At 45.5% G+C, this 70,152-nt stretch overlaps 3 protein-coding genes across 16 annotated transcripts; 1 reads left to right on the top strand and 2 right to left on the bottom strand.

Annotated features, from left to right (window-relative positions):
- Window positions 1–19,010: 19,010 nt before the first annotated feature.
- Window positions 19,011–53,588, bottom strand: CBX5 (chromobox 5). 7 transcript variants are annotated; one of them, XM_086398973.1, is made up of 6 exons: window positions 53,479–53,588; window positions 53,149–53,312; window positions 36,618–36,796; window positions 32,290–32,476; window positions 29,007–29,107; window positions 19,011–27,330 (listed from the first exon to the last, which is right to left on the bottom strand). In XM_086398973.1, exons 3-6 carry the CDS (start codon window positions 36,752–36,754, stop codon window positions 27,180–27,182), a joined length of 576 nt encoding a protein of 191 aa, XP_086255099.1. In that variant the 5' UTR covers window positions 36,755–36,796; window positions 53,149–53,312; window positions 53,479–53,588; the 3' UTR covers window positions 19,011–27,179. The 7 variants fall into 7 exon arrangements, with proteins under 7 accessions (XP_086255099.1, XP_086255098.1, XP_086255100.1 ...); XM_086398972.1 differs by having other exon boundaries at window positions 53,216–53,312; XM_086398974.1 differs by lacking the exon at window positions 53,149–53,312 and adding an exon at window positions 37,511–37,637.
- Window positions 53,589–54,198: 610 nt separating this feature from the next.
- On the top strand, window positions 54,199–60,591 carry HNRNPA1 (heterogeneous nuclear ribonucleoprotein A1). Of its 4 annotated transcripts, XR_015163496.1 has the most exons (12): window positions 54,199–54,298; window positions 54,845–54,961; window positions 55,234–55,380; window positions 55,518–55,728; window positions 55,823–55,915; window positions 56,005–56,097; window positions 56,336–56,410; window positions 56,605–56,763; window positions 57,313–57,468; window positions 57,707–57,772; window positions 60,165–60,240; window positions 60,449–60,591. XR_015163496.1 is itself a non-coding variant. In XM_086398969.1 (11 exons), exons 1-10 carry the CDS (start codon window positions 54,284–54,286, stop codon window positions 57,760–57,762), a joined length of 1,122 nt encoding a protein of 373 aa, XP_086255095.1. In that variant the 5' UTR covers window positions 54,199–54,283; the 3' UTR covers window positions 57,763–57,772; window positions 58,008–58,728. The 4 variants fall into 4 exon arrangements, 1 of the variants encoding a protein (XP_086255095.1); XR_015163498.1 differs by lacking the exon at window positions 56,605–56,763; XR_015163497.1 differs by lacking the exon at window positions 56,605–56,763 and having other exon boundaries at window positions 58,008–60,240.
- Window positions 60,592–62,369: 1,778 nt separating this feature from the next.
- On the bottom strand, window positions 62,370–69,710 carry NFE2 (nuclear factor, erythroid 2). 5 transcript variants are annotated; one of them, XM_086398963.1, is made up of 3 exons: window positions 69,400–69,710; window positions 64,886–65,054; window positions 62,370–63,654 (listed from the first exon to the last, which is right to left on the bottom strand). In XM_086398963.1, the coding sequence occupies exons 2-3, from the start codon at window positions 64,997–64,999 to the stop codon at window positions 62,644–62,646; spliced, it is 1,125 nt and encodes a 374-aa protein (XP_086255089.1). In that variant the 5' UTR covers window positions 65,000–65,054; window positions 69,400–69,710; the 3' UTR covers window positions 62,370–62,643. The 5 variants fall into 5 exon arrangements, with proteins under 5 accessions (XP_086255089.1, XP_086255094.1, XP_086255092.1 ...); XM_086398968.1 differs by lacking the exon at window positions 69,400–69,710 and adding an exon at window positions 66,810–66,915; XM_086398966.1 differs by lacking the exon at window positions 69,400–69,710 and adding an exon at window positions 66,007–66,413.
- Between the last annotated feature and the right edge of the window lie 442 nt (window positions 69,711–70,152).

Raw genomic sequence — 70,152 nt, 5'->3', positions numbered from 1 at the left:
GGAGTCTGGTAGGCTGCAGTCCATGGGGTTGCTATGAGTCGGACACGACTGAGCTACTTCACTTTCACGTTTCACTTTCGTGCATTGGAGAAGGAAATGGCAACCCCCTCCAGTGTTCTTGCCTGGAGAATCCCAGGGATGGGGGAGCCTGGTGGGCTGCCGTCTATGGGGTCACACAGAGTCGGACAGGACTGAAGCAACTTGGCAGCAGCAGCAGCAAGAGTCTCAAGGGGCTTCCCTGGTGGCTCACGGATAGAGTCCACTTACAAAGCAGGAGTCGCAGGATCAGGAAGATCCACCAGAGGAGGGCATGGCAACCCACTCCAGTATTCTTGCCTGGGAGGGCTACTGTCCACAGGGTCATAAAGAGTCAGACACGACTGAAGCGACTTAGCATGCAAGAGTCTGAAAGCTTTGCCACAAACTTGCTGTGCGAGCCTTAATAAGTAGCTTGCCTTCTCTGTGCCCTCAGCCTCCTCATCTAGAGAAAAGGATCAGACCATTAAACAATCTCTTGTAACATTCTGATTCCGTGGTTCTGGTACATTGAAAAACACACCTGCCCCCCCGTACACGTCGCAAAATGGGTAACCACAGGGCAGCCAGCACGCTCCTCTCCCCACCTCACCCTCACCCTCACACACATACACACACACACACACACACACACAGGACCAGAGGCCAGATGGAGGCACTCTGGAATCAGCCTAGCCTTGCCACAGACGCTGGGCTCTTCTCAAGGCCCCTCCCGCCCCTTCCCTCCACAGGGCCAGGTGAGCTGGGGCATACCCCTTCCCAGGCAGCACAGTAAAGTGTCTGCTGCCCCCTCCTGGCCAAAGAGGGGATGGCTGCCTGGCCTGCGGAGCCGGACTGAGGGCCTGCAGGGGTGGGAGGTGGAGGTCCAGCAGGCACCCTGTCCTTAAAGTCAACTGCCCTTCAGTTGCTTCCCTTCCAGGATCCAGATGAAAGCTTGAGAAAAAAATGAGGACAAGAAAACCCATTGGCTAAATCGCACCCCTGGGTGAGGAACAGAGACAGGAAACAGAAATAAATACCAGACACACTAATATTTATTATATTAGCAGACAGATAGATGACACTTCATATGAGCCTGGCAGGGTCATAAGTGCTTTACACATATTACCCCATCTAGCATGATCCCCCACTTCACAGTTGGGGAACAAGGCAAAGTCACCTCATTACACAGCCAACGGGCTCACATAGAGGCTGACCCACCCCTCAGAGGAAGGAGCTGAGAAGGACCAAGTAGAGGGAGAGACTCAGACTCGTGGAGGCAGCTACAGAAACGTGGGCGAGGAGAGGGTGGGGAGGGGGGAAGGAAAGAGCAGCAGGATGGCCCGGAGAGGGAGGGGTGGAGGGCGGGCTCCCCTTTGACCCCAGGGCCCCAAAGATGCTATCATGCCAGACCCGCCGGAAAATCCTTCCTGGATCCCTCCACATTCCAGCCTCTGCCGGGCTGGTTTTACAGCCTCTCGGCTGCTGGACACTGTTTATGGCAGCCCCATTCTCCAGCCCTTGTCTCCAGGCCCCAAAGGCATCTGGCCAGGCTGAGGGAGGCTCGTGAGGGCGGGGGTCCCCCGCCCAGCCTCCCAACCCCTCCTTTGAACCCTGCTGGGCGCCGGAAGGAGGGGGCTGGGTGGGCGCCACAAGGGCCCCTTCCAGGCTCCTTCCAGGCTCCTTACTGCATGTCTGTGGGGAGGAAGCAGTCTCCTGGGCCTGGGCCACCCCACTAGGACCAAGTCCCAGCTCTGCCAATTCCTTGGACACATGATTTCCCATGATTTAACCTTCCCCAGCCTCAGTTCACCATTATGTAAAGTGAAAATAATATTACCTCACGGTTATTTTCAGAACTTGACATATTATAAATAAAGCATCTGCTCCAAATGGTAGCCGATATTATTAGCTATTACAGAATTTGTAAATGAGGCAAGAACTAGAGAGTCCCACCCCGTTCAGTGGTCCTAGAAAATTCCACTAATTCTACTCTCAAGCCAGTCCCTGCGCTACTAGCTCCCAGGGCTCAGCAGGTTGGGCCCCATCCCAGGCTGTTCAGCCTCCACACCGTCTGCCTGGGCTTGGGTGTGTTGCCCTCTGCTGGCAGTGGGGAGAACTGCAGTCTCCTCCCCTACCTGGGGCCTAGAAAGCAGAGGCTTTGGGAGCAAAGAGCCACCAGGAAGGAAGGTGGAGAGGCTGTTCCCGGTGCAGGAAGTACAGGGACAACCTCTATGGAACCCAGAAAACCACCAAGGGCAATAGGACCCAGAGAGGGCTCGGAGCAGGAGTCAAGGACTAGAACCTCTGTATTCTAGGGAAAAGTTTGGGCGGATGAAACTGAATGGAAGAGGAGGGATGAAGGAAGGCTTTCTAGAAGGGCTTCCCAGTGCTGCAGGGAGAGTTGATGGGAAGGGAGCAAGGGAAAGTGTAAGACAGGTCCTTTCCAGAGACGTGCCCACCTGACAAAGACAGGGAGGGCTAGGGGACCACATACCTCCAGAGACACACAGAAAGGGGATGCTAGGGATGGGAGAAAGATGCCCTCTCGCACACTCCAAGGATGGGAAGAGGTTAATCTGTCTGCAGGCAAGTCTGGAGTGTCTTCCAGATAACTCTCAGAACCTGGCTGAAGATGAACAACTCCCAGGGAGATCAGGAGGGGAGACCCAGGAGCCCGGCCTTCTCCGCTCTCCCTTCCTCCTGTCCACTCCCCCAGTCCCTTACAGAAGTCAGGCCAGAGGAAGAACTTGCAATCACAGCTAAGGTAGCATAGCATTACCCTTCCTGGCCCCCAGGCACTGAACATTTATGGATCCCCCCTCCTCTAGCTCATTGGCCCATGCCCACCACTGGGCAATTTCCTAAGAAGGGAACTCAACCTCCAGGGACTCTGGACGCTAGACCTTTCCTCAAAGTCATCAGCAAGGAGTCCTCGAGCAATGTCAAGGGCTGCGGGGCCACAGTACCCTTTTTCTGAGTCTCCAGACACTCCAGGAGGTCTGCTCTCCCCTCTTTCAATTCCTTTCCCACCAACTACCCCCTCCCTATCCCACCACCAACCCAACTGTCAAGAATTCCAAACAAGAGGCTGGGTTCCAGGCCCCGTGTTTGTGTTTATCTCATGACAGGCTCTGTCTTGTCAGAAGCTGCCCCTGTGCCTGACCCCCTGCCCACCCCCAGAGCCCTGCTGGGAGGATATACTGAGCAGGGATGCCCACGGGCCGGGGCCTCGGGAGTGTGGGTTCCATATCCTCAGAGCAGCCTGGGCCCCAGACAGGTGGAGCTGAGCCTGTGAGGGCCCCCTCCCCACCCGTTTCAGAGTAGAGTCTTGAGGAAGGGCCTGCAAAGAGGATGTCAAGAGCAGGAATAAACACAGGGCATGGGGGAGAAACTGGAGCCACAGAGCTGAAACTGACCCTAAGCAGGTCATAAACAAAGCAGGACTACAGTAAATAAAGAGTGAAATCCACCATAAACAGAAAGTGAAATAGACTATGCCAGAGGGACCTGGGGCAGTTAAAAACAGGAGCACTGACCCCTTCCCAAGTAAGCCATGAAGGGAAGGGGCCCTGGGAACACCTGGCCCCGGGAGAAGGAGGCCTGGGAAAGGGACAGCACGAGGGACGAGAGCTGACTGCTAACTGATGGGGCACCACCACGGATGTGAGTTGATGGAGCAAGAAAGACGGAAGTGAAACTTACAGAATGGCTTGCTGGTGTCAAGGGCAAGGGTCGTCTACCCCACTTTGCCTTTTCTGTTGATCCTCGCATCTCCCCTCCCTCCAGCCCCACAGGGCAGTGGGCAGAATCCCAGGAAATAGCCGAGGGGGAAGATCCAGAAGCTGAGGCCCACTCCAAACCTCAGGAGAGAGAAGCACCTGAGTAGGGTGGGTGGTATGGAACAGACGGCACAGAAGGAATCCTCAGATACCTCAGCAAGAAAAAAATATGAAATACTGGAGTCAGCAGGGCTCCAAATTCAAAGAGCCAGCTCTTTGCATCCTCCCCTCCTTCCTGCCCCATTCTCCTTACTGTCTCACCTTCCCTTTCTCCCTCCTCTGGTCTCTTCCTCCTCTATTTCCCCTCCTCTCCCGCAGCATCCACCCCATTCCAAAGCATCATTCCAAAACTCAGAGTCAATCCCAGCATCACTCTTCTGTATCAGCTGACCCAGCAGACTGACACTGCAGGGACCCCCAGCACATTCAGGACTTGTCTCTGTCTCTCTGTCTCTCCATCTCCCTACTGGTCTCTCCGCATTTTCACCCTGTCCACACGCACTCACAGGCACTCACAGTCACGCACTCACACTCACACACCCTCATAAGTGTAAGTTCTCTTCATCTTCCTTTCATCTCTGTGTGCACGTCCTGGCTGCCATGTCCTGCATCCATCTGAACTCTGGAAATCAGGAAGAGAAGGATGAAGTTGGCACCTGCCCTTGCCAAAAAAGGAATCCAGGTAGATCCCATTCAACTCCTAATCTGTAAGCATGAGTGGGGGCCAGGGGGGTGGGGAATGATGGGGCCTATAAACCTCCCCAAATCTTCCAAGGACCAGGAGAAGGTCCAGACATCATCAGCCCTTAAACCATAACCTGCTTCACTGCTGCTTGCGCCCCTACCCTCCACCACACAATTACTATTCATAGTGCACAGCGGGGTGATTAATGACCTGATTAATAATTACTCAGGCTAATAAAATAATTAATTAATTTGGCAAGTCATTATTTATCTGTTCATTCTCAACCTTAAACTCTGCAACCAGGAGTTTGGGAATCTCCCCTCCAGGCTCTTTCAGAAATGTGATCATTAATTCGAGTAAGGAAGGATGGGGGATGGGACCTCGTCACCCTGAGATCCTCCCAAGGTAGGAGAAGAGACAGGCTGAGTGCAGATGCGAAGGGCTGCAACAGACTGACCAGGCAACCTCAAGCCCTGGAAGGAGCTGACTAGGGAGGCTGGGGCTGTGGGAGAGGGGGAGGACACTTTTTTTTGGGGGGTGGAGAGGAGACCATAACAGGGAGTTGGGGGTGGGGAGCCAAACACCCAGGTTTGGGGAATTCTTGGATGTATTCTTTCCAGCACATGATGGATGACACCATTTTCAACAAATGATCTTTATCTCGCCTCTTGTCTCCCAAATTTATGATGTTGCCCCCAAGCCCCAGGCTAGACAAGCAAGGATCCGGTGAGTCCTGGGGTAGGGAGGGGGCTGACTTGAGGTGACGTCCAAGAATCTGTGGGGTGTCTCCAGTACTCTGCAGAAGGGAGAAGTCTCCCTCTATCATCAATTTCTTGATAAACAAAGTTCTGCACAGGACTTAGAATTGAGTTTCTAGAACCTACAGAGTCTGGACCACCCCCCTCCCAATAGGGATGGGAGCAAAGAATAGGGAGAAAATAGGAACAGCTGATCTCCTGGGGGCTGGGAAGGGAGGCAGAATCTGGCCCCAGTGAGGGAGATGATTGGCATATCCAGCCAGTCTTTAAACAGGCAGAGCTATCTGCCACATTCCAGGCAGAGGGGCATACACAAGACACCAATTCTCTGATGTCTGGGGCTGAGCTACCTGTCAGCCAGCCATTCACTGTGAGTTCAGACCTGTGGTAGGCTGCCAGTATGTGCAAGGACAAATAACCAAACCTTGCCCTAGAGGCACTCAATTTCCTAAGGGGGAAGACAGACTTGTAAATAGATAATTCCCTCTGCCTTAGTGCCATTAAAAAAAAAAAAAGTATATAAAATCCACAGGAGCACAGAAACATCCTGCCTGGGGGTGTCAGAGAAAAGCAATCCAAAGAGGGGACATCTGAACTCAGCCTTGAGGGGAGAGTTCCTACTCTCCCCAAGTGCGGATGGAAAGTAGTGCAGAGACATGGAAGAGCGAGAGGTGCTTGGAGAGTTATCAAGGATGGAAGTGGCCTGAAAAGGAGTCTAAACCTTTTCTTGCAGGCAGTGAGGAGCTAGGAGAGGTTTAAGTAGGATAGTGACCTGCCCTTTGGAAAGAGAATATGGAAGGCGCAGAAGACAGATGATAGCAGAGGGTCCAGTTAGAAGGGTGAATGAAGCATGTCCTGGCTGAGAGATCCCGAAGGTCTGACAAATCAGGACCAGGCAGTGGTCTGGAAGCTAGGAGCAGGCAGTTTAGATTTCAAGCCTCCATGAGTCTGAGAATAGAGAGTCTAAGCCTCAGGCTGCAGTGATTTTCCTCACCACCCACAGCCATCCCACCAGCCGGGTATAGAGAAGGGCAGGAAGCCTGGAACTGGGACTTTGATCCAGCCACAATTTTGAGGGGTGGGGAAGAGCCAGACCCTCCTCCACAGAGCTGAGGAATAGGGGAATTTTGAGCCAGGCCTGGCTGGAGGGTCAGATGTCTGTGTTCAGCAAGGCTTCAGCAGGGGGCGTGGACAAGAGACCAGAGACAAGCAGAAACCCGCCCAATGGGTGGGTACAGGGGAGGGGCCGCGCGGCGGTTTTCCCTGTCGCCAGCAGAGGGCGCGCAGGAGGCAGGCCCGATCTGGAGGTAGCCGTATTGAGTTGGCCTCGCGGGCCCGGGCGCCCTCTGCTGGGGGCCTCTCCTGGAGACCCGGACCCGCGGCTGCAGCAGTGGGGTAGTCTTCCATCACTCCCGCTGGGCTACACCCAGAATTCCGCAGGAACCTCGGGTCTCGCCCTGGAATAATGGATTCTAGGTCTGAGACAGCCAGTTCTGGGTTGAACCTCCATAGCTCACAATTTACGTAAAATAATACTTTCTCATCCATTCTTCTTTCCAGCCGTCTGGAAAGTGAACAAGACAGGGGTACATCCCCATTTCAGAGATGGGGAAATGGAAGCTTCAAACCGAGGTCACATGGTTAGTAAGTATACGACTTAAATCCAGGCCTCCACCACAAGGCTATATTTGATGTTCCTGGTGGTGGTGGTGGTGGTTTAGTCGCTAAGTAGTGTCTGACTTTTGCGACTCTACGGACTGTAGCCCGCCAGGCTCCGTTGTCCATAGGATTTTCCGGGCAAGAATACTGGAGTGGGTTGCCATTTCCTTTTCCATTCATGTCCCTACTATGTGCTAGTCAACGTGTGGTCACTGTTCACAGATGAAGGATCACCCAGGGAAACAAACTAGAGGGCCAAGAGGAAGACTAGTCCGGCTGGCGCGCGCAGGACAAGCTCCCGTTTCCCAGGGGTACAGAGAAGCCACTTAAGGAAGTACTCTGAGCGCACCAAAGGGCGGGGCGCGGGGGGCCGAGGTGCAGCAAGAGCCAGTGTGCAGACCTTCGTGGAGATCTGTGCCGCCAGCATGAGGTCCGAGACTCGAAGCCTGGGCTCATCCAGAGACAGCTCGCCCCTCCCGGCTGGGGAAGGGCTCCCAGCAAGCCCCAGGCGGGGGGCGGGTCGCAGGGCCACCCAGAGTCTCTCCCAGTGGGCGATCAGAGTGAGCGCACCTGGTCAGACTCCGCCAACCCCTTGGGTCCTTCAGCCGCTTCCGTGGGGGAAGGGCGGCCGCCTCCACCTAGGCTTCTGCCAACTGCGTCTAACTCTAAAACTATATTACTTTTCCCACCCCAACCACCCTTGACGGACTTCCGTGGTTTCGGGTAACTCGCCTCCAGCTCCTGATAACAGGGAATCATTACCCCCTTACACTATACCCCGCAGGTCTGACTCCAAATGGGGAAGTCCTTCCTGGTGTCTGACCACCATTCTGCCTGCTGCAGCTAAACCTAACAAGCTCTGTCCTCATGGGAGAAAGTAGGTGCTTTAACTTTCCTCATTTTAGCTAAAGCATCCAAGCCTCCAGCCCCTTTTCCACATCCTATTTCCCCCTCCTGACAAGGCCTCTTTTTAGGGACCTTCGTGATCTTCGTCTCTCTTGCCTTTCCTGGTCAAAATAACCCAAAGTGTTTTCTGATTGGTTGTCCTCTCCCTTCCTATATCCCCTCTCTGTACTGGACCTCCCGGGCTGTGCTGATGTCCAAGTCCCAGTCGCCAGGGTCCACAGACGGGCTCAGTTTCCCCAGTAGGGCGTTGAGTGCGCTGCCTCTATGGTGCCCTTCGGTTTTTTGAGGTCCCCTCCCCCAGCTTCTGAACAGGACACCGCCACGTTCTTTCATTCATCTCAAAAATATTTATTGAGCGCCTACTATGTGTCCGGCCTGAGTTCCTCCCCTCGACTCACTCCTAGCCTTCTGCTGCTTCCTAAGCTTGGAGGAAGGAGCAGGAGATCTTAGAGTGCCGATCTCCAGTCCGGAGCTCGAGTCAAGAGAGCTGAAGGTCATCTACAACCGGGTGAAGCCACGAAGGTAGGGCGGGGCTAGCCGGACGCCTGCGGGTCTGAATGCTCGGGGACCGCAGAGAGGACACTGCGCCAGGCGCCGGAGCCTCCCAGCGTTCTGACCTGGCGCAAGGATTTCCCATTCTTAGCTCAAGGAAGACCCCTTGTGGCCGTTGTGGGAAGAGCAGGCAAGAAAACAGGGCAACAGCCGGGAGATGACAGTCCCCAGCCAGACTCCCTTCTAGGTCTTGCCTGGCGGGGGGTGGGGTGGGGGAGGCGAGGGGGTGCTCAGTGGCTAGCCGTGCCCGGCAATCCTTCATCCCGCTTCCACACCCTCAAAACCCAACCACCGGCACTTCGGGAATAGTGTTCTTACCAAATCACAGGGAAAAATGTCTGAAACAGTAGCACGTGTGACTGTGGTTAGACATCTGGACGGACTTTTCTAGAAGCGGTTGGGAGGACTCAACTCATCGCAATGAAAGGATGAAAAGAAACGGGCCTTCCGACCCTCCCCAGGCGGTGAGGAGAAATTCGTTTTTGAGGCTGAGGCGAGTGTGGGATTATCAGCCCCTGCGGTGCGGCTGCCTCCGCTCGGAGAAGGAAGCTCTCACCAGCCGGGATGCTCAGAGAGCGTTGGAGCCGGGGCCGTCCCTTTGCCCGCATCCTAGGGGTGAGGGTTGAGGGTTGAGGGGTGGGGTGCACAGGGTCATCGGGAACAGGAAGGGAACTCCATGTTCGTCACAGTAGATTGTCACAGTCCTGAGAGGGGACCGTCAGGGCAGGGATGATGCACCCCACACACCCTGTGTGAACTCAGCGGCAGAGTACTTACTAGGTTGCGCCACTCCCCACCCCATCCCCCTTTGACGCTGCCGGCGACAGAGCCCTGTCTGGGCAGCGTGAATTTGCATATATTTGCATCGCCAGCTGCGCACAGCTGCATCCGGTTTTGGACCATAAATTCGTGGCGGGTGGCTCCTGGCCAGCGGGCCCCGCGCGGCGGGAGCTCTCTCTCCGCGCGCCTCTGCCGGGTCTGTTCACGCCTCGGGCGCTAGCGGGGTCTCACGCCTCCCCGAGCCGCCTCCCCCGGTTCGCGCCTCGGCCAGCCGCAGGCCAGGCCTAAAAGCCCAGATCCCCGTTCTTCGTCTCTCTGGGTCATGCAACGTATTCCTCTTGCTCTGACGCTTCAGGCCAGGGATTTCAGGGCAGATTTTCCTGCCAGGACTAACGCGTAGCCTTCTAGGTGGTAGTCCTGCCTCCGGAAGCCCCTTGCCAAAACACAGGTCTAATCATGGTCAGCGTTTTAAATTCCATGGACTCCCCAGGCTTGCAGAATAAACCGTGTATTGTTCACTCTCACCAAGGAAAGCCCCTCACATTTCGCCAGCATCTCTCTTCTTTATCTTTAGCCTTGTCCCTTGCATCACAGCCAGACCCAGGCACATAACAGCATGTGCTTCAATAACACAAAACTGCAGGAGAGTATTTAACTCTCCCAGAGCCCTCTCCCTCTGCCTGACCTGTACCTGCTCCTTGTTTCCACCTAGACTGCCCCTCCCTTTTGTCTGCTGGCTCAACACATCCTTAAATCCATGCTAAAACATTTCTTCCTCTGGGAGAAATTTGTTCCCACCCTAATTTTTCTTATCCCTGGCAATCTGTAATGACATCTGTTAACACTCACACATATAAACGTTTGGTCAGTTGCACCCACCAAATTGTTAAGACAGGGACCGTTTGTTGCTATGTCCTGGCTCTCCCACCAGGAGATGTTCAGAAATACTGAATGAATGCAGTTATAGTTCCCCTAGGCACCCAGAGTAGAACACACATCTGAAACATTATTCTGGCTCCAAGCATCCTTTACAAGACATTTGTGAGGCCACAGGAGAGTTCCTACCCCAACCCCATTCCCTTTTGGTCCAAGCACCTCTCCACTGGAAAGATATGAGGAGTGAGAGACTCAGAGTCATGAGGCCTAGGGCTGCATCACCTCGGAAAAGTTACTTCCTCCCACTGAGGCTGTTTTCTCAACTGAGAATAATGGGAAGAGTATTGACCACTTAAAAGGGACTTCATAATGATTGAATGAAATAGTTCATGAAATGCCTGAGTGCCTGCTTAGTCACTTCAGTCCTGTCCGATTTTTTGCAACCCTATGGACTGTAGCCCGCCAGGGTCCTCTGTCCATGGGATTCTCCAGGCAAGAATGCTGCAGTGGGTTGCCATGCCCTCCTCCAGGGGATCTTCCCGACCCAGGGATCGAACCAGTGTCTCCTGCATCTCTTGCGCTGCAGGCAGGTTCTTTTCCATTGAGTCACAGGGGAAGGCCTCGTGTATGCTTGCTCCATATCAAAAAGTGTTGGATTTCTTGAGATTCCAGGCAGATGACGTGAGGATCCATCTTGCCCCCCACCCTCTGGGCAAGAGAGCATCTCCACTCACAGTCCAAGCCAAGACGCTTAAGGGCCTGAGGTTTCCAGGACCTCCAATTTCAGCAGTCTGCATTCTACAGAAATGCATGGGATAGCAAGACATTTACCCAGGGTGGTGGAGGTCACACCTGCCTGTCCGCTGATAGTCCTCACTGCTGTTCCCCTAATGGCCACCAGGGGGCAGCACAAACCCCCAAATCACCTCAGGCTGCCTGACCACTAGTGGCAGGTACCTTCTGGGCCATTCTCAGGACTGAGTCCTGGTCCCTGACTCCCTAGTCTATTTCTACCATCCCCTCCCAGGCAGGTCTTGGTGACTCTCCCACCCCCACCCCTCGCCCAATGCCTCCTGCTTTTTCTGCTGCTTTTTTGTTCCCTTGGCCTCCTCAACAGAGAAGGCAATGGCACCTCACTCCAGTACTCTTGCCTGGAAAATCCCATGGACGGAGGAGCCTGGTAGGCTGCAGTCCATGGGGTCGCTGAGGGTGGGACATGACTGAGCGACTTCACTTTCACTTTTCACTTTCATGCATTGGAGAAAGAAATGGCAACCCACTCCAGCGTTCTTGCCTGGAGAATCCCAGGGATGGGGGAGCCTGGTGGGCTGCCGTCTATGGGGTTGCACAGAGTCGGACACGACTGAAGCGACTTAGCAGCAGCAGCAGGCCTCCTCAATGCCCAGCCTCCCCTCAATCATGGCCAGTCTTGCCCTAAGCAGGCACCCCAGGATTGAGGAGGGTACAGTTAAAGCCTCTGGGAGCAGAGCACAGCAAAAGTTCTGGGGAGGACAGACGTGGGTTCCAGGCCCGACTCTGTCACCAATCAACCGTGACACCTCAGGCAGACCACGAAGGGCGTGTCGGTGCATTCATTGCATGGCCAGCTCTACTTTGCTGCTCAATGTCGATCCCTCTGTCTCCACCCACGGTTCACCCTACCCTTGCTCAGGCCAGAGCCTCCCTCATACCAGCCCTATTTCCGGTCTGGTCTCGACCTCTCTGAGCTTGTGACAAGACCCATCCACCCGCTAAGACATTCCTGGTTACACAGCCCTCTGCCGCCCCATCTCACAGACAGGAGGCTAGCTAAAGTTGTCCCTGTCAAGACTCTCCTCACCTTTCTTTCATGGAGATGGTGACCAGGAGGTGCCTGGACACAACTCAGCTGCCCTTCCCTGCCGTAATGCTTCTTCCTTCACTCTCCACCATACCTCATCCTTCTCCCCTTTCTTTTGACTCTCTTTTCGTCTCTTTTTATGCACCCACCATTTCCATTTCCTCTCTCCTCTTTCTTCTGAGCCTTGGTTTCTTCCCATCCTCTCATCCTCTAGAAACCCTCTTCTCTCTCCATCGTAGATGTTTGCCCTGCTCTCCTAGGCGAGCTCTCCAGCATCCCCTTTCAATACCCATCGAACATCTTTTGTGCTTCAAGGGCCAGCCTCACTGATAAGGGTATTGAGACCCAGACCATGCCATGCAGAAAGCAGGAGGGCGGGAGGGAGCCCTGGAGCTGAGGCCAGAGTGTTTGGGCAGGGAAGGTCTTGTCAACCACATTAGTGTTCTTGGTGAGTTTCACACTTGCTGGTAACAAGAGAGGACTTCCCTGATAGCTCAGATGGTAAAGAATCTGCCTGCAATGCAGGAGACCTCAGTTTGATTCCTGAGTTGAAGAGATCCTCTGGAGAAGGTAATGAGGGAGATAAATCCAACCTCCCTTGATGTCATTTTTTTTTTTTTTAGGCCATGAAGCATGGTTTATGGGATTTTATTTCCCTAACCAGGGATTGAACCCAGACCACAGCGTTGCATGTCATTCTTTAAATTATGTTCACATCCTTGTTCACTGTCCATCTCTCAGAAAGTCTGTAATGACCATCCCCCAGCACCAACTATATCCTAGACTGTGAGCTCAGAAGGAAGAAATAAGATGTAACTCCATCTATAAAGCTCTTTGCTTGGAGAAGCCTCCAGGATGCTCGGGAGGCGGCAGCAGAAGGCACATGGACACAGAGGCCCAGAGTGACAGGTCTGGGACTCATGAGCTTTATCAGTACGTCTTGGCTGAAATGATGAGTGGTCAAGCTATCTCAGGAGGAGGGAACCCAGGAATGAGAACCAGAGCTGAGAGTGGAACACTGGGACCATCACTAGTTCAAAGGTACGAGGCTGAGTTAAAACAGCCAGAGAGGTAGGAGGGGGCCTTCCAGACCCCAGGTCCTGGTAGAATCCACATGTAGTACATGCATATTAATTTTAAGCAATAATTGTTAAGAATATATACTGCTATTTGTGTTTCACCTGGGGTTAAAAATATATATATATATAGTGCTATGGAACTATTTTATGATAAGCAAAAACATACAAAATGGTGAGTGCTGAGTGCTCACTCAGTCATGTCCTATTTTTAAGACCCCATGGACTGTAGCCCACCAGGCTCCTCTGTCCATGGGATTTCCCAGGCAAGAATATTGGAGTGGGTTGCCATTTCCTCCTCCAGGGGCTCTTCCTGACCCAGGGATCAAACCCACATCTCTTGTGTCTCCTGCATCTGCAGGAAGATTCTTTACCACTGCGCCAATGGCACACAATGTAAAAATATGAATTTGTCTTCTATGGGCAAAAATCTGATCAAGCACATAAATATAAAAATATGTATTATATATTAATATGATAGGATTATGGTTTTTCCACTTTTTCCTTTTATCAACTTTTTGTTATGGTTATAATAAAAGATAAAATATTTTGTGAAAAATGAAATAATTATTCAACATTTGAGCTGACTTCCCTCAGGAAACTGACAGCCAGCACGGGAAATTAATTTAACCAATATCATGCAGCCTATGAATGACAAAACCAGACTTGAATTCTCATCTGATGATTTTTTTCCCAGTTTCCCGGGCTGTTCTGGGCTCGTGCTTTGGCTAATTCTGGAGCAAGGTCAGTTGTGAGCGTCTATTCTTTCCTAATTTCTCTCCAACCCCACTTTATCCTGCCTCTCTTTGTGCCCTTGACCTTCCCATGTGCTTGCTAGCCTTGCAGTAGCAGGCTGCCCCTGAGGCCCTTTCTGGCCTCTCTGCCTTTCCACCTGAATAGACACAGTGCCTGCAATTTTCTGCTTCTGATCTGTATGGCTGTCCTGGTACAGAGCTACGAGCAGCTTTCCTTTGCCACCATTAATGCCTTCCTCCCCTTGGCCCACAAGGCATCTTCCAGAGCCTGTCCCGAGCACAGTTCGAAGCACCTCTCAACCATATTCATAAAGGGTTTGGGGATGATCTTCTCCCTGAATTACCTAGGCTATTGCATTCCCTCCATTAGAGTGACTCGACTTGGACTCCATGGAATTTAACATATTCAAATGAGCAAAAACATATATTTAAGAATTGTTGTTCTGTCTCTCAGTCGTGTCCGACTCTTTGTGATCCCATGGACGGCAGCACACCAGGCCTCCCTGTCCATCACCACCTCCTGGAGTCTGCTCAAACTCATGTCCATTTAGTCGGTGATGCCATCAAACCATCTTATTCTCTGTCCCCTTCTCCTCCTTTCCCAGCATCAGGGTCTTTTCCAATGAGTCACTTCTTCACATCAGGTGGCCAAAGTATTGGGGCTTCAGCTTCAACATCAGTCCTTCCAATAAATATTCAGGATTGATTATACTCAAATTAACACACCCCTTCAACTCTCATACACACACAGACCTGCCATTTCCTTGGTGGCAAAAGGGGAGCTGTTTGCCTCATCCATTTTGGGGGGATAGCAACAACTATTTTGTTCTGAGAAATCTCTAATGCACATTAGCAGACCCTTGCCTTCAGTCAATGGGACCCCTGTACAGCCACTCCACAGCACCCAACACCCTCTCCTCTCAGACCCTTCCTGGGATGCTGGAAGCAAAATTGGGGATTGAAGGAAGAAATATCAGGATTCTAGGCACTCCACCTCCTACACTAGGGTGGAAATTGAAGTCATTCAGGATGCAGAAGGACGTTCCAAATTTAAAAGTTTCTAGATTTTCTGGGTGGTCATCCAGTCCACAGCAAAGATGATTCTAACTCAAGACACATGAGGGTAAACACTACATTGATTCACCGCCCTCAACTCTTCAGAAGTGAAGTTCCAGCCCGCTGCGTCGGGTGAAGGAGAATATATTATGCCTGGACGCAGAGGATTCAGTCTTGAAGGGCCTTGCGGGCTCCGCGGTGAGCCTCTTTCCTCCTATCTGCGGTAGCGCATACGTGCATACGCGCATGCGCACATGCCCCCAGCACAGAATGGTTTTCCAAGCCTCCTCTCCGGAGAAGGCAATGGCACCCCACTCCAGTACTCTTGCCTGGAAAATCCCATGGATGGAGGAGCCTGGTAGGCTGCAGTCCATGGGGTCGCTAAGAGTCGGACACGACTGAGCGACTTCCCTTTCACTTTTCACTTTCATGCATTGGAGAAGGAAATGGCAATCCACTCCAGTGTTCTTGCCTGGAGAGTCCCAGGGTCGGGGGAGCCTGGTGGGCTGCCATCTCTGGGGTCTCACAGAGTCGGACACGACTGAAATGACTTAGCAGTAGCAGCAGCAAGCCTCCTCTCTCCCATCCTTCCTCATTTAATTCTGGTCTCCCAGTCCTTTGCAGGGACATCCTTGTACCCCCGTTTCTCTCCCTTCCCTGCTACACCTCCTCCAATCCAAGCTGCAAGTTCTTCCCCAGTCCTGTCTAACTCAGCTCCTTAATCCAAACCAGAAACCTTCTCTGATCCAAACCCACAAACCCGCAATGAGTGAAAAAAGCGTGGGGTGAAATAAAGGGGAGGGGATGAGAGATCAGATCGCTGTCCCTCACCTCCCTCTACAAGGCAGGCTGGGCCGGCCTTCTGGGGTGAGGGCGGGAATCTGAGAACTGTTTTGACTTGTCCTTGATCCCCTAAGCTGACGAATGGGGGCAACAGGAGTCCCTGATGAAGAAAGTTTTTACTCCCATGATGAAAGGCTGCAACAAATTCATACAGAAATAAGTATCCAATTGGCTTAGCTGGACACTAAAGATCAGTGTTTTCCAGCCTTGTTACAACACCCAAGACTCCAGTCATCTCAAGGAGGGTTATGAAATTCTCAAAAGCGATTATCTTAAAAATTCTCACGGAAAAAGTATCACACAGTGAACTGACTTTGTAGGGATGGCAAGGTTTTCTCTCCCCTACAAAATCATAAAGAAACCAATAAAAATATAAATGGTTTTACAAGGTTACGAAAATCCGTTTTAGACGTCATTGCTGAGAAAATCAGAAGGGCTGAGGGTAGAGATGCTCCAATCCCCAGAAAAAGGAAAACGGGTGATACTCTTTCCCATTCCTTCAAGGAAGTGGGGGAAAAAAGTGTACTTTACATTTCCTCTCAACCTCTTCCCTCAAGCCCTCTTACTAACATGAAAATAAAAGAACAGGGAGAGAAAAAAGGGAAAAACAAATTTTTAAAAATATTTTCAAAGGGAAAAACAGAAACTGACAGAGGGTGACGAACAGGAGAAAAAGTCAGAGGAGCAGGCGGTGGAGGAGAGGCAGGGAGGGTGGAGAACACGTGGAGAGATCTGGTGTCCCAGTCTAGCGGTGGACGTGCCTGCATTCTCCCCAATGACACCCTGAGGAGCAGACAGCTCCTGCTCTCGCCCAGGATCAAAGCGGCAGTTCCATGCCCTCCACCTCCCAGCTCCAGGTGCAGACCGGAGTGGAGGAGTGAGACAGGGACTAGAGGCAGGGGGGCTGAGACAGAGGCCAGGTCTCTGGGAGCTGACTCTCCCACTTCTTGCCAGGAGAGTTGAAATGGAAAGCAGCAGCGGGTTACAGTCGGGGCTGAGAAGTAAGGCAGAAACAGGCTGCATGGAGAGGGCTGCATGGTCTTGGGAGTCGCAGGAGTGGCCCATCACATTCCTGCACAGCTCAGGCAGGGGGTTCAGCATCCCTGCCCCCCTCCCTCTCCCAGCAGAGCTCACCTGCCCCGCTCCCACCCTTGCTGCAGATGTAGGAGCAGAATTTCATAAGCTGCAGCAGCTGTGGCCAGTGCCTCCACTCCTCACCAGCTTCCTTCCCCAGAAGAGAGCAGCAGCAGGAGGAAGGGGTGGAGGGGGAGAGAGGAAAGGGTGCAATAATAACCCCAAACCTTTTCATCTCAGCAGCCTCCATATTTATCAGCAAGCTCAATTCTCAGCAGCTCTTTCTCTCTCCTTGGCTCATGACCAAATGATCACACAAGGCTTTGCTGAGAGGAAGCATGAGGCCACTGAGCCGGCATCGCCTCTCCCAGTCTAGGGGGTGGGAGGGAGTGGGGGGCACCACATTATACGGAGAAAGAGATGCACCTGTTTCCAGCGGTGGCGTGGGGTAGAAAGAGCTCATAAAGAGTCCCAGGTTGTTGCAAGAAAGATAATAATTTGATGGGGTTGAAATTAAATGTCCAAATTGAGGCTGCTTATGGACTTTGAAGCGGGTGGAGAGAACATGGGGTGCAGAGACCAGAATGAGAAGAAAAAAAAAAAATAAAGAAAAAGAAAAACACACACGATGGAGCAGACAAAAGGGAGAAACCATAAAAAATACCGACGCACAAATAAAGACAGAAGCTGCGAGAGGAGGGAGCTGGCACCTGGAAAGCAAGATGTTACAGCTGCAGAGGGGGTTGTGGGAGGAGGAGAGCCCTGGGAGGAGGAAACAACCAGACCCTTGCATTCATGTCTTCACCGGGTTCACAACTTTATGCAGGCGAGTCTGTGTGGGTTCTCCCCCGCCCCTTTACCCTCCACACTGTGCCCATGTGGCGTGCTCACACACCAGTTGGCCAGGCTTTGCCTTATCTGTCCCCCACCCACCACCACAGGTCACACCCCGGGCCTGGAGAGCCTCTTGGCCTATCCACAAGCTGTAATGGGCTGCTTTCTGCACACACTCTGGTGCAGCAGCTCCTAGCACGGGGGCTCTGGGGCTCCTCTCCCACTTCCTTCCAAAAGCAGGAGGCTGCCTGGGGGGCTGCTTCCTCTTAACAGGGCGATTTCAAGCTATGCACTCAGTCATCCGGCTAAGCACAGACTCCCACGCGGCGGCCCTCCATCTTCCCCAAGCTGTCGGGGCTGCATTGATTTTGCAAGCTCCGCAGCCCTTCAGTGGAGACAAAGGGGGAGGCACGACTGGCCGGCCGGCTGAGGGCTCGTCTGCTGGCATGCTGAGAGCCAGGGTTCCCGGGAGAAGAGTGATGAGCGGCAAAGAGCTTAGCTGAGTGCCGGGCCGGCATACCCTGACCCACCGGAGGGAAGCTGTTTAGGAGTGGGAGCGAGTGTCAAAACTCCAGTCGCGCTTTCTGACGGGCCCAAGGCAGAGATAAAGTGCGTGATGGTGAGAGAACTAGAAAGAGATGGAAAGGGAAGGGGGCAAGCAGTCCCCAGCTTCAGAGGTAGGAAATAAATAATGTCCAGAAGGGTCTGGCTCTGAAGTGGACCAAATGGCTCTCCTGTCCCATGTTTATGAGGTCATGGACCATTAAACCAGCCAACCTACAGATGTCTTCATGAGACTTTACGAGATTAGACTGGGGAGACCCTATAACTCAGCAGCAAGAAGGGAAAACAGGAGGGGAATTGCAGATAAGAGATGGTGGAAAAGGAGAGGAGGCGCCTCTCAGCAGGTCTGGGTTCTGGCATCCCTCCGTCTTCACTGCTCGCTCCCCAGGTTCTGCCCACGTTCCTATGAGATTCAAAACTGCGACAGGCTTACGTTACCCAGCAAATGTTCTATCTACGTTGATTATCTACGTTTTCTTTCTAATCCAACTTCCAATTGCCCCCCCCCCCACTCACCGCCCCACCATCATCAGATGCTCAATTCCTTTGGTTTTTATGAAGCAAATCAAAAAGCTCATAGTCATTATTTATAAACTCACATGTATTGGGATTTTCAAACCTGTTTGTCCATGTGGTTTTCCACAAATTCAGTAACTAAGAGCTGACGTTTCTAGGGGTCCCTGAAAGTTAACGTTTATTCTTCCAGCCACGCAGGCACAGAATCTGAAGGGGTTAAGGGGAGGAGCAGGGAGCAGGGTCCACTTTCTCTTATTCCCTTAGGCTTGCGCCACCCTGTGGCTGTTTGCAGAAAGTCAGAGACCAAGAGTGCTTAGAAAAAAACCCTTGTTCTCCCAGCTCTTTCAGGAACCCATGTGCTGCTACTGGCTGAGCTTAAGCCCAAATTAAGGAAGGAGGGTAAGACCCACATCTTCAAACCACCACTCAGGATCCGTACTTGAAAAGCAACCATTTATTAGAACCAATACAAGAGTATGAAAAGAGGGAAAGGGGGTGGGTGGAAGGGGGGAGAGAATGAGGTCTGCATCAGATGTCAGGTGTGGAAACACGTAAATTGCCTACTTTGAAACATTTACATTTAAAAGGCGAACATATATATATATCACTTATCCTAAAAAAAAAAAAAAAATCAAAAGCAAACATGTTTGGCTGAAATATAACCAAGAAACAACCAAAACTCCCCCACAAATCAAAAAGGTCCGTAGAGAGTTCAATTTCCCATTTTTCCATTCAGAAATCTGGCTACAAAGTGTGATTTGTTTTGCTGCTCAGGATGGTACTGAGTGCTGAAAGAAAGCCAGCTCCTGGAGTCTCTCAGAGCCCACCCTGTGGGAAGGGGTGGGGAGGCCTGTGGGCTGCGGGCGAACCAGCTCCTGACTACTTGGCAGGATGGCAGACGTGCTCTCTCCACCCTCCACGCCTCCCCAGAACTGCCTGGTGCTGCCGGTGCTGTGAACAGAGCAGTCCACAAAAGACCAAGAACTGGAATGTGACTGCAGCAAGGGGCCAGGACCTTGTGCTTTTTCGTGGGTTACACATCTAGGGCCAAGGAGAGGGACAGAAAGAGCCCTATTGGGAAGAAGAGGAGCTGGCTGAGCCCCTAAACTGAGATGGAGAGTAAGGCTCTTGAGCCCACACCTGGGCAAATAGTGTCTAAGAGTTTTCCCGAACCAGAAGGAAAAAGGTCAAAGTCAGGTTCAGAGTGGACACTGAGAAAGAGATGACAGATGCTGAAACCCGTGAACTGGATGAAGCTCTCAGGAGTATCAATGCCCAATTTGGAGTGTTAATCATGTCCCTAGAAAAAAAAATTTCCACCGTGGCTTTTTGGTGGGGGATGGAGGAAGCAGTTATGTTTATTGAACCAGCTGGTTCCTATGGGGAGGCGGCGGCTCGAGGACAGATACCTAGAAGAGGTGAAGTGACCCAGCTGTCCTGGGATCAGTTCAGGGAGGGAGAAACGTTAAGTCACACCCACGGTGTGCACTTTGCTCCTGAGACAGCTCCAGTACGTTCCAAGCCTTAGCTCCCAACCTGCAGGGAAACAAGCAGTAGCACCTGACTCCTTAATCCAATGCTCTCAGTCTCAAACAGCCTCTTTTTGTGGATGCAAGACAGAAAATACTGTGCCGTCCCCCATAACATCCTAAGTAAGTCTGGACTATTAAGATTCCAACATTCATGAAAACACTGTCAACATCTGAACTAGCAGCTTTGATGAGGGGTGGGGGGCAGAGAACTTGCCGAGGTCACTAAGTAGTTCCAACCTTGGGACAACTCAGTGAGGACAAAAACCTAGACTTCGGCTCAAGGCATCCTCCATCGAGGACCCTGAAGCATTCTGTCAACTATGATTTACAATGCCTCACAACACCCCTGTGAGGTAGGTCAGTATTATTACCCCCATTTGACAGATGGGGAACTGAGGCATTGAAAGGAGTGACTTGCCCAAGGTCAGCCATTATGAATCAGAGGAGGAGCTTGGCACACACAGTCAGCATCCACTCAGTTCTTGTTCCACACCCTGGAGTGTTTTTCTTCTCAGAGTACACTTGAGAGCAAAAGTCGTCGGTAGGCAGCTCTCTCTCTGCAAACCAGATGAACTCAATCAACCCACAAGTATTAACTGATGGCCTATTATTTATCCAGCATATGCAAGGAGTCTTGGAGAAGAAACAAACTACTTCTGAAAGTCATGCGAAAATAAAGTTACATTTTAAACATTAAGGGCATGAATTCTTTTATAAAGAAATACTCAGTTTACCATATGTGAAGGACTAAGTCACACTGATTTCTCAAAGTTCTATACTGAGTAACCCAAATCCTGAAATTCAGAATGAAGCAAGACCACGCTCAAGCAGAAAGCTAAGAACCACTTCCTCAGCGGCGGTGGGGAGTGTTCTAACCTCCATGCTGGTGGGGAAAGGCCAGCAACAGCAGTGGCAGCTTTCTCTACAGGCTCCCCTGGGAACCCTGGCACCAACCCGCTGGTGCCACTCGTCCTTCCCCCATGACACCCAGGGGTGGCAGCTTTCCACCCTTTCTGCCTCAGCTCAACCCCAGGAGTTGTGGTATCTTCACATCAGTTCAAGATGGAGATAGATGGTGACACTTATTTTTCCATTTAGGGAGAGGGTATGAAGTGGTACGAAGTGATCTCTATTAACTAGTCAGAGACTCTTGTAATATTCCTACCTCCTGCCAGAGGCCTAAATCTTTAACAAAAAGCAAAAGAAAAACATATCCCCACCCCCTTTGGATTTATACTGGATTCTGGTAGAAATCACTATGACTGTTATCCTAAAACTAGAGGATAAACTAAACTAAACCCACAGCCAGTCCTGGTTTAGAATCAAACCGGAAGCTACTGGAAACTGCAAAACACTGACTTGAACCTTTAAAAGTGCCATGATATGATGACACTCAACCTCTTCCAAGGTCTTTTTGAAGAATCTCCAGGCAGGAAGCACCTCCTTTCCTCCATACCCACTTGCAGTAGCCAGAGCAACAGGATCCTATGCGCATCAGAAGCTCAAACAGTGAGTTAACACACACAGCATCATGTCCACCAGGGATACTCTAGTTCCAGGAAGGACCAACCACTGCAAGACCTAAATATAACCTTTTCTCATTGATTGCTGATCACACTGGGTAAGGCCAGGTGATGTGCAAGTTCAAGACTGATTAAAGCAGTGGTGACAATTCAGGGTCAGCCTGCATCAGAATTCCTCAAAAAGCATGACAAACTGGCCAGCGGGGCCTGGGTCAACTGTGAGGGTCACACTCACCAATGCCGGGGGACATCACCAAATTAAAAAAGAAAAAGAGAAAAAGGAGAGGAGAGGATGACAAGATAAAAAGTTCACTGCATTCAATTTGGCCTAATTTCTTGATAATAGTTTCCTATTAGATTTTCTGATTAATACTGATGGCTCTTACCTAGGCTGTGATAATTAGGTTTTGATCTATTGTGACATTAATGATCACAATCAGTTGACTTTGAAATTGTCTTAATTAATGGCTCTTCCCTCGTTGGCCGCCTCCAGTGCAGGGTCTGTCCCCTCCCCTCCCACCTTGTTTTAACTCCTTCTCCTACTGGCCTCAGAGACAAACAGCAGGAGGATCACTTTATTCCAAGGAACCAAGATTTTAAACTATCTTAAGACATTTCTCTGACAGAGGAGCAACATGAGATGTTAGGTGAAATGAGGATCAGAACGAAAGGCTAGAAAACATGCTCTCAACAAAGAGGAAATACTCCATCTGAGAAAACAGTCAGAGTAAAGCATGATGTTAAAGTGGCAAACGACAAGCTGAGGAAACTCTAAAAAGACAAGATGAGGTAGTTTAAAATTCAAGAAATTCAGCGCAAGCAAAAAGAAACTAGAATTTTTATGAAGCTATCCAAAGAACCTTCACCTTTAAGTCAACTTTCAATTATCCAACTCTCAATTATGCAGGCAGAGAAAAGTATCATTTTTCCTGTGGTCACATGGTCAGAACTAGGACATTTCTTAAGGTCAGACTGTTTCTCAGCACGGCTCTCTTAGCATGGCTCGGCCTCATCCTGGACCTCCCCAGACGGATTAAGTCAAAAACTCCAGGTCACATGTATTTCTGGGAGGTTTCCGCATAACTGACACAGTATCTGCTTAGAAATCACCATTTTGCAGCATGAAATGAAACTACACTGTCCAGAACAGAGGCCCAGGTATCACCAGATGGGCCCAAGCCTTCTTTTCAGCACATTGGAAAGTATGTCCCTGTTTTAGGCTCCAAGTCAGCCTCATGTTAATTCCTTCAAAAAGCATGAGAAACTGAAAAGGGTGTGAGCAACTCTTGATTTGCAAGGAATACATTTTACAGAATCTACAATGATAACAACACAAAACTGGCTGTGCAACATAGTCGATGCTTTCCACAAGCGAGGATTAACTATACTATTAAATACTTCGGCAAACAACCTAGGGACCAGAGCCAGGGGTTCTCAACCCCCACTTAACCTGTTGTTCTCTCTCAGGAGTAGCATTTCTACGTAAACCTGTTATCTTTACTTTCTGGGCTAAAACAAGCCCTTGCAGTTCATCTATGGCCAGTTACCTTGGTTCATCCAAGGTCACAGATCTTTTCTACACACGAACCTAACCATCACCCGACTACTCTAGAACCACAAACTACACCAACCAGTGGTCTCTGCCCCCAAATGTAAAATATGTGCCCACTTGTAACATTTATTACACTATGCAGCAGTATGGAAATTCTTTGAGGTCAGAGACTGCATCTTTTTGAACTTTGTATCCCCAGGGCCAAAATAATGTCCACTGAATGAAGTAAATGCTGGTGTACACTAATGTGACAGGAACTGGACAGCTCAATACAAACCCACTGTGACTAACTGGGCAGGTGGGGGCCCCAATTCTGAGCATATGCTCTTAGAGGCAAGCCAGGTAACACCTCTAGTTTTGAAAAACCTAACTTTTATGATTAGTGGTAGAGCCAAAATGAAAAAAATAAATACACTGGGTTCAGACCTTTCCTCTCTCTGCCCTGACAGGTATGCTTGCTTGGTGGTCTAATTACAATAGTACACATCTCGGCACTCTTAACCTTCACTCTAAAAACCTAAACCAAAAGGATGGAGTTATGGCTGCCAAATGAGCTTTTCCTTTGACCCCGTTTGTGAGAAACCATTTCCACATCTCAAATCTAATGACATAACCCTTCCTGAGGTTCTTGTGCCACCGTGAACTTATTTTAGGCCCCAGAATTCAAACCCTAAGGGCAAAGACAATCACTCGCTGGATTCCTCTGACCCCTCTGCACTTTAGCTAAGCTGGGTTAAACAGAGATCCAACCAAATCACAAGATGAAAATCACAAGCACTTTCCTCCAGGCCCCAGGATTTGGCCTAAAAATAAGGAAATTGAACTGCAGGGAGGCTACAGCACAGGAACAAAGAGTTAAGAATAATTGAAAACTGCCCAAGAACAAGACCAGCTTTTCTTCAACAATAGTAGTACAGATATATGGCTGAGGGACTGCCAAGAACCATCTAGACTTTCGAGTGTTAGAACGCACAGGAAAGCTGGAGTGCAGAAGGAAAAATGATATGGCCCTCTCCAGGTTAAAAACGGGTGCTTCCATCAGGGCTGACATTCTCTAACAGCTAATCTTAACATGAGGGCTTCTGCCCAGCCCAGGGCTCAGGCAAGCAGCTATGCTGACTTGGTAGACTCTGGTGCTCACAGCTCCGCTACATTCTGTGGAAGGAGAAATCTTTGAATGCTGATTACAAGAAAAAACTCAGCAATAGGAAGATGTTTTGAAAGAGGACTAACAGGAAAAACACACTTTGAGCACCTGAGACCTAGGTATTTAAGACTGCTTAGCCCAGGGCTACTAACTCTTTTGAGAGGAGAAAGCCCCACGAAAGCAGGTTTCTGTTCCAGGCTGCAATTCTCCAAGGGCCTGGACAGCTACTTGACACCATCAAATGCCGAAGGCACAGACAGGCGTCTAGTTTCCTTTCTTCTGAAGGGCTGAGATGAGTACTGGCGGCTGGCTCCCTCTATTCCTACAGAACTGGCTGTGGATAGGCAGGGAGAGAACAAGTTGTTTGGGCAGCACATAGTATAAGACCTTGATTTCAATAACTGTGGACAGAAAAAGATGAATGGAGTGAAAACTAAAGTATTAAAGCAGTGATGAATAGTAGACAATCCTGGGGTTTTTGCTGAAAGAAATCAGGTTTTGATGAATGTCGTAAACATTACCCGTAACCCTGGCAACCATGTGCCCCATGTTTCTCAAGACCAATCTCGGTACCAAATCATTGGGCTGCTTTTTGTCCATGGCCTAGATTTTCGCTCTAAAAACATGGTCACTGGACTCTGTTTACATGCCCACTCCTCCTGGGAGACAGACACTAGCCACATGGATGAGCTGTCATTTTCTCCACCTGGAAATTGAGAGACCCGGATGGTCTTCTCGGCAGCTCTGGCCTATTTGTTCTGTTCTAGCACATCCTAATTGATATCCTTAGTTACTCGCATGAAAGACCTCTTTTCTGACCATCCTTTCTTTCACATGCCCATCAGATTAGTACTAACAACTGTCAATTATCCAGCACTTGATCTAGGCCTTTAATTCCTTTAGTTAAAGAAGATGGAGATTAAACTCCTACCCATTTGAGGTGTGGGTTATGAGTTCTCACCCAATCACATTACCATTCAGAAGGATTTTCCTGGATGGCTAAAACCAAAAGCTTCATTGTTCCAGTCCGTCATGTCACTGCAACAGCTGTCTTCTCAACTGTGCAGTATAATCTTTGACATAATTTATACAAGCACACGGAATTCAATCAGCAGCTGAGCAGGGAAGCAATGTTAACAAATGCTATGAACGGGTATATGATTTGCATATTATTTGGCTCATCTGTGAACTGGAGCAATCTTTCCATTTCCCTCATTACTCTGAAAAATCTAGAGATGGTTGAATGCTCCTGGCCAGACAGCTATATGTTTTAAAAATCAAAAGCAACCACAAAAACAACCTCAATGGCTGGTGAACTCTAGAGTTAAGGCTATTTTAAACATTTATTCTTATTTCCTCAGCTTCAGGCTGGGACAAGGATGCTCAAAACCCTGCTATTTCCTGACTTTTAGTCTTGATTCTCTAGCCCCCTTTAACTACGAGAAAAAAAGGGAAAAGAGAAGTAGGGTGTTCCTTGGGGAACAAAGGCTGAAGGCTATAATCAGAAAAATAACCTCTCAACATAATGGCAAAGCAGGAAGAAGCCAAAAAAGAAATACTTTGCTGAGTTGGGAAGAGGCTGTGTCAACATGCCGGGGCCTGTCATTCTCGGAGGTCGATAGTCTTCTATAGAAATTAAAAAAAAAAAAAAAAAAAAAAGATCCAACTAAGAATTTGATGGTGGAAAAAGGGAAGGGCATTAACACTTTGGGGACTCTTGGTGGCAAATCCAGAAGTCAACAAAGCAAGGAATTTATGATTATAAATGCTATGAATATTTAAAATTGATACTGTGGCCAGTGGCTCCCCTCCAAGAATTCCCCACTGAAAATAATGGCATGGAGGGGAAAGTGGGGTCCACTGAGAAGTCTGAAGCCTCTTTGGTAACACGACTGCTTTGGGAGGCCACAAAAGTTGGCAGGGTTGGAGGGTGCCTAGCACCTTGGCACAAGCACCAGGCAGTCACTCACACCTACATAAATATATAATCCAAATGAGAGAGATGGAAGGAAATAATACATACATACCAAATGTGATAATAAAGACAGTTGTATCCTACCCCATCATCCTCATGTACTAATAGCTACAAATTTCCACAGTTAATAATCTTGTCATTTTATAACAGACTTCACCAACTTGCAGAAGCCGAATCAGGGATTGCTAAGAAATAAGGCCAAAAGTCCTGGGGCTAGAAGGAGTGCCTTGACAAATCTGAATGGAAAATTTCAAGCCCTCCAAAGGATGCCGCTCTTCTGGGAGGATGGTGAGGATGAACAACAGAGGGTAGCCCAGAAGACCACATCAGGAACCCTGTATTCTCCTGGGTAGAGCTGAATGAGGTTGGGGAAGCCCCAACAGGTAGGCAGTTGCTGTTGGCTTTTTTAAAAGACGGGCAACATCTTTTCCATCCCAACATCTCAAAACAAAGGCTAGCTGGTCATCAATATGTTCTAAGAGCCAAAGCAAGAAACCAAAATTCAACATCATTATAACAAAATCCCCCACCTAAAAAGCAACCAACCCTGAAAGATCAAGACTCTAAGGTGACTAAAAAGTTAAACTTCATCTTGAGGTCACAGGGGAGCAGAAGGGAGAGAGAGCAGGGCAAAGGAAAAAATGGTGGGAATTACACACAGTATGTAAATGCCTGGTCTTCACAGAGAGACACTTATCATGAATCAGACCATCAGTTATGTTACAAGAGAACCAATACCAACATTTCTCCTGTGGAGCACAGTGATAAGCACATTTTTTATGGATGTGTTTAGGATAGAAGGGGGTGGGTAGAAAGGAGAGGAGGCAGGGAGCTGAATGTATTATGTACAAAGAGAAATGACAGAGACCACCCCCTCCTTTAGCTCTTTGCTGTTTCTTTCTCTTTGTTTTCCGCATCCTCAGGATACGCATGCCACGTCAGTCTCTCTTCATAAAATGCTATCACAATTTGTGGACATTTAACATTAGCTTCTTTTGCAAGAACCAGATCTGCTTCATCCGTGTCTTTCCTGGAGAGAAAGAATATGAGACTTAGAAGAGAGGAAGAATGAGAGTCTGTCCAAACACTGGTTTGTGTTACTGAATTATGAATTAGCTGACTTGATTTCCTCTCCATCAAAGGGAAAAGGATCCTAACGGCTCCACAATTTCAAGGAGAAATTTAAGTCAATGAATCAAATTGTTAGTAAACATCGTTTAACGACTACATCAGGAAGAAACAGAAGACTTCAGCTAGAATAGATGGAACACATAGAGGGTTTAATTAAAAGGCTGAAAATTAAACTACTATATAAATTCTGCTTTCATAAGTTTTATTTGTGTGTATGAGCACGTGAGTGAACACACAATCAAAGCTACATTCAGCCCTATTGATTACGCATAAATTGCTCAATCCAGTTTCTGGATCATCTGGATCATGAAAGGGTCCTAACCCTTCTCATCTTCTGGCCTTTTAAACACTCATCCTTTTGGTCAGAACTGTAGGTTGGAACAATAAGAAAATAGAAATTTAAGTCAGCAAAGAATGTAAAACCTAGTCACTAAAATGAAATGCAGGAATTAGCTGCAAATTTCAATTATCCAAGTTACACTTTTTACTATCCAGTGTAACAAAAACAACAAAAATCTAGCAAGTTCCTTAACCAGGATTCCAAATCAAGAAGAAAAAAAACTTTTTTTAATTAACATTCCACTGAGATGTGGAAAAAGACAACTAACTTCTTTTTTTCCCCCTCCACCTAACTCCTTTTCTAGAAAATGGAGATACTGAACTCATGGAGGTAAGCATTATGGGTAGGAAGAGGAGGGGGAAAACACACAGCTTAGAGCAGCTACCCAAATTTGGACTGTGGTGGAAAAAGGTAGTTAATATGTGAATGTAAATCGTTAAGTTCCACATATGGCTAAGTGGGAAAAGCAGTCAATACAGCTCCTGACTTTGGACAGATTATAGTGATTCTTCAAATACAGGCTTCTGGGTAATTTACCTCAAAATTTCGATCAGATAAAATATTAAACCTCCTGACTATCCAACTTTTAAGCTAATTAGTTTCCTTAGTGGCACTGTAGCAGGAACCCTCTATTTAGAGATCAAACTTAAATCACAAGCCAGAACACATGGAAACAGAAAGGCAGGGGGGCTGCACCATAAATCACTCTGACTTTAAGAAACCAAGCTGAGGGGAAGCAACTACACTTTTCTCTAAGAGCTATTCCCTCTACTGGATGAAATAACCTGTGCTTTGGCTAGTATTATCCTTAATGCTTTTTGTTAAGATTACTTTTCTCTTTTAGACATTATTCAGCGGTCTTGGTCTTCAGTGGTGGCAGAAAGCCTCACTCAATTTCTATCCCATGGCCACAGGCTCATGGTGTTAACGGTAAATGATTCAGAACTGTGTAAATAAATGGTCAGATCATGTTTATATGTTTCCTACCTCAATTCTACCATTTTCTGGTATGTGGGCTAATGTAATTTGGCTTAATACCAAAGTTTTACAATCTTAAATCCACTCTGAACCACAATTCCCATTTAATACTGACAGCTGGTATCAGTTAAAAATTTAGATCCCTGACAATCACAATTCTTAGTTGGGGAATACTCAGTCTTCCCTCCCTATCTTCCATACGAATTCAAGTCACTGCAAAGAAACACAATTGCAGAGGAAGGCCCAATCTCTCTCACCATTTCATTAGGAACATTAAGTCGCCACAGGAATCTGTCGCCCCAATGATCTTTTCTGGTTCCAGTCCTCTCTCAAAGCCCCGAGCGATATCATTGCTCTGCTATAAATAGAAGATGAAGAAAGGTTACAGCTTGGAGGTAAGAGTGAAAAACCTCCCTGTTTCTCAGCTCAATAAAGCACAACCTAAGTTAATATTACTGGATACCATTTTGGTCACTCAATTCATAAAGTTCTTAGAACTGCAGAAATACAATACTGCGTCAGCCAGTAACAGAGATGCTAAGAGCTATTTTGCAGGAAGACGCAGCTGTCTTTTTAGTATTCCGTCAAAGGACTGGGAGTGGCCCCTAAAACTGCTTAATATCCCTTAAATATTCTGGAGTCATCATCTAGGAACTCCTCTCATCCCCTAATCTAATATCCTTAAACTTGCTTCTCAGATGATAAACAAGTCCAGGTGAACTAAATCCTTTTTCATTTTATAAACTTCAAGTATACCACCTCTCAATCTGGAGTTTATTCTCTGGACTTGCAGTTCACCTAACAATGACCAGTACTTTTAATACTTCTTTTCACATAGCCATCTGTACTTACAAATGAACAGTGATTAAGATTAAGAAGGGATTCAAAGAACTACTGTAAAATAGCAAATTTCTTTCAGAGATCACATATTATAATCCCCATGCACTGGGGAAGAGGCCCTGATCTGTGCCTGTCCCCTCCTGATGGAGATAGGTCATTAGCTTTATAGAGTAAACTGGAGAGGGATTTAAAACAAAAAAAATTCTGTAGGGGATTATTCAAACTTGGTCAAATTGCAATCATGCAATCTAGATAAGGAGCATAGGATTTGATTCAGGTGCGATGGCACTGGTGAGAGCAAAATGGTGAAATTTTATACAAACCAGGTAATTTAAACAACCTTACTATGGAAGATAATGCCAGCTTATCTAATGGTAACACAAAAAAGACTTAGAAAGACTGCCCAAATGAACTAAATCGCCAATGTCTGATTTTCATGATAAAATCTCTCATCTGCCGTTCACTTTGCTTTCTTCTGAGAGATACAAAGCCTTCAGCATCCAGGTGGTCCCAAAGATACCAGGGCCCACACTGAGCAGGAAATCCCATGCATGAATCAGGGGACATACAGACTCAAAAGCACAGCCTCTTTTGGGGGCGCTTAAAGGGAGGAGGTTCCCAGATGTGCACACAGCTGCTCACAGCTGGAATGCTGGCACAGCAACCAAGTCGTAAATCATAGCTGGCGGCTGAAAACAGTTTGCCACATAGGGAGGGAAGAGAAGAAAAATGTTCAAGCTGCTGAAAAGGAGCCGAGGCGAGGAAAATGCTAAAATCATCACACAGGCAGTAATCTTAAATCAGGCATAATGCCGACTAACAAATTTTTCTGCAGTGGTCTAAAGAAAGAAACGAAATCCCCTCCTGCACCTTTAAAATATACAATCACCTATCTTCCCAGCTGCCTACATGACAGCCATCAGGACTGCTGAGAACGCTGCCAGGGGCCCCAGATGAACATTACAATGTAAGGGACATGTGTGTGGGGGGCTGGTTTTCAAGGTCGGCAGCATCAAAACCTGGCCTAGGAACCAAACTCTGCACTGGCCAGTGTCTCAAAGTCAGATTGTTCCTTTTTTTTTTTGCCCCCCTCCCCCAGACTGCTCCTTTTTAAAAGAACAGAAACCTTAGGTTGAGGAAATACATACTGTATGTCAAAAATGGCTACAGAAGTCATGTTGTGTTGTTTCTTGGTCTCTTTACTTAGCTGGAAAATGCATCAAATGACAAAAACCAGAATACAAAGGACTAATAAAAAAGTAAAAAGAAAGACAGACCCAAGTCTTAGCTCCTTAGAGAAGGGAAGGCATTTTCAAATTATTTACTAGTATGCTATATCATAATGATATACACATCTCACCAGAACAGGGCAGTTTTAAAAAATAAGATTGCAAAAAATAAAATTAATCAGGGAAACAAACAAAATACTAGCGTCCACTTTCACTGACAGCCTCCAATCTTTCATTCTTATTTCAATTCTTTTTGGAAAGTTGTTCTCCCATTTTCTCTCCTCTAGAGACCAGGAATCACCTGTGTAAGTCTCTAGAAAATACTAATGCACAGGTCCAACCCACAGAAATTTGAATTTTATTGGTCTAGAGTGCATCTTGGGCACCGGAGGCTTTTGAAACACCCGGCTGCCCCCCTGCCATGAGTCTAATATGCAGCCAGGGCTGGGAACTAATGCTCTACCAAGACGGGTATCCAAGGAGAATGAAGATAAATATGGATGCTTATGGCAGGGATGCTAGAAGATTCAGAAGCAGACTTACACTTCTATTGTATTAAACTTTAAGGGTATGATATATCCTTCACCACAAAAGACTTCACAACCTTGAAATTAATGAAAGGAATGGAAGCACAGATGGAAAAGATATAGATGAGAAAAAAAAGACAGGAACAGTGGTTATGGCTACTTAACAGCTAAATATCAGGATTAAAAAAACTGAATCAAACCAAAATTTCATAAACACATTTTCAAAACTGAATAAAAAGATTCCAAAGGAAGATGAAAATTAATTTGAAACATGTAAAAATACAATAGGATCAAGAGAGACTATACATGCCACTAAACTGTTCACTTTAAAATGGTTAATTGGGGACTTTCCTGACGGTCCAGTGGTTAAGACTATGCACTCCCAATGCAGGGGGCGTGGGTTTGATTCTGGTCAGGGAATTAAGATCCCACATGTGTTGGTGTGGCCATAAATAAATAATTTAAAAATAAAATAAAATGGTTAGTTGTATGTTATGTGATTTCACCTTAGTTAAAAAAGAAAGACTATAAAGGGTTAAAGTTAAGTGCTATCTTTGGAATAAAAGAAAAAAATGAAGTGGTAGATATTTTAAAGCTTCTTTCTATCCCTAAAAAATTCACTAAAGACTCTCTGTAAGACAACTCAGCCACCTATTCACAAAAAAGGCACAGAGTGGCTGAATGTTTTACAGGGATTTAATTTTGCCACCTTAGCACAATTCAGTGGACACATATTACATTTCTTACTCAGCCAGGAGGGGGCGCTGTAGTGGATCAACAACCCTCCCCGGGGAACTCTCGTGTTCAACAATCTACCTTACAGGCCATCCTCAGAATAAAACCAACCAAAACAGTGCCCCCTTTTTTTGGGTGGAGCGAGGAGGAAGCACAGGAAGAAGAAGAGTGGGGGATGGGGGGGGGAGGAGAGGAGAAATAAAGCTTACCTCTCTCTTTTTTTTGGATTTGATATCATCAGCACTGTTTGAGAAATTGGATTTCCTCTTGTTACTTTCTGATTTCTCCCTGGGTTTGTTATTTTCACCCTCCTTCATCTTCTTATACTTTTTCATAAACTCAGAAATTAGTTCAGGGCAATCCAAGTTTTTCTCAGGTTCCCAAGTATTGTGCTCCCTGGGCAAGAATGGAGAAAAAAGGAAAGAAATGAAGAAGTTTTGGGGTAGGAGGGAATCCAATACTTTACTTCACAGAAGACAAGTAGGCAAAAAGGGAATAGAATCCCTATGCTTAAAGGAGATAATAAATTTGATTCTAGAAATCTATCTAATATATCGACACACACACACACAAAAACTTGCACACAATTATAGCAGCATTTTAGTAGTCAAAGACAGAAAACAATTCAAATACCTACCAACAGGCGAACAGATAAACATAACATGGTATATCCATACAATGAAATACTATTCAGCAACAAAAAAGGAACATAATACTAATATATGCTACAACATGGAAGAACGTCAAGACTGTGCTAAGTTAAAACTAAACAGATGCAAAACACCATACACTGTCTGATTCCATTTATATGAAATGTCTAGGAAAGACATTTAAAAACAGAAAGCTGATCAGTAGTTCCTTGTGGCTGGAGCTTGCAATTAAATACAAAAATGTTCAAGGGAATTTGGGGAGGTTACGGAAATGTTCTAAAACTGGACTATGCTGATGGTTGCACAACTCTAAAAATTTACCAGAAATCACTGAATTGTTTACTTTCAATAAATGAATTTTATGGTATGTAAACTGTATATCAATAAACCTGTTAAACACTCAAATATAAGTTCTGCTTTCTAAGTGGCAAATGTGATTTCATACATCATCTATGTAAATCCTGAAGAGAGGACAATTAATTATGTCTTAATTATGTTACTTATATTTCCAAGAAATGCCAACAAATTGTTGGAAGGCTTAAGTAGTTAATTAGAAAAAAAAAGGCAGTAAGGGGTTAAATCATCAGAATATAAGCAAACCATAAAAAGGAAAAGACTCAAAACTGGGATTTGGAGTGCATTCATTCATTGCTCTGGATTCAAGTCTACTGTCACTAGGTAATCAAAACGCATCTCTATATTAATAAGCAAAAATAATTCAAGTTAAATAACTGTGTCTAATTAAACTTGGATCAAGGGGAGTCCTTCTATGAGGAAAATAAGTTTGCATTCACAAACTTGTTCTCTGTATTCCCAGCATGGATTTTAGAAGTGCAAAACACCAATACCAATAGCAGGTTATGTAATGAAAGCAAGAAATTTATCTTCTTTGGGAAAAACTAGACCAGGCATCCTCTTCACTCCTAGCCAGTGGCAGAGGTTCTTTCATTAAGAACTAGCTACATCAAGATATATCTGTACATATATCACAGACACAGTTTCTATAATCCCTTCACTGACTTAGGAAATATTTTTTACATTTATGCACAATTTATTTTAGATACTTTATTAAAAACAAAAACAATGTAGTATCTTTAAATAAGAATGGTTTGAACACATGCTGTAACTTAATAATGATGGAAAAATCTGAGATATTTACTCTAGACTTCAGCTTTCTGCAAAAAGAGCTTAAGAATGAAACAAAGTTTATTTCTAAATCATTTGAGCTAAAACTGGAAAGCCTCTCCCTCACAGCTCTTCTTTCAGCCAAAAAAAAAAAAAAAAATCCTCGTACAATAACTTCTCCCAAATTCACAGATATATATAGTTTACTATCCCAGGAGAGTTAAGGCACCAAAACCAAGAGGCATGCCAACACTGTAGTACAGTACGCAAGCGAAGATGCGGAGGTAGGAGAAGAATCTCTGTTGCCTCCAAGGAAAGCCAATCTTCTAACGGGATTATCCCTTCCCCACCAGGTTAGTATTGTTTCTACAACAATCAGTTTTCCCAAAAGACAACATGGTATAACTTACAAAGAATCTGGATTTTAGCACCGAAGAAATGTGATGCTGGATCCTTGTTTTAGCATGTATCAGGTATGTTATCTCTGGTAAACAATTAATTTCCTCGTCTGTAAACTGAAAATACCTCTAAAGGCTGTTACGAGAATTATAGAGAACACATGAGGTAGGATATAACCACTGCCTAGCAAACAGCAGGTACTTAGTTGTGGACAATGTTGAAGGGGCACAATCTGTCTCAGTCTTTAATGAAACTCTAGATACTTTTGAAAAACTCAGGACAAATGTTAATCCATCTACCCTAAATCTTTTCTTTACCTCTTTTATCTATGTACGGTACCAATAGTTCAACTACACAGTCTTCAAATTCTTCAAAACATCCAACAATTTCCAGTGATGATTCAATGGGCCAAATAAACACCCTTAAAGTCTTCAGGTGTATTTTTGTTTTTTAAACATTTATTTTTTGGCTGTGGTGATCTTCACTGTTACACTCAAGCTTTCTCTACTTGCAGCAAGCAGGGGCTACTCTTCATTGCGGTATACAGGCTTCTCATTGCGTTGGCTCCTCCTGTTGCAGAGCACAGGCTCTAGAGCGCTGGCTCAGTTGTGGTACACAGGGCTTAGCTGCTCTGAAGCATGTGGGATCTTCCTGGACCAGGGATCACACCAGTGTCCCCTCCATCGCAAGGCAGATTCTCAACCCATGGACTACCAGGGAAGCCCCCTTCATGAAGGTGTATTTTAATTCCTAGCTCATGATGCTCTAGGCCTCTCAAATCTGTATGCTCAACTCTAGAGGATGCCACGATACCACACTTCTTTAGAAATATGGAGGGCATATTCTGACTGCCGTGCGACCCACATTTAGTTCTGTCTGTGCTACAAATGCTAAGCATCCTGCAGTGCATGAGCCGTCCCGCCTAAAACCCCAACAACGCTCCAGATGAGAAACTTGATTCCCATAATAACCTTGACTATATTCCAAAGGCTCCTGATCACACCTTTGTCCCAAGGTACTGACAAAGCATTCAATTTTTTATTAAAGTCTCACACTTTAAAGTTGTGATGTTCAATATGGTAACTACTAGCCACATATGGTAAATGAACATTTGAAATGTGGCTAATATGAACTGAGATGTGCTGTAAAATGAAAAATATATAACAGATTTTAAATTCTTAGCATGAAAATACAAAATTTCATTAATAATTTTTGTATTAATTTGGAAATAGCATTTTGATGGGAGTGTCTAATAAAATATATTATTAAAATTAATTCCACTTTTCCTTAATGTAGCCACCATAAAATTTAAAATTACATCTGGCTTGCATTCCATTTCTATTGAACACTCCTAGGAGCCTAAACCAGTTCCTATCAGCTCACTGCTGTTCAGAGAAATCCATTCTTTGTTATCAGGCATCCTGGGAAGAGAATTAATGAGAAATTAAGGCAAAATGCCTAATGATTACACAGCTTCATGTAATTCACTTTTCAAGCTACCTCTTCTATGCTTCAGTATGTGTATATTTACTTCAGCACTTAAAGTCAGTTACTGCCTAACTCTGAATACTCAACACTTCAGTATCATTCTTAAAGCTCACTGACGTGAAAGAGGGGTTTTAAGGTCTTTAAAATAAATAATAGTAAAAAAGACAGATTGAGGAATAAAGATTATATTAAAAAGTGTTATTGTAGAAAAGAGGTGGAATGTATTTGAGTGTTCAATTTCTTTTGCGTCAGTTTTATATATATATAATTTAAATTTTTAAAAATAAATATTGGGTCTCAGATTTAAGTCTCTTATTAGGATGAGTGTTAAAAAAAATAATGAAGATGAGTGTTTCATCTTAGGACACTTGTGAGGGCCAAGGGTCATTATGGAGAGCTATGGGATCAACTACAACTTCTACTTAAATGTATGTATTTTAGTTTGGTTACATCCAAAAGAATAACAGCTTACACTTAAACTGACCTTATGTGTCTGACTCTATACATTTCCCCAACATCTCTACGATATATACTATTTCTTATCCCTATTTTATTGAGGAGGAAAGAAGATTAAGGAACGTCACCAAGGTCACCCAGCTCATACTGTAAGTGGTGGGAGCAAGAATCTGGACCCAGGCAATCTGGCCCCTAATCTACGCTTCTAACCAGTTCATTACACTGCCTCTCAAAAGCAGTCTCATTAGAACATCAGCTCCAAGAAGCGGAGACTTTGCTTAGTTTACTGCAGTGTCTTGCAACTCTTAGAAAGGAGTACAGGCGAGGAAAGAACAAGACAAAGATGGTGATGGCTCACAGGGAAATGAACCAAAGCTGTCTACCTGCCTGAGTCCCAAAGCATGAGAGAAAGTACTTACTCGGAAAAGCCTTTCCACTTCAGTAGATATTCCACTTGCCCCTTAACCACACGCCTGTCTAGCACCTTCTCCACAACATACTCCTCCTCATCTTCTGAAGAAGAACTGTCAGCTGTCCGCTTGGTTTTCTTTCCCATGTCTCACGCTGATTCACCTGAAGGACTAAGGCCACCGGGTTCCTGCAAATGGAAAGGACAAAAATGGTCAGAATCCATGTGGGCAGTTAAAATGTTCAGTCTCTTCTTGATGGGATGCAGTGGGTGTACACAAAGCTGCCCTGTACCTTTCTCTTGGGTTTTGAAACATTCTACAGATGAGTCCTAAGAATGTAACCAAAAATGGGCAGATCCCCACTTTCTTAATTACAACTTTCTCTTTGGCTCACAAGATCAAAATTACTAGATGGCCACAATTATCTAACTCTAATTTCAGATTCCATAAAACAAGTAGTGTGTGGTATTTTACTCCTGGTACCTCTACAACTGTCTACAAGTCATAAACTGGAAGAGAAATATGGAAAACCTTCTATTTAAGATTTTCTATAAAAATGAGAGAAAAAAAAAAAGAAAAGCCACCAAAATCTAACTTTCCCCTGCTCTGAGCATTCTGAGCAGTCTCTTAGCAGGACAAAAAAGGCCTGCTCTGGCATGTTTCACCACATTTTCAGTGACTCGGTACATTTCCCTTCAACAAATTGAGCTTGTCCCTTCGGAGCATCCATCAGCTCACAAAAGCAAGGCTGACACCTCAAATATATTAAGCCTCATCTTTCATTTGGGGATAGGAGGGAGGCAGGGAGGAGAAAAATATTTTTTTGTCCTAAAAATCAAAACTAGTCATTGGGCTGTTCAGTAATTCTTAAGGCTCAACTAATCCAAATATTAAGGAGGTACCTCTCCTCTTAACTGGAGCTGACTTTGGGCCAAAGGAAGAGGAGGAGGAAAACAGAGGTCTGGTCCCAGACTCACAGCAACATGAAGCCTCCAAACACAGAAGAACCATTCATAGGCCCAAGGAAAGCTGAAGCAAGGCAACACAAATGGAAATTGAGTTAAGCTCAGAAATATGCACAACCAGGGGGTATACAGCAGAGACTCTAGTGTTTTAAAATTCTCTCCTTGTCACCACAATCATTTTTAAGAATTCTTCCTTAACCTTGTTAAATGGTGCCTAGAGTCTTGATTATAGAGTAGCAGGGATTGTTTTCTTAGGTGAACTCCATTTTATTTTGCTGTAAACCTTAAAGCTTTTTTTTCAGCATTCTAAAAACATTTTCTTTCTGATCAGATGACCACCCCAGGAATAGGAAAGGTCACTACTAATCTCAGAATTTTGTCTTTGAGTACCATAAAAAGTTGCATTAATCAATTTACTGCAAACTAGCAAAATTTAGGGAATTCCAAGGATATATAGTTGTAAATCATACCTCCAGAACTTACTAGCAATAGGTGTGCCCACCCAAAAAACTCTTTTTATCAAAATACTTCGTTTGGATGAGGGAATGGGAGTGGGGGGAATGTAAGGTAAGGAGTTTCAAAATAATTTTTCCACGAATTCAGACGAAAGTCCTTTAGCTTCAAGGAAAAAAAATCTGATTTATTTAAAATAAAAGCAGCCTCCAACCTCACCAGAGACAGGAAATGTCATATTCCAGGGAGAATACCCCACCCCACCCCCACTCACCTTGGAATTTCCGGGAGCTGAGCAGTTTAGGTCAGAGCGCCAGGGTTAAAACCAGCCCCGGGTTACATGCATGCAGTTAAGCATTGTGACTATGGCCTCCCCTGCCTCACGAGGAAAAACAAGGATTTACATATGTGTTCTTCAGTTTCAGGGAGGAAAGAGGACAATCTCCCTTTATACCTTCATGCAGAAGAGGAGCCCCAAAGGTAGAAGATGAATGGGGGTTCCCTCCTTTACCTACCGGATCGCCCCAGTTCTTTCTTTCCCTCTGGGCTAACAGGAGGGGCCTCCCCTCCCAGGTCTGGGGCTTGGCGGGCTGGCAGCTCCCCCGCCCCCACCCAGCTGCCTAGGCGCCACTGCGCAGCTGTCCCAGTCCGTTGCCATGGCAACTGGCAGCCTTACTAGACTAAGGGGGGAGAGAAGCAAACGGAAAAGTTAAAAGGCTTAACTTTCCTTTTCAGTGAAGGCAGGGTGGAGAAGTTGGAAGGTACCTCCCTTGGCCTCAAGTCTAAGGCATTCAGAGCTCCAGGGAATTGGCTCTTGGGTTTTTAAATCCAGAACTTGTGCTTATTTCTCTAAGAGCACTGGGAATTTAATCAATAGCATTTTAAGATCTAACAGGATTATCGCTCAACTGGAAGTGGGGGCGGGGAAAGGCTAGATCCTTCTACAACAAGATCAGGACAAACTACGACCCCCTAATCCAGCCCGCCAGGAACACTTTAGGCGAGGCCTTTTCTACCATCTGTCACTGAACAGTTAATTAAAACTGGGAGGCGGGGGAGGTGCAGGGAGTAACAGGAAAGGGAGAAGTATTTCAAAGATACTATACAACTTTCCTTCTTGGGGGATTGCTAGATTCAGAAACAGAATCTAGAGACTTGAAGCACTACCGAATTTCAACTGAAATTATAGACAGAAAACAATTTAATTCTCCAGTAGTTTTAAAAAACAGAAGGGAAAGGAACAGTCCAGTCACAACCATTACTGTTAATTGAAAACCACTTCTCATTAGTTGTTTTTGTAATATTATAAAACACATTTTTAAATAATTACCCACTTGGAACATTAATTATACAATATAATAATAAAAACCCCGTGTATTAAAAATTCCTAATACTTGAGAAAAGGAGGACTGAGATAAAGAAAAGAGACTTAAGAGACTTGCAGTCCTGTGAATATTCCTTTCTGCTGGCCTTAAAGAACATTTTAGAGAGCTCCACAACTCTGCTCTCTTTACAGATATGAGTCTTTTAGAGACAAAGGCTGCTGCCACAAGAGAGTATGAATAAGGGACAATCAAAAGCAAAGAACCCAACTGAGGGGGAAAAAAAAAAAAGAATGGTGATTATTCTGCCTATCAAATAAGAAACTGTAGGGTATGAGAGCACAATGGGCAGTTTTCAACTATAAGAATTTCTTCAACTTTGAATAGACTCATCAGGAAATCTGAGTAAAATCTGCCTTTCTCAACTCTTTGTAAGTTTTTAAAACTTTTCATAGTTAAGGGATATGAAAACAATGCCAAAGGAATTAGATCAGAGTTGTGATTCTGTGATTAACTTGCCATGTGTGATCCTGAGTAAATAAATTTTAGGTCTAACCCCAGAATCACTAAAGGGGGCCAAATAAATCCCCACTGCCTACCTCCAAGGGAAAGGGTGAGTTTATGTTGAAACCAAAGGCTGTTAAGTCCCCCAAGAGAAGCGTTTATAAAATATTACAGGGCCTAATACAACAGCAGCAGGAAATACGTGACCTTCCAAATTCCTAAGCCATTAAGCCATATTACATGGAGTAACTCCTGCAGTTCAACATGTTAGAGAGCAAGAAAGGAGGAACCTTGTCTTTGTTAACCTGCTGCTGGTAAACCAATAAACTTTCAGAGAAAAGGCAGGTAACCTTTTCTCTCAAGGGCAAAATTCTTAGTCCTTAAAACTCAGGAAAACATTGGAGACGGCAGAATGAAAAAATAGCAGTTCTGTGAAGGGATAAGGGACAGGAAAGAATGACAGCAATAGTAAGATTTTAGTGAAACCTTTCAGGGAAAACAAGGGAATCCAATGAGGAAACGGACAAAAACATTCTGGTGTCCCATCTTTCTCCTTAAAACATCAAGAAATAAAGAACCAAATCAATTCCCTCTTTCCCACTCTTAAGAACTGGCTAAAATGCACATGGCTAAGATCCCTTTCTCTTTGGGAAATGGGTTTTGCAACAGCTGACAAATCAAATTGGGCCTGATGCCAGGAGTCAGAGTCCAACCATAATATTCTGTAAAGAATGGCATGCAACTGTCTTGTAAATCTCCTGGACAGTCACAGATCAGAAGCTGGCAAGGATGACGACATAGTTCTGATGGAATGTGTCTTATCTTAACCTTGAAGTTACAGATCTGCTCAGGAGCAGCAGTAAGAAATGAGAAATGCACTCAGACATCGGAGGGGACATAATTCTCTTTTAGACAGTGCGACCCAGTGTATTAGGGTCAAATGAAACACAAAGCCAGACGGACAATTTAAGGGCTAGAGCCTGGACCAGATAAAGCATCTAGACTGGTGGTTCACGCTGAGCTTGGGAGCAGGGAGTGCTCCAGTGTGAGAAATGAGACATGGCTGGCAGGATGATGGAGAGATTAAGGTAGAATCCCGATACCATGCCGGAGGAAGAGAGGCCGAGCCTCTTGAGCACAACCTTATTATCCGTATGGAAATCTCCATGGGAAGCGGTGAGCTTCTCAAGTCCCGTCTTTCAGACATAACATATCTCAGCCTTTTCTTGAACACACACAGGAACTCTCTGGTAAAGGCATCAACAACTACAGACAGAGTCCAGCAATTTAAGTGCCCATCCGATCACGAGAAAGAGCAGGCCCCACCAACCCTTCATATCAATGATACAAGGCAAATTCATCTTACAGGCAAGCCCCTGTGTGCTGGGGGAAAACACCTAAGCCAGGGAATCTGGTGAGAATTCAGCCTTGGACAAACATCAAAGACCTTTGCGGTCAGGCAGTCAGAACGTACATTCCAAGTCGATGACAGGGAACTTCTTTAACAGATGAAATCTTCCAGAAAAAAAAAAAAAGAGAAAATGGGAAGAGTTGAGGAGGTGAAGCAGAGAGGGACCCAAAAATCCCACACATTGTAAGGGTAAAAGATTAAAAAAAAAGGTAAAAACTGCCAGTCCCCAGAAATTAGAGAGGGCATCACAGAAAGCTGGGGCAACCCAGAAGAACAACAGATGTCATGATTAACTGTTTGCATTAAGAGATCAATACTGGAAGCAGAGAACCACTCACATGAGACCGTTGGTTTCTGTACTCTGCCCAATCCCTCCATTCACTGCTTATCAATGTCAGTTGTCCTGGTGGCTTTTGCATTTTCATGACGACTTACAAGCAAAAGCACACACACACACACACACACACACACTGTATATACTTATGTATACACAGTGTGCGTGTGTGTGTGTGTATATATATATATATATATATATATACACTAGGACTTCCCTGGTGGTGCAGTGGTTAAGAATCCATCCACCTGCTAATGTAGGGGACACAGGTTCGATCACTGGTCCAGGACGATTCCACATGCGCAGGGCAACTACGCCCAGGCACTCACAGCTACTGAACCCACACTTTGAAGCCCAGAAGCCACAAGTAACAACTACTGAGCCTGTACACCTGGAGTCTGTGCTCCTCCACAAGAGAAACCACCGCAATGAGAAGGCCACGCACCACGATGAAGAGAAGCCCCCACTGACCACAACCAGAGAAAGCCTGTGCGTAGCAGTGAAGACCCAGGGCAGCCAAAATACACACACATGCCTATATATAATAATCCTAAGTCTTTCTCTAAGCTTTCTTTGTATTGTTTAAAAAGTAACAAAAGCAACTGCTAAGTTGCCTCACTGAACTACCCGCTGAACTATTGTGGGTAGTCAAACCAAGTGTCAAAATGCATTAATCAATGAGCTCTTTTATAGAATTTTAATATAAATTTTATAAGCACACTAAGAACGCAAATCTTCTATAAAAAAAGTCATTCTAAAGAGCAGAAAAGGGCAAGGGCATATGCAAAGGTCCCTCTCACATGTATTAATTAAATATGCCACTGACAGGAGACTTCCGTTGGTCCAGGCTTGAGAAACTCCCAAGTCTCCCCTAAGGCCCTTGGGGAAAGCTGTTGGCTTATGTGAAGATTAAACTGTCAGCTACAGCGTTGTCTTCAAGGCGTCCTCTTTATAGCCCACTGTAGCAAATAAAAAGATGAAAAGAAACCAAATTTACAGAACCGTTTTAATCTGGTCTGTATTCTTTGCTCTTCATAGATCTAGAAGTACCAATGGTTTTAGGTTTGCCACACATACAGCATAAAACTAAAATACCCTCTATAAAGATGTTTTCTTCCACTAGATTTATGATTTCCAAAGTATTAGCCATGTGGCATCTTAACAAAAACACAGCATAGAGATGCACATTACAGCTGTCCTGGCTGTCTCAGGTTTTGTTAAATGGGCTGATAACTATCACTCCACATCCACCAAAAGCCCATGAGCACCCAATTCAAGAGGAGTTAAAAGCTTTTTAAATGTCTATTTAAGAGACTGGATTAGGAAAGAGTTGAGGAGGAAGATTAACTGTGGTCGTTAACACCCCTATCATTAACAAGCCACATATAGGCAACACAAACTTTATTAATAGAGAGGAGTGTGGAAAGAGGAAATGCTCCTCCCTTGGCTAGCAGAGCTCCAGTTCTCCATCCTTTAAAAAATCAGGCCAAGGCACTGCATCCACCAGTCACAGAATTATTCTGGGGCAAAGTATCCTATTTGCTGATTATCTAACCCTCCTGTGCCAGCAAGCAAGGGAGTAGAGTCTTTTCTTCTTTTAGATTAAAACATATACATTATAAATGGAGATAAAGGCTACCCTATAAATTTCACTGTATTGTCCTCCAAGCTCTGACCCCATTAAAAAATATAAATGAATGTGTACTACAGCAGTTCTCAGAACAACTGTTTTATGTTTGGTTCATTGGTATATTTAGCAGTAACACACAAATTCTTGATATCTCATTACCAGATCACAATCCTACAAAATAATCTTACATGGGATTTGTTTTTTTCCTACATTCCAATCTACTGTGCTTCGTCTCCCAAGTGTCTGCTTTCTCTAAATTTAGTTAGGGCACACCTAAAGCCATCATGGGCAAGAGGTTAGCTATTCAATTGTTTTTCGATTCAAGAGAAAGTAGAATTTGGTACCACTAAGGGGAAATGTCTTCCAGATGGTGCCTCTGAACACCTCTATCCTTGGAATGTACTGAATTTCTCAAAGCACCACAGTCTCTGGCAAGTGTTAACTCACACCCACTCCTCTCTACTAATTAAATATGATGAAGCATGAACTAGTAGAGCTTGTCACCTTTCATGAGGAACCTGGCAATTTCTCCATAAATTTTAAGAAAAATGGATAAGAGTACCATTTGAGTAGATGACTGCGAATCTCAGATTTTTACATACCACTTTGGCAAATCATGTTCACAAAATATGGAGGAGTTAAAAGAAAACTGAAGTGCACATCCCCAATTAAAATTACAGTCATAAAGCATTTCTCAAATAGTCGTAAACTTTAAGATTCAAACTTATCTAGCTTGTACAGATTTTGGTTATCAGCAGCTTAAGTTACAATGGTTTCTTCAAGTCATTTCAACATATCCTCTATTAGAAGGAAGAGCTTCTACTATGCCTAACAATTTACATTCTACCACAGTCTTAGTTTAGCAAAGACATTCAAGAGTCATAAAAATTAATTTGCATAACCATAAACTAAAATCTCTAATGTAACTATTGAGATGGTACTAGACTTTAAATCAGTATGTTAAAATCTGATTAACACATCCTGACAATAAGTTTTTATATAATTGGAATAAGAAAGGTATCTCAGACTGTAAAACTTCCAGGAGTAAGAGAGCATTCCTTCAACATATGGCATAGTTTTGTGCTCTGCCATTACCTTGGTGTATTAGCAACATGAATTATATTGAAGTCACAGCCTACAATTTAGATAAATAAAATCAACCCAGTATTGAACTTTTTCCCATCCCATACAACGGTATCCTTGGCAGCTCCTTGGCCATCTATTAAGATGCTGACCAATTTCTCTCTGTGGCAATTTAAAAGCTGTAAAAAAACACATAATGGGTGATGACAGGAGAAACAAACCCACACCAGAAATTATTGAACCTTGTACATCTTTGCAAGTGTCTCTATTGACATATAAGTGTGAGTTACTATGCTACAATATCATAAAAGTGTGCTCTACACTTTAGATATATTGACAGTTAAATGCAAAGAAAGGCCACCATCAGATAAATGGCTTAAGGGATGGCCAATCTCAGACCACCCAGCTCTTCCACTGAGCATTCTGACACATTGCTTAAGCCAAATAAGATGTTTCTTTTTGTCCAGCTTCCAACCATCATCCCAACTCAGAGCCTATGCCAAAAGGATGATATAGTAATACTGACCCTTGCTCTAAAATTCTCTGGTTGGTTATATATTTATTGAGAGCCAAGTAAGTGTCAAATATTGCATGAGCACTGAGTTTAAGCCCGTCTTCAACTTAAGAACTAAGCTGAAGTATCACCAAGTCTCTCCCTGGTTCACTCATCAGTGGCTAGCACCATCCCAAAGGCTGCTGTAAAAAAAAGCTACTAAAAGGGCAACTAGTTAACAGCAGCAGTATCAGAACTAGGAATAAGATAGGAGTCCTATCCCAACTAGATCACTGAAAAGTTGAACTACACAGGTCACTTAACCTAAGGTGTTAGCACTTTGCCCTGCTTATCTCACAGGTCTGCTGTGGGGGAATAAAAAAATTAGAAAACACTTTTAAATATATAAAGCAGAGAAGTTAAATGTCTGATAGTAGATGAAGTTAAAAATACACTTCTATCTTCTGGAAGAGTTTGCGTAGAATTGATGTTATTTCTTCTATAGAAGTTGGGGAAATTCACCTGTGAAGCCATTTGGACCAACAGTTTTTCTCTGTGGGAAGGCTTTTAACTACAAATTCCATTTCCTTAATACACATAGGAATAGTGAGGTTCTTAATTTCTTCTGAAGTGAGCTTTGGTAGTCTTTCAAGGAAGCCATTCATTTTATCCTAGACATTAAATGCACTGGCATAATTGTTCATAATTCTCCCTTATAACTCTTACAGTGTCTATAGGATTAGTAGTGATATCCCTTATTCCTGATGTTACTGTCTTTTTTTCACTGATCAAACTTGCTCACTACATTATCTTCTCCCAAAAAAACTTTTTCACTGATTTTATTCTCTACTGGTTTTGTTTTATATTTCATCAACTATTCACTGCTTTTACTTTCACTATTTCCTTTCTTCTGCTTACTGTTACTTTCACTATTTCTTCTGCTTACTTTGGGCTTGATTTTTAAAAATTGAATTTGTCATATAATATTTTAAGGTATACAGCATGTATATCTGATACATTTATATATTGTAATATAGTAGACAGTGTAGTCATATTTATCACATTATATAATTACAGTACAATATTATCCATATTCATGATACCATGCATTAGGTATTTTTTGATTTATTATTTTTAAAAATAATTTTATTTTTGGCTGCACTGGGTCTTCACTGCTGTGTGAGGGCTTTCTCGAGTTGTGGCAAACAGGGGCTGCTCTTCGCTGCAGTGCACGAGCTTCTTTTTGCAGAGCACGGGCTTCAGGTACACTTGCTCCAGTAGTTGCAGCTTGCGGGCTCTAGAGCATGGGCTCAGTGGCTGCAGTGCATCACGTGGAACCTTCACAGACCAGAGATTGAATTCACGCCCCCTGCATTAGTGGTGGATTCTTATCCACTGTGTCACCAGGAAGTCCTGCATTAGGTATTTAGAGTTTATTTACTACTTACTCCAACTCTGTACCCTTAAACATAATCATTCTTATCCCTTTTTCTGAGTTAAGATAGAAAGACTCTAGATCTTTCCACCTTTTTAAAAAAAACCTTATATTTGTATTGGGGTATAGCAGATTAACAATGTTGTGATAGTTTCAGGTAAACAGCTAAGGGACTCAGCCCTTCATCTACACATGTCCATTCTCCCCTCAAACCCCCTCCCACCCAGGCCACCATGTAACATCTACCAGCACTCCCTGTGCTATATGGTAGGACCTTGTTTATCCATTTTAAACATAGCAGTGTGTCCATGTCAATCTCAAACGTTGTCTTTTTAATTAAAGCATTTAATACTATAAATTTACCTCTAAGCATTGCCTTGGCTATATCCCACACGTTATGTCATCATTTTTATTCAGTTCAAAATATTTTCCAATTTTGTGTGTGATCTTGTCTTTGATCCATGGGTTACTCAGAAGTATATTGTTTAGTTTCAATTATTTGGGGTATTTTCCAGGTGTCTTACAGTTACTGATTTCTAATTCCATTACAGCCAGAAAACATACTTTGTATAATCAAATCCTTTTGAGATTTATGATAGATGGTCTGACTTGTTAAATACTGCTATGCACTTGAAAATAATGTATATTCTGCTACTGTTGGGTGGAATATCCTATGAATGTCTATGGTATCAGGCTCACTGACAGTGCTATTCAAGTCTTTACTGCTTTGCTGTCTACCTGTTCTATTAATGGGCTTCTCAGGCGGCACAGTGGTAAAGAATCTGCCTGCCAATGCAGGAGACTCTGTTTGATCCCTGGGTTGGGAAGATCCCCTGGAGTAAGAATGGCAACCCATTCCAGTATTCTTGCCTGGAAAATGCCATGGGCAGAGAAGCCTAGCAGGCTAAGTCCATGGGGCTGCAGAGTCGGACACGACTGACCCCAGAGCACACATTATTTCCGTTTTGTTTTTTTAAACTAAAAGGTGTTAAGGTTCTATTGTTTTCTTTCTTGTATTTTGATGATTATTAGTTGTGTAAATTTTAGAATTATTGTTTCCTCTTGATGAATTGATCCCTTCATCATCTACATTAGTGTTAACTCTTTGCCCTACTTACCTCATGTCTGTTATGGAAAAAGAATAAGAAAACTTTGCAAAGTACACAGGAAACAAAAGATAAAATGTTTGATAACAGTAGTAGTTAAAAATAACTTTAATGAATTTTCTGAACTATCTGTAAGTTTTATCTATCCTTGTCTCCAACTACATGCATAAATGAGGCTTGCCTATGTTTATCAGATTACTAGATATAATTTATTGTTGTGAAATACTGAACAAATTAGCAGTATATTACCCTCCACAACTCCCTGTGAGGTGAGTTGAGTCTTACTGATTTAGGGATGCGAAACAAGGCACATGGAGTTCAAGGATTTGCCTCAGAAACCAAAGATAGATTTCCTAGCCTGTTGGGTTGACCTCTTTGTACAGGGCATTTTATTCCGACATAATTATGCCCGTTGGCTCAGATATGAACTTGTTTTATTCTAAGAATTGTAGATTACAATCAGAGAAACACTTGAATTCAATTTGGTTCCTCCACTCCCTGGAAGAAATAAATAATGAGTGTGTTATAAAACTTGATCTTGAAGCAGTCCTTTCAATGACACCATCTCAATCCCATGATTTCTGGTGTGCTTCCTAGCAGTGAAACATGATGCCACAGGCACTCCGTAAGTCTGAAGAGTAAGACTGCACATCAGAACTTCCCTGAAGGTCCAATGGTCAAGAGCTTCCACTGCAGGGACTAAGATCCTGCATGCCGCACAGCCAAAAGAAAAAAAGACTGCAAGTGAAAAATTTTAAATCTAGGTCCATGACCTAGTTTCAGGTAGAAAAATCTGTCAGTTCTTTCTCCCCCTTAAAATTCTGCTTACTCCCCTCTCTTTAAAAAAAAAAACTTATCTTAATTGAGGTAAAATTGACTTTAAGTGTTTAAGTTTGATGAACTATTCTTACTGGATAGGAAATCCAGACTACACAGTCCTCAGCCTCATTGGAATGACTGAAAAGTGGTTCAGCTAGTCTATTACACTCGTTTTAGAAAATCACACCCAAGTACAGGTTTGTTATCACGTGTTAATACCCTGAGAAATTGACAACCAGTCAACAACTCAGTTTTCTGTCCCTCAAGTTCTAGGGAAAACCAGTTGGACTATATTGGCCCAAAATATAAGAACGAGTTATTGATTTGCATTTAAAATTGACTTCAAAAATAAACTCCCAAGACAATGTAGGAGTCACTTCATAAAAAATTTTAGGGCTAGAGAACTATAAGTTATCACCTAGCCAATTCCTTCCATAAGAAACTAAGGACCAAAGAAGGCAAATTGCTCACTTTGAGTTTCCTGTGCCTTTGCCTACTCTCCCCACCACTTGCTCCTCATTTTAAAAAATAACCTTTTCTTTTTTGAATTAGGTAATATTTATTTGGATAGGGATTAAAGAACCAGGGTACAGTAGTCTGAATGATGCCTCCCTCCACCCCGCAAAGATATACATGACCTAATCCCTCAAAGTTGTGACTATTACTTTATATGGCAAAAGATGTGCTTTAAAGATGTGAAAGGAGAAATTTATCCCAGATTATTAGGTGGGCCTTAAATGCCATCACACATATCTTTTTAAGAGAGGCAGGAGTTCTGAGAGAGACATATAGAGAAAGCAACGTGAAGACTGAGCAGGAAGTGAGGAGGCAAGGAAAACAGACAACCACCAGAAGCTAGAAAGGCAAGGAAGGGATTCTCCCCTAGGGCCTCCAGAACCGGCTCAACACCTTGATTGCAGACTTCTGGCCTTCAGAATTGTGAAAGAATAAACTCTTGTTGTTTGAAGCCACCAGGTTTGTGGTAATTGCAGCCACAAGAAACTAAGACACAGGGGAAATAAAATTTTAAAAATAATAAACCAAACATTTATAAAACTAATTACTGATGCAAAAAGAACTGTGCTTTAAATGACCCAAAGAATGCCTAAATCCTTTAATCTTTCATTTTAAAGGTAAGTTGAGGCAATCAGAGGATGCAATTTACTTAAAAGGATGGCAGATCTGAGAAGACAAATTCAGAAAGGTCTAATATTTACATAGCTGCTAACAAGAACAGTGTAGGTTTTCCCCCAAACATGCTAGCTGGTAGAGCTCCCGGGCAGACTAAACATAGGCAACAGTTGTCACTGTGGGTGTTCTGCCAACACAAGTGTAAAGTTGTCATCAGAAATGAATATGTGGCTTCGAGTGGCTTACAGAAATCCAACAAATCTGCGTCCTGGACTCTGCACAAGCCAACTCTTCTCAGGATGACCTGGACTCCTTCCCATTAGTACAATGATCAGTTAAAGCCATCCTCTACAAGGAGGGAAGGGAAATCAATTTATGTCAGAGAAAAAAGACAATTGCCCAGAGTCTAAGGTCATCAATAACAATGTGTAAATATCAGCCACACTGAGTCAGTTATAAATGATATCTAGCACTATAATTTATTGCTTTTAAAGTCAACATCCAGAGCATTTAGGCCCAATTTCATGTTAGGTGACTGGAAATGAAAACAGACAAAATAAAAGGACAAGAAAAAAATGCTTTACCAGGAGATGTGATATGAGCTATTTCAATAAGATATAAAAATTATGCCATGTGGTTAAATAAATGGTAAAAGCAAAAAATACTAGTCTTCCTCAGAAACCTCTGTATCCTGGATACCGTTCTCTCTTTTCCAGAAATACTGTCAAGGGCTCTGAAAATCACCAGAACTTTCCTAGATATATAAAAATCCAGTCAATTCAAAGGTATGCTCTGTCTTTGTCCTTCCCCAGTTATCATCCTGCTCACCTCCTACCTGAGAGAAGCTTTCTACCTATTGGATTTCATTTTCCTTTTAGATAACAATCATTTTATTGAAGAAGGAAATGGCAACACACTCCAGTGTTCTTGCCTGGAGAACCCCAGGGACGGGGGAGCCTGGTGAGCTGCCATCTCTGGGGTCGCACAGAGTCGGACACGACTGAAGCGACTTAGTAGCAGCAGCAGCAACAATCATTTTATGTTTGGATGCAACAGGATATGCCTCTAAGTTCTAAGCACAAGTGTCTGAAATTTGTGTAACACAGACTCAGCACTTTGTATTGTTAACAGAGTGTACAAGTTAACAATCAAACCAAGTTCTCCAAAAGCAAGAAATAAGTCTAAACTTAGGATTTTCAATATGATAGTCTCAGATTTCAATTAAAAACTACTCACCAAAATTTCCCCACCAGAGAGAAATGTTTATCAGACCCATTAACTATGACAGTGTAAGAGAACTTACAATAAAACAAGCAACTTTTATTCACACATCACAGTAAACCAAAAAGTCTAGGTACAATTCCTGAAATTTTTCAAATAAAAACATACCATTAAAAAACATCAAATTAAGGATCACTGATTAATTTGTTTATAGACCAAAGTAGGCAGGGCTGGAGATGAAAGGAATCTACTGAGAGAGTAACCTAGGGAGGCATGTTTTGGTTTACCTGTTCTTCAAGTAAGTAATTCTTTTCCCCCAAAGTATGGGTCTCTAAACAGCTGAAAAATCAGTTCAGCAGAAATCAACCTGTGTTTTTAAAAAAATGAAATAGAGTACTATAAATGAGAAAATGTCAGAATGCTTTGGGTATGTTTGTATAGTGAAACTTTAAAGGAAAGAGGATTAAGTCAGATGAGAATGTAAGAAGCATCTGAAGCAAAGTCTACCTCTCCAAAAACTTATTTGCCATTATTTTAGGAAGCCAAACACAAGATGCAATCAGTGTTTAAATGGAAAGAAATGGTAAAAACGTTAATGTAGCTTTCCTTTTATCCAATCAAACAGTGATCACTCTACATCTGAAGAGAGAATCAACATTTCCTAAACACTTCACCTATCTTATCTCTAAATTCCAATTGGTAAAATAAAAGATTTTGACAAGATAATTGATTCTACCATCTGTCATTTCAGATCAATGGTTTTCAAGTGGAGATTTTGCACTCTTCCCTCAAAGGACATTTGGTGACATTCTGATTGTCCCAAGAAGAGGTGTGGGGGAGGTGAGATGCATTTATTAAGCTCAAAATGTCAATATCGCTGAGACTGAAAAACTCTGTAGTAGATCAAAACTGTATTCCTTTCAAACCTAAATAAATCAGGGACAGATGGGGCTTCCCTGGTGGCTCAGACGGTAGTCTGCCTGTAATGCAGGAGACCCGAGTTCGATCCCTGGTTCGGGAAGATCCCCTGGAAAAAGGAATAACTACCCACTCCAGTATTCTTGCCTGGACAATTCCATGGACAGAGAAGTCTGGCAGGCTACAGTCTATGGGGTTGCAAGAGTCAGACAGGACTGAACAACCAAAGCTTTCACTTTTTTTCACCCTTAATCTGTTATCACTTTAGTTCTTATAAATGTTATAAATGAAGTAGTTACATTATTAGAATACCTACAAACAGCTTACAAGCAAGTACAAAATAGGTTTTCCTTTTGCAAGTGCCAAACAGGAAAATCTCTCCTCTGTTCACAATAAGCTCAGTTAAAATCATCTTCCTTTTGTATATCAGAAAAGTCTCTACTCATAACAGTATTTCATGTGGATCTGAATTAATTACAATATTTAAAGATTTTCTCTTTGACAATAAATCAGTAAATAATAGAGCAGTATAGACTCTGATACAGTCAATATGTAATTAAAATATTTTACTAAAAAATACTGGACAGAGTAGAATGGCCATTACCAACACGATATGGACTACTTATAAAATACTTTGAAGGAAATAAAATCAAAAGGCAAAAAAAAAAAAAAAAAACAACCCAGGTGATGAATGAGTCCTATCTCCAACATCCTAAGCATTAACCTCCTTAAGCAACTTGTTTTTTTATCTAAATCCAGATGTCCTCAAAGGAACAGCAGAAAGGGCTTAGGAGATCTGTAATGGATTAAAGAGAGAGATACAGATGCAGAGAAAAGATGCTCAGAGAAGAACTTAAAAGACTCTGGAGACATGGGCAATGCTTGTAAAACATTTAGCATGATGCCTAGCAAGTACTCAGAGTCACCTTTTCAAAATTTGCATTTTAAAATCGAGGGTCACCTTAGTTCTTAACAGAAAAACAGCACTTTTTTGAGGTGAGAAGTACTTGCTTGTAACTAAAAAACACAAAAACAATTGGCTTTAAATTTTAACTTTAATTACAAATTATTATCCCTGCAAAGATTTAAACATTGGAGATCCAACCTGTCTCCATCCCACTGTAACCCTGGAGGTAACACCCTTTGTTATGTTAGCTTGCCAAAACTTTTTCTATGGATTTACAAATCTCTTTGTCCGTGGAAATATGCATTATTACTATTATGTTGACTTTTCCTGGGTACCTTTCCGCAACAGTACAAAGAGATTTATCCTACACTTTCTAATATTTCAAGGCAGTCTTCGTAAAGAAGTTCTCAAAGTCAAAAAACATTCCTTGTCCCCACCCCCCAACCTAAAAATGTGGGATTGTGGGATGTACCGATGTGGGAAAACAAAAGCCAAAATTCAGGCATTCAGTACCAAACTTACAGCTTCCCTACCAGATAAGTGTGTGGCCTGGAAGCTCAAAGGCTTCGTTCAAACCATTGTGGATAAAATACCCACCCCCACGCGACATCGCAGGCAGTGACTCCTCATCCTCGCATCCCCAAATCTAAGACCTCCCTCTGCTGGAGCGCTGATTGGGCAGTCAGCCCGAGCGCTTTCAATAGGCTGTGTGCCTACTGGCTCCAGATTTGGTCTATCCATTTAAGCGCTCGACTCCCGCATCCCCCACTGGAGTCAAACCGCTGCCTCTCCGAGGAGCCCAACCTACCGCGCGCTTCGTGCTCATTGGCTCAGTGAGCCGCTGCTCAGGAGGAGCAAGCCCTCCTCCTACATACCGATGGCCCAAGGACCGGTCAGTCGGCAGCTAAAGGCAGACCCAATTGGCCTATACACTCGCCAGTCAAACTCTTCGGCTGCAAAGCTCCACAGAACCTACGGGGATAAAACATCCCGCCCCTGTTCTTCCATTGGTTGGGTGGACCCACCGCTCCCCCTTCACGATCCCCCACCCCGCGGTCCATTCATTACACACAATAACGGGACCAATTGGAGTCGGTTCAAGACCTCGTATGCGTAGGCAAGACTGTCCGCCACTTACCCGGGATCGAGACCGACCACTCACGCTAACGTCTCCCCTGTTCTTCTGTGGTGAGACCACAAGCCACCGCCGCTGCCGCCTTCTGCGCAACGCCAACCGCCCGCCAAAACGGATCCTTCCCTGCGCCTGCGCGACCAATCCTGAGACCGGACCCTTTCCCCGCCCATTACGCCTGCGCAAAAGGGGCCCAACTCCCGCCACTACGCAGGCGCCTTAGGTTCGCCGCCGTCTTCTGCCCGCCATTTCACGTGTTCCTAGCGCCAAACGGAACTTCTTACGCGCCTGCGTAAACTCGCCATTTTCCTACACATGCGCTCAGCAGGCAGTCGTTGTCAAAAAAAGAAAATATTGTAACTTGCTAACTGCTTTTCTGATGTATAGTATTAATCATGGTTTGCCAGGTAAACTGAATATAACATTTAAGGCCGTAGAGGATTAAAAAGTTTCTTTAAATAACTTAAGTACATTCGAACATGAATGATTGAATTACTAGCCAATCACACTAGTTAAGAATAATATTACTCGAGAGCCAATAGACCCCGAGGGGTGGAGACTGCGTAGAACGCCCAAATGGATGACGTTACACAGCAATGCAACACCAGAGACCAATGGTAGGGGAAAGCTGTTTCAAATATCCAATCAGAGCTATTCAGGGGCGGAGTCTACCAATGCCGAAAGCGCGGAGGCGGGATAAAAAAGGGAGGCCGAAGGTAGGCTGGCAGATACATTCGTGAGGTTACTCCTTTCTGCCCGTGGACGCCGCCGAGAAAGCATCGTTGAAGTCTTCCCCGCCTCCACTGCCATCATGTCTAAATCAGAGGTGGGTAAGACGCCCTCCCCAGCTGAATATCCTTTCCTCTTCCTTTCCTGAGTTTAGCAGGGTGCAGTTTGTTTGCCTGCTTGCCCCAGCCCTGTCGACGGTTCTTCGATCGCTGCCCGGGCCTCCCCCTCCCTAAGTTGAGGTCGCCATTTTGTCCTCGTCGCCATGAGGCTGCTGTCTTGCGACCCTTAGCAATCACGCCTGCTCGGTGCCCCTTGCAAAACTCTTAGGCACATTTAGTCTGCTTTTTACCTTGTCCCAATGGGCTGCTTTTTAAAAGAGCAGCTACAGACGGATGTGGGCCATGTAGTTTTCTTTCTTAGTCCTTTTGTTGCGCGTGCGTCGGAGGGAGAGTAAGGGACGCATGCGCTCAGAGCCTCCGAGCCCACCCAGCCCCCAACATCTTGCCTCCCCCAGTGGGGAGAAACACGTGGTTTGTTGCGCCCCAAAGGAACAAGTGCTTCCTACGTTGCTATCTGTTTTCTTGCAACTGAAAGATAATTTGCGTTATAGCCTTGCTTAATTCTTCCCCTCCTCCTCTCCTAGTCTCCCAAAGAGCCCGAACAGCTGCGGAAGCTCTTCATCGGAGGATTGAGCTTTGAAACAACCGATGAGAGTCTGAGGAGCCATTTTGAGCAATGGGGAACGCTCACAGACTGTGTGGTAAGACTCGAAAGAGACAAAGGGCTGTAGAACTAGTTGGTTTCCTTGGCTTAAGTTGCTGCGGTTGTTGTTTGAATGCTAATAGGATGGTAGCTGTACGTATGGAGTGGCTTTAACTGAGTAAAAAAGCACCCAACTAATTTACTGCAGATGGTTAATGGGAAAAGGAAGGACTTGAGATAAACTGTTGGTAATAAAGTTTCTTGTTAACCTTAGTCAAGGAAGAAAAGTCAACCATTTCGGGGGTCTTAACACGTATTAAACATTTTAAGGTAATGAGGGATCCAAACACCAAGCGCTCCAGAGGCTTCGGGTTTGTCACGTATGCCACGGTGGAGGAGGTGGATGCGGCCATGAATGCAAGGCCACACAAGGTGGACGGAAGAGTTGTGGAACCAAAGAGGGCCGTCTCAAGAGAAGTAAGTACCTTTTTCCTTCTTGCATTAGTCATTTGAAGGATTTCCACTAGGAGGACTTTACATGTGGGGGTATAATAGACTTAATATTCCTAACTTAAATAGGTTTCAATAACATAGGTTAATTTTTCTTACATTAGGATTCTCAAAGACCTGGTGCCCACTTAACTGTGAAAAAGATTTTTGTTGGTGGCATTAAAGAAGACACTGAAGAACATCACCTGAGAGATTATTTTGAACAGTACGGGAAAATTGAAGTAATTGAAATCATGACTGACCGAGGCAGTGGCAAAAAGAGAGGCTTTGCTTTTGTAACCTTTGATGACCATGACTCCGTAGACAAGATTGTCAGTAAGTATCAGGTGGCTGGCATTTGTTAACGGTTCTGAAATCTATGCTGTATACTGAATTCTGAGATGACCTGTTTATTTCCAAAATCGTGTAGTTCAGAAATACCACACTGTGAATGGCCACAACTGTGAAGTGAGAAAAGCCCTGTCTAAGCAAGAGATGGCTAGTGCTTCATCCAGCCAGAGAGGTGAGTTTGCTACTTAACTAAACCGTAAACATAATTTTGAATAATTGCAGTCTGTCTGTATAGCCCAACACCTCATCTTGATTCTTCAGGTCGAAGTGGTTCTGGAAACTTTGGTGGCGGTCGTGGAGGTGGTTTTGGTGGGAATGACAACTTTGGTCGTGGAGGAAACTTCAGTGGTCGAGGTATCTTTGGCTATAGTTTACTAATAAAGAGTTAATGGTAAAATTGTAATGATCCCTTGATGACTTGTTGAAAGTTACATTTTAATCCAGATATAGTTCTGGCTCCTCTCTAACAAGTAACTGTTAAATATGGAAATAGTTCTAATTGAATGCTTCCTTAAATTTATACTTAATATAAGGTAACTTGTATGCAGTCCACATACTTTAGACCTGGTTTTTAAATTCCATTTTCTTCTAGGTGGCTTTGGTGGCAGCCGTGGTGGTGGCGGATATGGTGGCAGTGGGGATGGATATAATGGATTTGGTAATGACGGTAAGTTTTTTTAAAGAACCACAGGTAAAAAATTTTGGCAACCTTTAGAATAGGTTAGTAGAGACTAAAACCCTAGTGCATGATAAGCTCAACAATGATCTAATAGCATGTTGTGAGCAGGCCTTTAGCCATGCTTGCACAGAATTTGACTGCTGAATACTTTTGTCTTATTGAGAAGACTTGTATTCTTGTAGGTGGTTATGGAGGAGGCGGCCCTGGTTACTCTGGAGGAAGCAGAGGCTATGGAAGTGGTGGACAGGGTTATGGAAACCAGGGCAGTGGCTATGGCGGGAGTGGCAGCTATGACAGCTATAACAACGGTGGAGGCGGAGGCGGCTTTGGCGGTGGTAGTGGTAGGTATCCAGTGATCCAAGTACTTGGTGCAATAGCTAGATTAGCTTTTTAGAGTTTATCCTTAGGAGGATTTGATGGTTTTAAAGCATTGTGTGTTGTGCTGCATGGTACTTTTTTTTAATGGGCTTGCAATGCTACCTCCTCCTAGCTTTAAGCTGGGGCCGCCTCACTCCCAAATAGATAGATGGTTAAGTGGATAGTGGTGTCTTCAATTGGAATTAGATTAGCGTCTAGCAGGATTTAGTGTTAACTCTTGGGATCTTAGGCGCTTAGTTGATGTATCCAGCATGTGTTTGCTGTGCCCCTGGCTGGGTGAAGGCCTTAAAGGCGAGAGAATGTGTACCTTTTGTTATGCCATGGTGAGTTGGGTGAAGTTTTAGTTAATTGGATTATTCAATTGAGTGCCTTGCACATGAAATACAAAGATGATTGAAATTGGAGCCACAGAAGTTTGGGAGCAAGGCAGATCAAGCAACTTTTTTACCCTGAACACTAGGATTTCTCATTTTCCCTGAATAACATATAAAGGTCCTCTTTTCCATTCTTAGGAAGCAATTTTGGAGGTGGCGGAAGCTACAATGATTTTGGCAATTACAACAATCAATCTTCAAATTTTGGACCCATGAAAGGAGGAAACTTTGGAGGCAGAAGTTCTGGCCCCTATGGTGGTGGAGGCCAATACTTTGCCAAACCACGAAACCAAGGTATGGTATATATGTGGTATTGGAGGGCTAAACTAATTGTTTAGGAAATGTGGAAAACAAAATGCTGACAATTTAAAACGTTGAGGAAATTTTAAATGACTGAGTTAAAATAGTTTGAGTTGGGCTCCCCCAACCTGTGATTTTCAACTTAAACAATGTAAATAGGTTAAGCCCCAACTATAAAAACATCGTTACTATTCGTACTTCTAAAGCTTAAGAGAATAAATTTTGTTCTTAGGTGGCTATGGTGGCTCCAGCAGCAGCAGTAGCTATGGCAGTGGCAGAAGGTTTTAATTACTGCCAGGTAAGTGAACACCTTTTTTTGTTGTTATTCTCACTTAATTGTAATTTATAATGAACCCAGTAACCCTAATATAGCTGAGCAGTGCAACATAGTTAACATTATAATTACAGTAAAATTGTGGATATTAAGTTAATATTCAGATCAGCAAAATTTGTGGGAAACAACTTGCTATTGGATTGTAGCCTTGAGTCTTAATATGTTTAGATTAACAACTTTATTCCATATTGTTCAACAGGAAACAAAGCTTAGCAGGAGAGGAGAGCCAGAGAAGTGACAGGGAAGCTACAGGTTACAACAGATTTGTGAACTCAGCCAAGCACAGTGGTGGCAGGGCCTAGCTGCTACAAAGAAGACATGTTTTAGACAATACTCATGTGTATGGGCAAAAAACTCGAGGACTGTACTTGTGACTAATTGTATAACAGGTTATTTTAGTTTCTGTTCTGTGGAAAGTGTAAAGCATTCCAACAAAGGGTTTTAATGTAGATTTTTTTTTTGCACCCATGCTGTTGATTGCTAAATGTAATAGTCTGATCATGACGCTGAATAAATGTCTTTTTTTTTTTTTTAATGTGCTGTGTAAAGTTAGTCTACTCTGAAGCCATTTTGGTAAACTACCCCAACAGTGTGAAGTTAGAATTCCTTCAGGGTGATGCCAGGTTCCATTTGAAATTTATTTACAACCTGCTTGGTGGAGAAGCTGTTGTCTTCAGAACCTTGGTGTAGTTGAACTGACAGTTACTGTGTTGTGACCTGGAGTCCACCATTAAAAGGGTCACCCATGCAAAGTCATGGAGTTTTTTTTTTATTTTTTTTGGTTATTAATGATTGTTGGCACATCCTATGCAATATATCTAAATTGAATTATGGTACCAGATAAAGTTATAGATGGGAATGAAGCTTGTGTATCATCCATTATCATGTGTAATCAATAAAAGATTTAATACCCTCTTGAATGGAATGACAACTGTATGGATTCGGGACTGGCAGAGTTTTGGACCTTCCCTACCCTCTACCCCTGATGTTGAATGCTTCTATCAATTCAAGTTCAAAACTCTGCCAGAGAATAGAAACCAGCTGCTGGCTAATGCCACCTCGTAAATCCACAAATTAGAAGTTTGGGGGAAGACCTTTTTTAAAACTGACTAGTGCCATTAAGAATTTTATTCAACACAAAAAAAAGGCTTACATTAAAGGAAAACTGCAGTTTCTGTCCTGGTTGGGTGGGTCTTTATAGAGGTTTATGGATTGACCACTTACTATATGGAGATTAGAATTTAATGTGGTGAGAAACCATATTGTCTACTTAAATACATGCTAACTGCAGTTTTCCTTTAAATACAGCACAAGATCACACAACCATCCTAAAATGTTGCTTGTATAGAAAATGACTTTTAAAATCTTTATAACGTTATTATCCAATCATTGTTATTTGTACATAGCTTCCTTTGAGCCCTCGCTTTGGTGCCCTCAATTTCAGTGCCATTGTACCTAGTAGTATAGATAATTGTTTACCACTAGGATTGTGTACTCCATCCCATGGGTGTGTTACCTGGAAGTTGGGGGGTGGGGTTGGGGTGGGGTTGGGTGGGAGGTGGAGGTGGGTGGGAAAGCATGGGTAATAGTTCCATGGGCTTGATATTGGCTGAGTTTGCAATGGCAGGTGGAACCTTAACTATTGAGGGAGTTTGCAGATACCTCAGGATTCGTGACAATGCCTTTAAAGATCCAGGAGAGATGTTTCAGCTACTAGGAACTGCTAGCAAGTATAGCGCGAATGGCTCCGAGCCCAGACACTCTACAGCTGAGAGTAGACACTTGTGGTATGTGGAGTACAGATAAGCCAGGGGCAGGCCACGGCACTCCATGAAAGCTAGGAGAGAGAAGTTTCAGTGACCATCGCAAGGAAGGAGGCAGACAAGAGTAAGGCACACCTGACTCTTAGGACTAGCAGTCAGAACCAGGAGAAAAGGTTTTATTGCTATGCTGATAGGTAAGAACAGATTTTACTTACATCCATATAGCTCTCTAAAATCCAGCCTTCTCATTTTCCTTAATATATTGAGCCAAAACTAGTCCAGTTAAGCTGAACTTGGTTTTTCTGGAACTGAGTTGCTTTAAATTGACACCCTACTCTTGGTGGCTCCCAAATGAAGGAAGTGAGCACTTTTTTAAATTACCTCTACTGTGATATATATTTACCCTTTAATTTCTATATTTCTTACCTTCCTTTGATCTATTTCCTTAAAACAATGGCTCAAAGTAATATTAGAATCTTCCCCCAAATGCTTGTGGGAGGTTGGGTGGGCCGTTAGTGGGAGGTGGGGGGTTAGCCTGAGATGGAACTTGTCTCAGAAAAAAAGCTAGTTCTAAAGGCTGTTTACTTTTCTAGGGAGGACTCTGCTATCACAGGCATATCAACTCTTTAAAAAATCCAGAAACTTCAGGCCAAGCTCATGGATAAAAAGGTAAGCTTTTATAAAGCAACAGTGTTTAGTATTCCCAAAGAAAAATGACAAGCTGTCCCTCATAGACTAGAGAGGTCTCATAGCTTGATCTGTTATCTACCTAACAGACTAGCCAGCAAACACTATTAAAACAATGGGATTCTCAGTGAAGAGAATGGGTATAATGGTAGATTCTTTCATCTGCTTATGTACTTTTTTCTTTTTGCAGAAACATCCTTATGAGGACCTTTATCTGAGCCTCTTGGTGCTTGATTTGTCACTGCCATGCAGTTACTTACTACCTGCTGTGCAGCTTGAATCAATCATTCAGTTTTGTGAATGAACTTAAAAAATAAAATGCATTTAACTTGGTTTTGTGCCTTGTTTTCTTTGTCTTCCTTCATGATATTTACGGTAAATAACTTGATGCTGCCTGTTCTTTACCAGATGAAGTTTGAGAATGGGAAATAGAGGAATTAATGATAGCCAGGTGTCTGGTACACCAGAATTGGACCCTCATTCCTTATTAGTGTTAAGTTCTTGAGCATAGTGGACCTCATCCAGGAGTGAACAAGCTTTTATTGGTCAATTATTTCCAGCTTCAAAAAGAGCCACAAGTAAAGGAGGTACTTCACCTTCACAAAGGTAATAAGCCTAGAAATGTGTTTGAAAGCAGTAGTTTAACTCTGAGCAAGTGCTTGTATTTTTCTCTAGCCTGTTTCCATCTTTGGTAAAAGAAAGCTTGTGAATCCATGGGTCCATTATTAACCAGAATTACGAGTAAGGAAATTCCCCATTTTTTATATGAAATAACCAGTTTTTGTGACCCACCCTTCCATCTTTCACCTGAAGTACTTACTGATGAATATATGTGTCTGAGAAGTCTTTCCCACTAGTGTACCTCCATGAGCAGTATCTCCAGTGCCTAGAACAATACCTGGAGCTTATTATGTGCCTATTAAATAATTTGTTGAATAAATGTCTAGTCTCAATTACCATTTTTGTGGCTTTGATTTGAATGAAAAAACTTGAGTCTGCTATCTCAAACTACCTGACCTCACATTTTCAAGTTTTTGAGAAAGTTGACAAGTTGGACTGTCTTCAGATCTGTTAGGAAGTTTTCGTTCACTGGAGACCAACTTTTTCTGAATCTGTAGCCATTAAGTTTTTATTTCAATCACTTCTGATTTTTTTTTGTCTTAAAACTGTAATGAGTATCAAGAACTTGGAAGTAAGGTTTCTCTAGTGAAATGGAATAGAAATGTTAAATAGAAGCAAAATACTCCAAAGAGGTAATTTATATAATCTAGTGATCAGGAAGATTGGGAACTGCCCCAAATCCAAGCAACAGGACAAAGGTGTGTGGAGGGAGTTTGAAACTTAATTGTTCTAAAAAACATACGAGCAAAAGGCCCTAGATCTTTAAAAATATAGAAGGGGAAGTAGGGGGTGGGGGAAGGGCAGCACACTAAAACAAGAATTGGGTAATATCTAACATAACCAGGGAGATGGATGATTTAACCAAAATGCACATGGTATGTTGCTGTGGAGCAAGTTTTACCAGTCCTGGGTGTGTGAAGTCCTCTAAAACTTGATCAGTCACTCAGTGGTGTTCGGCTCAGACCCTGTGAACTGCAGCACGCCAGGCTTCCCTGTCTTTCACCCCTGGAATTTGTTCAAACTCATGTCCATTGAGCCCGTAATGCCATCCAACCACCCCCTCCCCTGTCACCCCCTTCTCTTACACTCAGTCTTTTCCCAGTATCAGGGTGAAAGTTGGGTTCCAATCCAATTCTCTTGTTCCAATCAAGAAAGGCCTGTCCTGTGGGCATTCTAGGCTTTTCAGTCCTAACACTCGGGAACCTCTTACAGAGGGTCTAGCCAGCTCCAGCAGCAATCCTAGCTCTATAAATAGGGGGCCACTGAAGAAGATGGGGCTCCTCAAATCATGGCCTCTGGCTCTGAGAAGGGGTTTAAAAGTGGTAGATCACACTGCTCAGGCCCAACTCGTGTGTCCCGTCTCCTACAGTCATAGGGGAGAGAGAGGAGCAAGCTCAGCAGAACACCCTCCCCACCACCAACAGGCAGTGAGGTCTGAGGAGCACCCCACTTCATCACCCTCCCTTGAAAAAGAAGACCGCACAAGGCCATTTCCATAGAGTGCTTTATATACCAAAGCTCAATCGAGACTGGAAACCTAGAAAACTGAACCACTGAAGAGAGATTCCAGCCCTCCCCTCACATCCTTGCCTCCAGGCAAGTCTCACTGAACACACCTCGGACCTTCCAAATGCCGGGTTTCCAGCTGTGGTCCCCTCCTGGTCTACAGAACTCAGCTCCCACTGGGCCTCATGGACGGGGAGGACCTTTATCAGAAGAGAATGAAGGAAACCCCCATCACCAGTCCCATCCCCTCGGGCCAGCTCAGTCTGTGGCCTCCATCTTGGTCCCCCGGGGCACCAGGAAGATGGCCCCATCAGCAGCCTGGTGTAGCGCATAGTCTTCAGGGGAGTAGCTGTTGCCTGCTTCATCCCGTAAGTGCTGGAAAATGTCACGGTACAGGTCCGTCAGCTGTTGGCGCATGACCTCTAGGGTCCGGTCGGCTTCGCCTCGGGCCCGGAGAAGCCGCTCCCGCTCGCTGCCCAGCCGCTCCAGTTCCCGCTCCAGCTGCACGATGGTCTCCAGCTTTCTCTTGCGACAGTTCTGGGCAGCCACCTTGTTCTTGCCCCGCCTTCGGATGTCCCGGACCAGGGCCAGCTGGCTCTCTGTCAGCGGGTACCGCGCCAGCAGCTCGTTAAAGTCGTCTACTGGCAGGTTGACAATCTTGTCCGTAGGGAAGGGGATCTTCATGGCCAGGGCCCGCCGCTCATCCCGACTCCCTGCCTCCCCCCGTGCAGTGGGCTTGGCCCGCACAGGGCCAGAGGAGGGTTCTAAGGCTAAGGGGGTCTCGGCAGGTGGCAAGGCATAGTTGGGGTGGGTCAAGGAGTTGGGCATTAGTGAGTAGGGGTACTCCACTGGGTACATCTCTACATACTCGCTGCGACGCCGGCCAGCCTCCGATCCCTCCAACTCAAGAGATTCAGCGTCGCTATAGTTGAGGGATAATCCTGAGTCAGATTCTGGGTCTTCTTGGGGCTTGGATGGCCCCGCTGACAACCCAATGTCCAGGAGGGCCAAGGGGTCTGGGAGGGGGTCACTGAGCAGGCCCGAGAGGGTCAGTGGCTTGGAGACTGGTACAGTCATGTTGCTGCCATAGGAGTACGGAGGGTCTGGGACATGAGACGTGGGTGCTGGGAGCTCATAAGGTGGTGCAGGAAGGGGAAAGCCAGGCTCCGAGTGGATAGAGCAGGGGCAGTAACTTGGAGGCGGTGGGGGCCCTGGGTATGGGACAGGGGCTGGGGGCTCGAACGATGGCTCACTTGGAGCATTCAGACCCTGCAAGAAAAGACACCAAGAGGTTTGTAGATGGGCTGAGGAAAAGAAGAAACCATCTCTCTCTCAGAACCAATCTGAGTCCCACTGAAAGAACCAGTGAGATAATCACAAGGGAACAGAAAGTTGCTAATAATCATTGAAAGCTTCTGGCAAAGTTGTGACAGAGTAAGTTCATGAAGAAAGCGGCTTAAACAGGAAGGGCACTCGCTGAAGTCAGACTTCAGAAAGGACTACCTAATGCCGCAACAGTTGTGGAATCCCCTCCTCTTCGGGAGAAGTTCTTACTGGCTCGAGATGTCTCTTGTCCCTTTATTTCCTTCAGGAAGACAAGGAGTCACTCCACGATGACCCTTGGAACCCTTTTCCTGCTGCCATTATCTAGGGTCAAAGGGTCAAGTTCAGACCCTGGCCATGCCCCGGGTGCCCAGCAGAGGGAGCTGCTGTGTGGGAAGAGGGCTTAGGGCAGATCCTGAGGGCCCAGGCTGGCGGCAGGAGAGAATGGAGTGGGCACAGTGCCAGGTCTGGGGCAGAGAGTTACTTCAGGGAGCCTCCGTCAGCTCTGCCCTTTCCCCTCCAGTCCCTCTGTCCCTGCCCAGGTGCAGAGAGGAGGAGAGAACATGCCGGGGAGAACTGGGCCCCCAACCCACATCGGGGAGCCACCCTGCTCCAGCCCAGCTGGGGACAAAGGCATCATTGTTAGGCCAACAGACACCCCTTTGTCCAAGTAGCAGAAGGAAAGGACCCCGGCATAGCCTGACCCCACCCCCCACCTTCCTGAGGCCCCTGAACTACAGCTCTGCTACCTGAGGGAAAGGGGCCCAGCTGCTGAGGACAGTGGGGGGAAATGAGGAACGAAGATGGGCAGGGTTGGAAGAGGGCAGAACAGAGGAAGGTGAAGAAGGGAAGGCGGGGCAGGAGGTGAGGTAGAGAGACGTGAGCAGAGTGGCTGCCCAGAGAGCTTGCACCCCCAATCAGATCCTTCCTTCCCACCACTGCTATCTCCTGCTCATCCGCACCCCTCCCCCTCAACGCTCTGGCCCTCCCTCCAGATCTCTTCGACTCCAGCCCTTCTTTTCACAGTGTCCAGAAAATCTCTATCTTGAGACCCTGGGCTCTGCTTGCTCCAGCGCCAGCCCCTGCCACGCACACCCAGGGCCTCAATCCCAGCCAGACTCCCTGTTTTGTTGCTTTTTCCTCCCCCTACCACCTCATTCCCCACTATCTGGCTTACCTGCAGCTCAGTGATGGACATGATCTCCTGCCAAGTCAGTTCCATCTCACCTGGCTCCGGAATGGGCAGCTGTGTTACCCTGTTCCTGCTCTGCTGTGGAGGACACGGGGACATCCTACTGGGCCAGGGCCTGGTCCGAGGTCCCGAGAGCCCAGATGGTCCCAGCAACCTGTATCAAAGGAGAAACAAGGGTTAGGGCCTCTCCTGCTACGGGTCAGCAGTTTTGTCCTTCTTCATTGAGCAGCTGGGCTTCCCAGGTGGCGCAGTGGTAAGGAATCCACCTGCCAATGCAGGAGACTTGGGTTTGATCATTGTGTGGGGAAGATCCCCTGGAGGAGTAAATGACAACTCACTCCAGTATTCTTGCCTGGAAAATCCCATGGACAGAGGACCCTGGCGGGCTACAGTCCATGGGGTCACCAAGAGTCTGACACGACTGAGCGACTGAACACGCGCGCATGCACGGAGCGGCTCCCTCCAGCTTCACCTGAGGGAAGGAGACGCCTCACCCCCCCATTCATACTGGACTCATCAACAACTCCTTAAGCTAGAAAGCCTTTTTCTGCTGTGTTATCTCTACCTCACCTGCTATGGCTGTAGGCAGTTCCTCTGGGAGCACAGTAGGTTTTATCTTCTTTTCAGATAAGATGCCTTCTCTTTCCCCTACTGCTTAACTCCTCAGGACTGTATCACAGGCCAGGAGAGAAGCCACATCACCTAGGGTCGTGGTTTTATTTTTCCTGTCTCCTGCAGCAGCATCAGGGATCACTCCTGATCTTCTCCTCTGCCCTCAGTTTTAGGATCTCAGTCTTTTCCTTTCAAGTTGAGAGTGAGTGCCTGGGGATCCCCAAGGAGCGTGTTGTGGGAAGAGCCAAGCAGACAGCCCCTCCCTTTCTCTAAGATAGGGCCCAGGCCTGCTGGCTGATAGCAGCCCTGCCCTCGCCTCCTATCCTGGTCCTGGGCTCCCCTGCCTGGGCCAGATAAGAAGTTTATCAGTGGCAGGCAGCAGAGGAGGAATGGTCTCTGGAGACACTGGACCTCTGCCCTGTGTCCTGAAGGGTCCTCTTGGCTATACCCCACCCCACAAACCAGGTCATATAGTAACCACAGCAAAGACTTACTTGGCATTTGTTGAGAACTGAGCCTGGGAGTCTATAGGCATTAATTTATGAGATTGATTTTCACAAAGATCCTATAAGGTCCATTCTGAAGCTGAGACTCAAGCTGCTCAATAGCAGAGCAGGTCTGGTACCTAGGGTTGCTGACTCTACTGCCTGTCCCACCTTCCAGGCGCCTTCCCAGTGCTGCTCCCGTGTCTTGCTACGCCGAGACTCTACTGGCAGGCAGCTTCAGTCAGCTCCTTCTGTGGAATCTTGGCCTCTTTTCTCTTCTAGGGAATATTTCTTTAGAGACTTGAATACTCACTCCCCTCCAGCCCCTTTGCTTTGGATCTGGGCTGGAGTTGCAGACCTGCGCAGCAGCAAGATGTCGGGCAAGCCGTCGCCTTTCTCTGAGCCTCTGTTTCCTCATTTGTAAAACCAGAGAGTGAGACAAGTTGAATTTGGAGGTCCCTCCCTCTCTGCTTGGACAGTTCAACATTCTCAGCAATCCCTCAGCCCTGCCTTCATCTTCTCCTTTCTGTCACCCTTTCTCCTCACTCCACCTCCCTATTCCCTGACACCCATCTCACCCTCATCTGTTCTCCCTTCCTTTGGCAAGACACTCCAAAAAGATTTGGCAGGGGCCCTCTGATCTCTTAGGGCCACGCACTGTACCCTATGTTTGCTGTAGAAATAAAGGCAGGCAGACTGGGTGGGTGGGGGAGACTTACAGAAGGACAGACAGAGTACAGGGTTGGATGACCTTAGATCACCACAAGGATGGCCTATCACAGGTATTTAATATGGAATCCACTCTGACTCACCACAAAATTCACGAGAGCTGCAAATTGTCCTTTCGAAGGAGGATCACCCCAAGTCCCTGCCTGCCCACTCCTTGTTGCATGGCCATCCCTAGAGCTGGGAGTTGCCACAGGCCCTTGGCCAGTGGGCAGAGGGCGGGGTGTTTATGTCTGTCCAGGATGCCATTTCAACACCGGAACCCCACCTTCTCCACCCAGGTTCTGGCGGAAATTGCCCAAAGGCAAAGTGAATGGAGAAGGGGTTTAGGGGGCAGGGACAATGACTCTTGCCTCATAGTCCTTCTCACACACACACACACATCCCGTTTTGTCCCTCTGTATAATTTCCCGGATCTGACTCTTAAGTGCAATACAAAGATCCTGCCCTAGGAGGCAGGAGACCAGGTTCTCTGGCATTCCACATGCATGATCTGAGGTAAATTGTTTTCTATTCATTCTCTGCCATTAAATGGAGACAGACCTGGAGAACCTCCTTACAGTAGATTGTATCTGGCTCAAGCAATCACAAACTTTATTGTGGGTTGCATTCACCTGGGGTGCTTGTGAAAACACAGAATTCTGAAAGCTGTCCCAGATCCATCAAAACTGAGTTCATAGGTACAGGTACCTGGCAATCAGCACTTTAACAAGTGGCCTGGGTAGGTGTTTCTGTGCCAGAGGCCCACTGTACTTTGAAAACTGTTAACCAGTCCAACCATATGGATTTACTTGAAAGAACACAAAGCCAGAAAGTCTGGCAAGTAATCTCCAGACTTCTCTTTCACAACCTCGATCCAGGCAAGGCTGGGTTCTAGGCTGCCCTGGTCTCTGAAACTAGATATCAGCCCCTTCTCATAAAGACCAGGAATTTAATTCTCCCTTTACCCTAGGACAGGGAAATGAGAATCCAGAAGGGTCACTGGGGGAGACAGGAAGTAAGGAAAGAGGCAGTTAAGGAGAACCTCAGGATCAACTCCAGCCTGCTCTCTGGTACAAGTCTGTGCCAGGCCAAAAGGGAGTAGTGTGTTCTTCCCTAGACACTCAGAGATGGGTGGTGGTCTATACACCAGCTGTAGGCTCCTCTGGGTCTTAGGAGCCTACCTTCCTGAAGACAGGCCAGGGAGCTGGCAGCCAGTGGTATAGCTTAGAGAGAAGGAATCAGATCAAATAGAACATCACGAAGGGTACAGAAGGTGAAGAGGTCCTGGGAAAGTGCAGCCTGCCTCCCTGTGTCCCTTTTCTTTTATAGCAAATGGTCCTCACTTTCCAGTTTAGCCCACACTTTGAGGTCACACACCCATCTTGCTCCCCAACACTGCGTATCGTGTAGGATGGACACCATCTCCAGGGAATATAATCCACCCTCTTTACTCTCATCCTAAACCATTCTGGCTTACCCAAAGAGATTTTATCACAATCCCTGAGTACACACAGAATGACATGGAGCTTTATGTTTCAGGATACAGACTGAGGACCATTTGGGGAGGGATGCTGTGGAGAGGAAGGTATTCGGCCCCATCTACTGCCCCAGGTCTCTAACACCTTGACAAGGGGGTTCTGAGGCTTACTAGACTTCCCTCTCCTCTCCAGGTGTCAACAGAAGCAGTGAAAGGATGGGGGGGGATCAGTAAAACCTGGGGTGTGGAGTGATGTGTGAGCAGCCTGCAGCTTAGAAAGATTAGAAAGAATCTCCAAAGAGAGGGAGGCACACAGAAGTGAGAGAAAGCAACAGAATGGAGGGGAAAGGGGGTGGGTGGAGGGAGCCATGGGGAGGGAGAGGGAGTTGAGGGTGTGGAGAGAGATTTGAGCACAGTAAGACTGAGCACAGTAAGATATGTGGGGTCACACATGACTCAAACAGGTGCATGGGAACAAGGGAAAGAGGGACGAGTTTCTGCCGTCCCATCACCCAGTCACTAGACCCCAACCTCAGTCCTTAGTAAGCCCAATGATAGAGAATCTCAGCTCCAGCAGCTGTGACAGGTGATCTCTCTGCCACTGTCCCCAGCCGACTGTCTCCTCAGCTGCCAAGATTTCCAGTCAGAAGCAACTATGCTGCGGTGGGATGCCTTCCTCTCCCTCCCACTTCGAGCTGATCCCCACTGCCCCAGGCCCAGAGAAGAGAAGGCACACAGAGAGGCGAGAACTCAGCACCTCCAAGCCCTAGCAGCCCATCCTGGTGCAACAACACTTCTCAGCGGCCCAGGTGTCCACTGTTTCAGATTCCTCAACTTCCCTTAGACCTCCCCAGATGGCTGGGCAGGGCAGCGTGATGGGATGGAGTAGGTGAAAGGATGGTACCGCATACCTGAGAGTCCAGCGACAGCCAGTCTGCCCAAGGGTTACTCAGGGTCACTCCCCAGCCCCTGAGGCATCCCTCGGGGAACCACTGTCTGGTCCCCATCCATAGCGTTTTGCCCCAAGAATCCCAAAGGGCTCAAGAAGCCACGTAGGTCTCCCACACCTGTCAAATTCCACGACCAGGGGCAGCCTGGTAAGGTCTGCGACCTCCTAGGATCGCCCTGCGAGTTGATTCTTCTTTCCCTTTGCCTCCTCCACCTCCCCAGCCTGTCCCCAGATCCACTGCAGTTCTCCCCGCCCGACCCGCAAGCACCTGTGGCAGGGTCCCAGCGAGGTGAGGAGAGCGATGAGAGAGATGAGGCCGGTCTGGGCTGACACCTCCTGGCTGAGGATCCCTGCTACCTCTGAGAGCCGCGGAGGGCCGTGCCCCGCCCCCCGGCCATCTCTGAGCGCCCAGTATGAAGGCTCCGGGAGCTCCAGGCGGTCGCTGAGCGCCCAGTGTGGAGTGCGGGGAGCTCCGGGCTGGCGCACCAGCCTCTTCTCTGAAGCCCTCGGCCTGAGTTCTCCGTCCTTCCTCCAACCCTCCCCTTTCCCCGTGGCCCTCCTCTCCTCCTGCCCCTTCTGGCGAAGAGAGGAAACTTGAGCCCGGTGTGGTTTCTGCCCACACCCCGCCCCCAACTTGCTCCCGGCCAGCATGGGGCACACATGGCTTCCAGCCCTCCGTGCGAGCCCAGGAGTCCAGCCAGCTCTGCGTTTCTCCCATGCGTATGATGAATTCCAACCTGATGATCTAAGCGACAGAGCGACCTCTAAACTTCATACAAGTTGTACCCCCTGCCCTTTGCCCCTTTGACTGTCTTCAGGACAGGGAAACTGAGTCCTGGCAGGGTGGAGAGCAGCTGGAGAAAAGGACCAGATGTCTAGCATCCCAGTCGTTAGGCAGGTAGGCCTTCGGGACACTTCTTTTATTTCAGGAAAGCCTGGGCTCTGGGAAAGGGGTAGGGGAGCTTTCAGGGGAGGGGGGCCCAGCCGCTTTGATGTGTCCTTTCACCTGTAGCCTTCTCCC

Source organism: Bos grunniens, chromosome 5, assembly GCF_055505025.1.
Source record: "Bos grunniens cultivar Pamir isolate PY7600 chromosome 5, Bosgru_T2T1.0, whole genome shotgun sequence".
In the NCBI taxonomy this organism is placed as follows: domain Eukaryota; kingdom Metazoa; phylum Chordata; class Mammalia; order Artiodactyla; family Bovidae; genus Bos; species Bos grunniens.
The sequence above is the reverse complement of the archived record's forward strand: the minus strand, read 5'-3'. Positions and strand labels throughout refer to the sequence as shown.

Excerpts from the sequence above, each read along its gene's own strand:
- NFE2 (XM_086398965.1), bottom strand. The coding sequence starts at position 65,345 with ATGCGCGCGTGTTCAGTCGCTCAGTCGTGTCAGACTCTTGGTGACCCC. Across the intron at positions 65,055-65,238 it reads TTCCAGGCAAGAATACTGGA|GTTGCTGGGACCATCTGGGC; the intron begins GTGAGTTGTCAT and ends CCTTTGATACAG. Across the intron at positions 63,655-64,885 it reads TGTCCATCACTGAGCTGCAG|GGTCTGAATGCTCCAAGTGA; the intron begins GTAAGCCAGATA and ends CTTTTCTTGCAG.
- HNRNPA1 (XM_086398969.1), top strand. Across the intron at positions 55,916-56,004 it reads TGCTTCATCCAGCCAGAGAG|GTCGAAGTGGTTCTGGAAAC; the intron begins GTGAGTTTGCTA and ends TTGATTCTTCAG. Across the intron at positions 56,098-56,335 it reads AGGAAACTTCAGTGGTCGAG|GTGGCTTTGGTGGCAGCCGT; the intron begins GTATCTTTGGCT and ends ATTTTCTTCTAG.
- CBX5 (XM_086398973.1), bottom strand. The coding sequence starts at position 36,754 with ATGGGAAAGAAAACCAAGCGGACAGCTGACAGTTCTTCTTCAGAAGAT. Across the intron at positions 32,477-36,617 it reads AAGTGGAAAGGCTTTTCCGA|GGAGCACAATACTTGGGAAC; the intron begins GTAAGTACTTTC and ends ATTCTTGCCCAG. Across the intron at positions 29,108-32,289 it reads AATCCAAAAAAAAGAGAGAG|CAGAGCAATGATATCGCTCG; the intron begins GTAAGCTTTATT and ends TTCTATTTATAG.